Below are 72,089 nucleotides of genomic sequence, written 5' to 3' on the forward strand. Positions count from 1 at the left end.
CCGCCGTCACCAAGGTACCAAGCCGCTACCTCCGCCTTGGGGCACCTGCTTGGTGGGAGGACATGCGGATTAATCCTGTGCTGTTAAGAAGAATAGAGGTATGGATAGAAATTGACAATGGGGATGAGCGTAAGGGACTAATGATGGTCAAAGTGATATGTTTACACTGGATGGGCTATACTATTACAAGGTTATCTACGGACGTTGCATACGGATCATCTGTCGTACCGTTGCACCCAGTGATATCCATCCAAATTTGTTTTATTAGCACATACTGTTTTTGTCAAAAAACAGTTTATCTTTGCTTTAGTCTGCAGTTTTGTTTATGCAGGACAATTGTTCATTGCAAACAAGATGGTCGTGCCATGGATGCATAGCTCATGCCATCATTATCATGTGCTAGCATCTAACCGTACCATGATGCTCGATGAATATATGTGCAAACCGCCGTTTTTATGGCCCAATTTACATCGATATGATGTGGTTGATTTCATCTTTACCGTAGTGATCATCAGCTCTGCGGTGGATAATTTCTGGCCTAACATATCAGGTGAAATCCGTCCAGTATATTTTTTATATTACCTATTGCTTTCTTTAAAAAGAGCAATTACTCTGGCTTGCAAATTCTCCAATGCAGGATAGGTTGTCTACTACAAAAGGGACCATTATATCACTGAGTTGTTGAATGACTCATACCGGTTCATATCACGGTCAAATATGGAGAGTCTCAAGCCAACTCCTCGAGTAGTCTTAAGACTCAGGGGCTATGATGACATGACTCATTAAATGACGCCAGTTTGAGCAGATTCAAGAACTCTGGGTCATTGGAGGAAAGATAACCTGGTCCTGGAGACTACTGCCATATTAATGACAATTAAAGGCCGTTAGAAAATTTCCGGCTCAAGGGAAATCTGTCTCTCACAAAGCTTGAAGCTCTCAATATCCGGTTTAAAATTCCGGCTCAAAAAAGAATCCATCTCTCGCAAGTTCGAGTTTCTCAGGAAAATTAAAGGTTGCCAAAGAGAACTTGCTGCCATGATGCGCGGTTCAAACATGGGTATCCTGCCTTATTGGCTTATCATATCATTGGTCACTTGGGGGCTTCCTGCTCATTGAGCATAGCTGTGAATATCCCTCTTGATCCGGCGCAACGCCACACTTTCAGGTGGTCACTTGGGGGCTTCCTGCTCATTGAGCATAGCTGTGAATATCCCTCTTGATCCGGCTCATAGCCGCAGTTACAGGTCACTTGGGGGCTTCCTGCTCATTGAGCATAGCTGTGAATATCCCTCTTGATTCGGCTTATACGCCATAAAGCACTTGGGGGCTTCCTGTTCAAACATAGGTGTATTCACCAAAGAGAACATAGCGTTACTATCCTCGTGAGCTGGCTTGGAACACCAGGTGTATTCACTGAAACCTTCCGGGTTCTCCTGCTTTGTAGAAACTGCCACTCCGCCCGGATAATCCCGAAATGACAAGCCGAACTCTTGACAGTCAATCTTACATAGACCCTGAACTTGTCAAGGTTAAAACGGCGGTCATGTGAGGCTGGATTCACAAAGTGTTAAAGGTTAACTCAGTGGCTTGGTAGCCCATGAAAGCCTTGGAGCTTTAGGCTTGGCGGCCTATGAAAGCCTTGTTTTTCTTGATTTTATTCGTTATCTTTTCTGAGCATTTTCTGGATTCAGATATTACACCATATTAACATATGGCTTGGGACAATTAAGCCGCTGGATTATAAAAATTCTGGCTTACAATGAATGCGCATTAAGTCGCCATCGGCCAAGAGCCGCCGAGTATTTAAACTCTGGATTTACTTGTCAACCGATAAGGTATTCACATCTTTCATAGCCAAAATTGGCTGGATTTTCATGATGATATTGAATGATTGAGGTTTTCATACCGGATTATATTATTCAAATCTTGAATAGCCAACATGGCTGGATTTTTATTATGGTTGTCAATAACTAGTATTATGATTGAGGTTTCAAAGTCGCTTTAGCGCAATGGATATGATTTATTCTACAATGGAAGGAATAGTCCCGAGTCGCTGCAGGCTTACAACCTGGCACTTGGGGGCTACATTATTCAGATGATGATTATATCAAATATGGAAGTCCCATGTCGCTGCAAGCATGCACCATGATGATGACCCACAAGTATAGGGGATCTATCACAGTCCTTTCGATAAGTAAGAGTGTCGAACCCAATGAGGAGCAGAAGGAAATGGCAAGAGGTTTTCAGTAAGGTATTCTCTGCAAGCACTGAAATTATCGGTAACAGATAGTTTTGTGATAAGGTAATTTGTAATGGGTAACAAGTAACAAAAGTAAACAAGGTGCAGCAAGGTGGCCCAATCCTTTTTGTAGCAAAGGACAAGCCTGGACAAACTCTTATATAAAGGAAAACGCTCCCGAGGACACATGGGAATTGTCGTCAAGCTAGTTTTCATCATGCTCATATGATTCGCGTTCGTTACTTTGATAATTTGATATGTGGGTGGACCGGTGCTTGGGTACTGCCCTTCCTTGGACAAGCATCCCACTTATGATTAACCTCTATTGCAAGCATCCACAACTACAAAATAAGTAGTAAGGTAAACCTAACCATAGCATGAAACATATGGATCCAAATCAACCCCTTACGAAGCAACAGATAAACTAGGGTTTAAGCTTCTGTTACTCTAGCAACCCATCATCTACTTATTACTTCCCAATGCCTTCCCTAGGCCCAAATAATGGTGAAGTGTCATGTAGTCGATGTTCACATAACACCACTAGAGGAAAGACAACATACATCTCATCAAAATATCAAACGAATACAAAATTCACATGACTACTTATAGCAAGACTTCTCCCATGTCCTCAGGAACAAACGTAACTACTCACAAATCATATTCATGTTCATAATCAGAGGGGTATTATTATGCATAAAGGATCTGAACATATGATCTTCCACCGAATAAACCAACTAGCATCAATTACAAGGAGTAATCAACACTACTAGCAACCCACAGGTACCAATCTGAGGTTTTGAGACAAAGATAGGATACAAGAGATGAACTAGGGTTTGAGAGGAGATGGTGCTGGTGAAGATGTTGATGGAGATTGATCCCTTCCCTATGAGAGGATCGATGGTGATGACGATGGTGATCATTTCCCCCTCCCGGAGGGATGTTTCCCCGGCAGAACAGCTCCGCCGGAGCCCTAGATTTGTTCCACGAAGGTTCCGCCTCCAGACGGCGGTGCTTCGTCCCGAAAGCTTCCTTCTGATTTTTTCCAGGGCGAAACCCTTCATATAGCAAAAGATGGGCACCGGAGGCCTGCCAGGGGGCCCACGAGGCAGGGGGCGCGCCCAGGGGGGTAGGGCACGCCCCCAGCCTCGTGGATGGTGGGTGGCCCACCCCTGGTGCTTTTTCCCCCAATATTTTTAATATATTCCAAAATTGACTTCCGTGGAGTTTCAGGACTTTTGGAGTTGTGCAGAATAGGTCTCTAATATTTGCTCCTTTTCCAGCCCAGAATTCCAGCTGCCGGCATTCTCCCTCTTCATGTAAACCTTGTAAAATAAGAGAGCAAAGGCATAAGTATTGTGACATAACGTGTAATAACATCCCATAATGCAATAAATATCGATATAAAAACATGATGCAAAACGGACGTATCAACGCCCCCCAAGCTTAGACCTCGCTTGTCCTCAAGCGGACGCCGATAACGAAAAATATGTCCACATGTTTAGAGATAGAGGTGTCGATAAAATAAAATACAGACATGAGGCATCATGATCATTCTTATAACAACAACATATGATTTCTTATGCTAAAGTAAAAATCTATTCACAATGTCAAGTATGAATCAGAAGCTTCATTGAAAACTAACAAACTATGATCTCGGTCATTGAAGCAATTGCAATTTATCATAACATCGAAAAGAGTCAATATAAGATCTTTTCAGCAAGTCCACATACTCAACTATCATTTAGTCTTTCACAATTGCTAACACTCATGCGATACTTATGGGTATGAAGTTTTAATCGGACACAGAGAAAGATAGGGGCTTATAGTGTTGCCTCCCAACCTTTTACCTCAAGGGTAATGTCAACAATAATAGTTCATGATAACTTAAATCAAATTGGATATATATATATATATATATATATATATATATATATATATATATATATATATATATATATATAGGGAAAATCCATCCTACCACCCGGTGGTAGTTACCCCACATATCTCATATACTACCATGTGGTACTATATATACTATTTTTATTTTAAATATGTTCATATATTATATCTAAGATATTTCAAAGCAAGTTACATGAAAAGATTGCATGTGAGCCCATAGTTTTTGTTATATTTGTGAAATATGTACATATTTGTACGTAAAAAAGAGCATACTTAAAACATGGTACATACTACCTAAAAATTACTATATATACTACCTAATCATTTTTATATACTACATACTACACGTACATACTCTCGGTTTCCATAGATACTACATACAACATAGAAAATGCAAGTGGTGCTAACTTACATCCAATTGGATATATATATCAGGATCTTTCCAACGCAATGTGCTTGCCAAAGGATAAAATGTAAAAATGAAAGGCGAAGATCACCATGACTCTTTTATAAGGTATAAGACAAGAATAAAAGATAGGCCCTTCACAGAGGGAAGCAGAGGTTGTCATGTGCTTTAATGGTTGGATGCACAAAATCTTAATGCGAAAGAACGTCACTTTATATTGCCACTTGTGATATGGACCTTTATTATGCAGTCTGTCGCTTTTATTTATTCCACATCACAAGATTGTATAAAGCTTATTTTCTCCACACTAATAAATCATACATATTTAGAGAGCAATTTTTATTGCATGCAACAATGACAACTTACTTGAAGGATCTTACTCAATCCATAGGTAGGTATGGTGGACTCTCATGGCAAAACCGGGTTTAAGGATGTTCGGAAGCACAAGTAGTATCTCTACTTGGTGCAAAGAATTTGGCTAGCATGAGGGGGAAAGGCAAGCTCAACTTGTTGGATGATCCATGACAATATACTTTATTTCAGATATAAGAAAACATAACCCATTACGTTGTCTTCCTTGTCCAAATCAACTTTTAGCATGACATATTTTAATGATTGCTCACAATCATAAAAGATGTCCAAGATAGTATATTTATATGTGAAAACCTCTCTTTCTTTATCACTTCCTATTAATTGCAACGATGACCAAAACTATGTTTGTCAACTCTCAACAACTTTTATTCATCATACTCTTTTATATGTGAAGTCATTACTCTCCATAAGATCAATATGATCTCTTTATTTCTTTTTACTCTTTTTCTTGTCTTTTATTCCCTCAAGATCATAGCAAGATAATCAAGCCCTTGACTCAAAACTAATCTTTATTATATATGGCTCACGGACTCGATTACATAGAAGGATCATAAAGCATAACTCAAAACTAGATCATACTAAAAATTTATTCTACTAGATCAAGATATTACCAAAAGGATCGAATTAAGAAAAACGGTAAAGATAGGAGTGTGATGGTGATACGATACCGGGGCACCTCCCCCAAGCTTGGCAGTTGCCAAGGGGAGTGCCCATACCCATGTACTCAGTTCTCCTTTGCTGGTGAAGAAGATGGTGGTGATGATGGAGTGTCGCACATCGAGCGTAGGAGATCCTCCAATTTGCGGATAATGCCCTTGAGTGCGGTGATATGCTCCTTCAACAGAATATTTTCATGTGTGAGATACTTGTTTTGTATGCGATCTAACTCAATCATCTTGAAAGCTTTAATCTCAGTTGGGGTAAGAAGATTGTGATGAGGTTGAAGGATGTCTTCTTCTTCTGCTGCCGGAGCTTGATCCTCCATGGCCTTCTTGATCCTATCATCCTTGTTGATCTCTCCGGGTTCTTCTCTCTTCATCTCTATCTTCATTAGCCAAGCATTGTTGCCCTCATTGTTGGAGGAGGGGGACGACATGATGCCTGGCCTTGACAACTTTGGCAGAAAACAGCTCGAAACAAAACAAAGGATATTTGCGTGATACGGTTGTCAAAACCTTTGGGATATTATATAATTAATTTTTACCAACCAAAAGAAGTATCGTGGAGGAAAACAGAGTCCGGAGGGCACACGAGGTGCCCACGAGGATTTTTATATGTAGTTCTATAGGCCCATAATGCATCATCAAGTTTCTTGGACCAATTCTTTCTAGATCTATTAACAGTCTTTTGCCAAATTAATTTAGTCTCCCTATTACTTAGTTCTACTTGACCACTAGATTGTGCGTGGTATGGAGATGCAATCCTATGATTAACATCATACTTAGCAAGCATTTTATGAAAAGCACCATGAATAAAATGTGAACCACCATCAGTCATTAAGTATCTAGGGACTCTAAACCTCGGAAAAATAACTTCTTTAAGCATCTTAATAGAGGTGTTATGATCAGCGCTACTAGTTGGAATAGCTTCTACCCAGTTAGTAACGTAATCGACAACAACTAAAATATGTGTATAGCCATTAGAGAAAGGAAACAGTCCCATATAATCAAAGCCCCAAACATCAAATGGTTCAATAACAAGTGAATAGTTCATAGGCATTTCTTGACGTCTACTAATATTACCAATTCTTTCACATTCATCACAAGACAAGACAAACTTACGGGCATCTTTGAAGAGAGTAGGCCAATAAAAACCAGATTGCAATACCTTATGTGCAGTTCTATCTCCAGCGTGGTGTCCTCCATAAGCCTCGGAGTGACACTTGCGTAGGATCTGTTCCCGTTCATGCTCAGGTACACAACGTCTAACAACACCATCTACTCCTTCTTTATAGAGGTGTGGGTCATCCCAGAAGTAATGTCTTAAATCATACAAAAACTTTTTCTTTTGCTGGTATGTGAAACAAGGTGGTATAAATTTAGCAACAATATAATTAGCATAATCAACATACCATGGAGCAGTACGAGAAGCATTTATGACAGCTAATTGTTCATCAGGAAAGCTATCATCAATAGGTAGTGGGTCATCAAGAACATTCTCTAACCTAGATAAGTTGTCTGTAGTGGGGTTCTCAGCTCCCTTTCTATCAATAATATGCAAATCAAATTCTTGTAGCAAGAGAACCCATCTAATAAGTCTAGGTTTATCATCTTTCTTTTCCATAAGATATTTAATAGCAGCATGATCAGTGTGAACAGTTACTTTAGAATCAACAATATAAGGTCTGAACTTATCACAAGCAAATACAACTGCTAAAAATTCCTTTTCAGTAGTAGCATAATTTCTCTCGGCAATGTCTAGAGTTTTGCTAGCATATTGGATAACATTTAATTTCTTATCAACTCTTTGTCCTAGAACAACACCTACAACATAATCACTAGCATCACACATAATTTCAAAGGGTAAATTCCAATCAGGTGGCTGAACAATAGGTGTAGAAATCAAAGCTTTCTTAAGTATTTCAAATGCTTCTACACAATCATCATCAAAGACAAAAGGAACATCTTTTTGTAAGAGATTAGTCAGAGGCCTAGAAATTTTTGAGAAGTCTTTAATGAACCTCCTATAAAAACCAGCATGACCAAGGAAACTTCTTATACCTTTAATGTCCTTGGGACACGACATCTTTTCAATAGCATCAACTTTAGCTTTATCAACTTCAATACCTCTTTCAGAAATTTTATGCCCCAAGACAATACCTTCATTAACCATAAAGTGGCACTTCTCCCAATTCAAGACAAGATTAGTTTCTTCACATCTCTGCAAAACTCGATCAAGGTTGCTTAAGCAATCATCAAAAGAAGTTCCATACACGGAGAAATCATCCATGAAAACCTCAACAATCTTTTCACAGAAGTCAGAGAATATAGCCATCATGCATCTTTGAAAGGTAGCTGGTGCATTGCATAAGCCAAAAGGCATACGTCTATAAGCAAAGGTACCGAAAGGGCAAGTAAAAGTGGTCTTTTCTTGATCCTCTTTTGACACAAGTATTTGAGAGAAACCAGAATAACTGTCTAGAAAGCAAAATGTGTATGTTTGGACAATCTTTCTAGCATTTGATCAATAAAAGGTAAAGGGTAATGATCCTTTTTAGTAGCTTTATTTAATTTGCAGAAATCAATTACCATTCTATAACCTGTAACAAATTTTATGTGGGATCAATTCATCTTTATCATTAGGAAGAACAGTAATACCTCCCTTCTTAGGGACACAATGGACATGACTTACCCGCTGACTATCAGCAACAGGATAAATTATACCTACCTCCAGAAGCTTTAGTATTTCTTTTCTTACCACTTCTTTCATCTTAGGATTTAACCATCGTTGGTGATCAACAACCGGTTTAGCGTCTTTCTCCAATTTTATTTTGTGTTGGCATAGAGTGGGACTAATGCCCTTAAGATCATCCAGAGTATATCCAATAGCAGCAGGGTGCTTCTTCAGAGTTTTCAATAATTTCTCTTCTTCTTGCCCTCAAAGGTTAGCACTAATAATAACAGGATATATCTTCTTTTCATCAAGATAAGCATATTTAAGAGTATCAGGTAATGGTTTAAGCTCAAACACGGGATGACCCTTGGGTGGAGGAGGATCCCCTAGAATTTCAACAGGCAAGTTGTATTTCAAAATAGGTCCCTGTTTAAAGAATACTTCATCTATTTCCCTTCTTTCATTCATAAACATATCATTTTCATGGTCTAGCAAATATTGTTCTAAAGGATCATTAGGAGGCACGACAATAGAAGCAAGACCAATAATTTCATCTTTACTAGGCAATTCTTTATCATGGGGTTGTCTACAAAATTTTGCAAAATTAAAATCATGAGACATATCCCCTGAACCAACGGTAACAATATCCTTTTCGCAGTTTATCTTAGCATTGACAGTATTCAAGAAGGGCCTACCAAATATAATGGGACAAAAGTCATCTTGTGGGGAACCAAGAACAAGAAAATCAGTAGGATATTTAACTTTCCCACACAAGACTTCAACATCTCTAACAGTCCCTACTGGTGAAATAGTATCTCTATTAGCAAGCTTAATTGTAACATCAATTTCTTCTATCTCAGCAGGTGCAATGTCATGCATAATTTCTTTGTATAAGGAATGAGGTATTGCACTTGCACTAGCACCCATATCGCATAAGCCATGATAACAATGATCTCCTATTTTAACAGAAACAACAGGCATGCCAACAACAGGTCTAATTTCTTTGTATCGGGTCTAGCAATTCTAGCAGCTTCATCACAGAAGTAAATAACATGCCCATCAATATTATCGGACAAGAGATCTTTAATCATAGCAATACTAGGTTCAACTTTAATTTGCTCAGGGGGTGTAGGTGTTCTAGTATTACTCTTACGAACCACAGTTGAAGATTTAGTATGATCCTTTATTCTAAAAGGGAAAGGTGGTTTCTCAATATAAGTAGTAGGAACAATAAGATCAACATTTTAAGTGATAGTCTTTTCTTCAACTTTAATAGGTTCAGCTACTTTTACTTCAATGGGAGGATGATATTTAAACCACTTCTCCTTAGGGAGATCAACATGAGTAACAAATGTTTCACAGAAAGAATCTACTATCTCAGAGTGAAGTCCATATTTAGTGCAAAATTCACAGAAAACATCGGTATCCATAAAAGATTTAACACAATCAAACTTAGGTGTTATACCCGACTCCTTACCTTCGTTGAGATCCCAATCTTCAGAGTTGCGTTTAATTCTTTCCAATAAATTCCATCTGAATTCAATAGTCTTCATCATAAAAGAACCAGTACAAGAAGTATCGAGCATGAAGCGATTATTGAGAGAAAGCCGAGCATAAATTTTTTGAATAATAATTTCTCTTGAGAGCTCATGATTGGGGCATGAATATAACATTGAATTAAGCCTCGCCCAATCTTGAGCGATGCTTTCTCCTTCACGAGGCCAAAAATTATATATATAACTACGATCACGATGAACAAGATGCATAGGATAAAACTTCTGATGAAATTCCAATTTCAATCGGTTGTAGTTCCATGACCCCATATCATCACATAGCCTAAACCATGTCAGTGCCTTTCCCTTCAAAGATAAAGGGAAGAACTTCTTCTTGATAACATCCTCGGGCATACCTGCAAGCTTAAATAATCCACAAACTTCATCCACATAGATTAGGTGCAAATCCGGATGTAATGTTCCGTCTCCTGTAAAAGGATTAGCTAGCAGTTTCTCTATCATACCCGAAGGAATTTCAAAGTAAACATTTTCAGTAGGTTCAGTAGGTTGAGGAGCAACTCTTTGTTCTACTGGTCGGGGTGAAGATACCCCGAACAAGACCCTCAAAGGATTACTTTCCATAGTAACAAGTGATAGTAAATTTCAGCACACTATATAAATTTTTCCTTACGAAATTCCACTTACCAAAGGCACTTCACTCCCCGGCAACGGCGCCAGAAAAGAGTCTTGATGACCCACAAGTATAGGGGATCTATCATAGTCCTTTAGATAAGTAAGAGTGTCAAACCCAATGAGGAGCAGAAGAATGACAAGCGGTTTTCAGTAAGGTATTCTCTGCAAGCACTGAAATTATCGGTAACAGATAGTTCTGTGATAAGGTAATTTGTAACGGGTAACAAGTAACAAAAGTAAACAAGGTGCATCAAGGTGGCCCAATCCTTTTTGTAACAAAGGACAAGCCTGGACAAACTCTTATATAAAGGAAAACGCTCCCGAGGACACATGGGAATGTCGTCAAGCTAGTTTTCATCATGCTCATATGATTCGCGTTCGTTACTTCAATAATTTGATATGTGGGTGGACCGGTGCTTGGGTACTGCCCTTCCTTGGACAAGCATCCCACTTATGATTAACCTCTATTGCAAGCATCCACAACTACAAAAGAAGTATTAAGGTAAACCTAACCATAGGATGAAACATATGGATCAAAATCAGCCCCTTACGAAGCAACGCATAAACTAGGGTTTAAGCTTCTGTCACTCTAGAAACCCATCATCTACTTATTACTTCCCAATGCCTTCCCCTAGGCCCAAATAATGGTGAAGTGTTATGTAGTCGACATTCACATAACACCACTAGAGGAAAGACAACATACATCTCATCAAAATATCGAACGCATACCAAATTCACAAGACTACTTATAGCAAGACTTCTCCCATGTCCTCAGGAATAAACGTAACTACTGACAAATCATATTCATGTTCATAATAAGAGGGGTATTAATATGCATAAAGGATCTGAACATATGATCTTCCACCGAATAAACCAACTAGCATCAATTACAAGGAGTAATCAACACTACTAGCAACCCACAGGTACCAATCTGAGGTTTTGAGACAAAGATAGGATACAAGAGATGAACTAGGGTTTGATAGGAGATGGTGCTGGTGAAGATGTTGATGGAGATTGACCCCCTCCCAATGAGAGGATTGATGGTGATGACGATGGTGATGATTTCCCCCTCCCGGTGGGATGTTTCCCCGGCAGAACTGCTCCGCCGGAGCCCTAGATTGGTTCTGCCAAGGTTCTGTCTCGAGACGGCGGCGCTTCATCTCGAAAGCTTCCTTCTGAGTTTTTTCTAGGGCAAAACCCTTCATATAGCAAAATATGGGCACCGGATGCCTGCCAGGGGGCCCACAAGGCAGGGGGCGCGCCCAGGGGTGTAGGGCGCGCTCCCCACCCTCGTGGATGGTGGGTGGCCCCCCTCTGGTGCTTTCTTCGCCCAATATTTTTAATATATTCCAAAACTGACTTCTGTGGAGTTTCAGGACTTTTGGAGTTGTGCACAATAGGTCTCTAATATTTGCTCCTTTTCCAGCCCAGAATTCCAGCTGCCGGCATTCTCCCTCTTCATGTAAACCTTGTAAAATAAGAGAGAAAAGGCATAAGTATTGTGACATAACGTGTAATAACAACCCATAATGCAATAAATATCGATATAAAACCATGATGCAAAATGGACGTATCACATGACACTTGGGGGCTAATGCAATGTCATTTCTTACTTGCCTCGTTGAAGACCCGACTCATCACATAGTAATGAGCCAGCCCTTGGGGGCTACTAATTGCTCCAGCTAAAAATTCAAGGTACACAAGTTAAATCCATTATTTTGAAGGGTCCATTGCTTAGTTGGTAAAGCACAAGGCTCTTAACCTTGTGGACATGGGTTCAAGCCTTACGATGAAGGCCACATCATATGATGTTATTTTCAAATTAAGTATATATAAAGTCCCAGCTCAGTATTATCTTACTAAGACGGCCCTTGGGGGCTACACATTACCGTTCAAGTCTACATGATCATATCTACAAAGTCCCTGCTCATTATTGCATAATGACCCGGCCCTTGGGGGCTACACTGGTTGAAGTTTTTATGGGCATCAGGCAATTACAAGTCCCAGGTTGCTGCAAGCATGACAACCCGGCACTTGGGGGCTACATATATGGAATATTTAGGTTTTACTAGTGACTGAGATGAACACCATGGATTTCTTCAAAGTGGCAGTATTTATATTGAAGCAAGTCTTAAGTCATCACTTTGTTCTGCTCAAGACTTGGGGGCTACAGGTAATATGGATATAAAGGAGAAATATCTTCAAATTCTTAGTTTTGAGCAAACCAGATTGACCCGGTGTCTGCAACAAGCATAACCCAACGTCTCCAATAATTAAGACCCAACATGGGCAACAATTATGACTCGTCATCATCTGTTTATAACCCGACAATTTTGGTAATAATAAATTGGCAAGATCTACATCATCAAGCCGGCTGAAAATCAGATGAGTATTTCAAGACCAATATTTTGTAAGCATTGGGAGCTGAGTCAAACGAATTATTCTTCACAATACTTCTGTGAGAAACCAATGTCAGCAAATTGATTATGAAGCTTGTCTGTTGACCCGGACTTTCCAGAAGGAGAAAATAACAAGAACTTAAGTATGATCAGCTGCCGGCTTACAAGATCTATTAACCCGGAGCACAACCTGTCAAAATTTGTTCTTGAATTATTTTCAGGATCAGTTTAACATGGATAAATCCAAATTAAACTGGGGGCTAATGTCGGGGATATACCCTGCGGTATGACCCGGCCGGATATATGACTCGGCTGGCACTTGGTGTTTCATTCGTACCCGCCGGAGGATTGGCGACTCACGAGTCTGGCGGCTCACTGGTCTGACGACTCACTAGTCTGGCGGCTCACTGGTCTGACGACTCACGAGCCTGGCGACTCACTAATGGCCCCGATGGTGGGTCAGACAGAGGACTAGGCCCAAGGCCCAGAAGGCCGGCTCATGTTATGGTGGGCCGATTTAAGAGGAAAGCGTAAGGAATATTCCCTTACAAAGGAAACAAGACTAGGACTCCACTTGTAATAGAGTAATCCTAATCCTACTAGGACTAGTCATGTAACCCGCCCTTTCAACTTATATAAGGAGGGACAGGGCACCCCAAGAGGGACAGGCAAGAAATAATCTCTAAGACTAGATACAACAAAGGGGAGCCGGTTTATACGGCGGCTCCCTCATGAGCATAATGAGACCTAGCCACAAACAACATGTAGGGCTATTACCAGATGATGTTTCCCGAGGCCCGAAGCTATCTAAACCCTTGTCTTGTGTGTTGATCCGCCTCACGTCTCTCATCCCACTCAACCCCTCTCAAGCTACCACATAGATGCGTTGGCCTCACGACTAAGTCCTCACACTAGGACATCTGCCGTGACAATTCCACGACACTACCCTGACGTCACTTTTTGGCACCGTTACCCGAAAGGGATTGACAACCCCTTTAACGCGTCAGGTTGCAAGTATTTGTTATTTGTGTGCAGGTACCATTTACGTAGTGTTGCGTGGTTCTCCTACTGGTTCGATAACCTTGGTCTCATCACTGATGGAAATACCTTACCATGTTGTGCTGCATCCTCCCTTATTCCTTGGGGAAACACCGACGCATCTCAAGCGACATCAAAGGAACTTTCTGGCGCCGTTGCCGGGGAGACATCATCAACATCTACCAGGTTCCTAATCACAAATCTCATCTCCTTGCAATTTACATTATATTCCATTTGCCTCTCGTTTTCCTCTCCCCCCACTTCACAAAAATTTGCCATTTTTATTCACCCTCTTTTTCGTTCGCCATTTTCTCGCCAGATCTGTTTTTGAGTGCAATCTTGTTGCATAGTCACAATGACTCAAGAGAACACCAAGTTGTGTGATTTCTCCAATACCAACAACAATGATTTTATTAGCACTCCAATTGCTCCTCCCGCCACTAGTGCGGAGTCTTGTGATATTGATACCGCTTCGCTGAATCTTGTTATGAAAGATCAATTTTCCAGTACTCCTAATGAGGATGCCACGTCCCATCTTAACACATTCGTGGAATTATGCGATATGCAAAAGAAAAAAGGTGTGGACAATGATATTGTGAGGTTGAAATTATTCCTGTTTTCTTTGCGAGATCGTGCAAAAATTTGGTTTTCTTCTTTGCCTCGCAATAGTATTGATACTTGGGATAAGTGCAAAGATGCCTTTATTACTAAGTGTTTTCCGCCCGCAAAAATTATTTCTCTTAGAACCCAGATCATGAATTTCAAGCAACTTGAACATGAGCATGTTGCAAAATCACTACAAAAAAAATACACTTCCGTGATGATATGTGTTTGTCATAGTAGGTCACGTTTTTTGTCATGCATGTACATCCATGACGATTTTATGACAGAATCAAGATAGTCATACATGTGCTGTCGTAGAAGTGTTCCATGACATTACCAAAATTATCATCACGGAAGTGTCCACTTCCATGACGATAAATCGCGCGTCACAGAAGTGCTTTCGTCAAGGGTGACCGACACGTGGCATCCACAGTAACGGAACGCCGTTAAGCTATCGGGTCCGGTTTTGGATCCGATAACCCATTAACAGCCCCAACCAATGGGGATTTTCCACGTGTAAAATCATCATTGGCTGGAGGAAACACGTGCCGGCTCACCGTTGGGACAGATATCATCCACTCATTGGACCCAAGGCGCCTATGATACGTCGACACGTGGCACGGCCCAACAGAGGCCCATTCCTGTGAAAAGGCCAGCCTGTTTGACTTGGTCAAAAGGTGGCGGGCCGGCCCACGGAAAGCCTGTTCGCATATAGCCCATTTACAGCCCGCTAACTCATGACCCGTTACGGCCTACCAGAATTAGGCCCAGTAGCGTCATCTGGGCCGTCCAATATGATTCCAGCCCGTTGTAACTTTCGACCCATGTATGGCCCATGACGTATTTCGGCCCATATGAGTCCTTTTGTAACTCTTGGCCCATTAACGGCCCGTGGTGAAACCGGCCCGTAATCAACAGTGTATCGCTTTATACCCATTAGCGGCCCATTATTCCATTGGGTCATTTCCAGCCCGTGTTACCTTTCGGCCTTCTCAGGGCCCATTTATTCTTGGGCTCATTTCCAGCATTCGGTTACTTACGGCCCGTTACTGGCCTTTTCTGCTTGTGGGCCAAATTCAGCCCGTGGATACAGTCGGCCCGTTTGTGGCCCGTTAATCTGTTGGGCCATTTCCATAGCATCATCAAATACGGCCTATTAACGGCCTGTCATGGTCAGCCCATAAAACGTATGATTTCCACTCTAGCCCATTTACGACCCCTTATACGGCCCGTACAAGTCCCATAGATGAGACGGCCCATACAAGGCCCATGGATCCGACGACCCATAGAAGGCCCATGGATCCGACGGCCCATAGAAGGCCCATGGATCCGACGGCCCATAGAAGGCCCATGGATCCGACAGCCGATAGAAGGCCCATGGATCCGACAGACCATAGAAGGCCCACGGATCCGACGGCCATAGAAGGCCATGGATCGTCCATCCCGTAGATGGCCCATGGATCGTACGGCCTGTGGAGGGTCATGGTCATTACAACGTTTGGGCGAGTTGGCCCTCGTTTGAACGATATAGCATATTCAAATAATTATCCTACTCTATACTATCACCTCTAAAAAACATACACTATACAATAAAGAGACTAAGGCATAGAAACATAGAATAATCCTACACTATACAATAAAGAAATTACAGCCGATTATACCCACTGGGCATTATGGTTCGGCACCAGTGATAATAAAGCATACACAAACAGAAAATTACATACACTAGGCAAATACAACTCCTACATCATGGACGCGCATCAACATAACTTACCATTTGAACTATAATCTCTTCAGAAAATAGGATTGGTCGGATTTACATAGCACAAATTTCAGTCTGCAAAATCTCCAATTCCTTCGTTGTTACCTCAGTGTCTTGTTTCATTTTTTTACTCCTGCATCTAATACCTGCATGTACAGTCTGAACTTGTTGATTGTACGTTGAGAATCATGTACATGTTGTCTTGCCACCTCTAGTTGATGCTCGAGAACATCAACACATTCCAATTCTAATCCATAATCATTTGGTAACGGCCATGCCACACTGCTCGCAGATCTTTGTGTTGATGTCACTTCATCCTGAAATGTTTCTGTAAGTACACTTGACTAGGGCAAAAATATAGTTACAACAGTGAAGCGAGCAAGACAAACTATTTTGTACATGGCAAAACAGGACTAACAATAATGTTACACGTCATGAAGCATAAGCATGTGATATTTTAAAAATTATAAAAAAGGTAGTCTGTGCAGCCTGCATACAGAAATCTCTCTTAGCTCACCAGAGGAGCATGATGCTGGGGCCCAATCCAAAACACAGACAAGTTACAAATTTGGACAACACGTTGCGTAGAAGTAGCAAACAGTTGGCCATTCTGTAGCTCAATTAAAGTCTTAGGGAGCATAATGAACAACAAAGGGTTTCATACAAACATACTACAACAAGCAAAACTATGCAATCATTAGCCTAGTATAAACTAGATTGCGAGCCTCATGCAATAATAGTTGGTTAATAGACTTCAAAGCTTTAGGCACACTTCGGCAGAGTAATTAAATGGTAAGGCCTTTAATTATGTCAACTAATAGTTATACAAGCACCCAACATCACGCATCATTTTTTGGGCATCTCATTAACTGAGGACAAATAAAGCAATTGAAAAGAGCAAATTAACTATGCCTGAAACAAACAAGGAATTGAACTGTTGAGTTGGATACAGTGACTTACCTTAACAGGTTGAAGAGGCTCAGCGCAGCTCCTACTTCTCTTGCAAGGCTCCTTCCTAACATCTTGTACTTGGAAATCCTCAATCTTATCTTCATTGCACCCCCTCTGCAAGGTGACACAAACTAGTTACTCGTCTCCTTGGAAGATAAATATGCATACTTTCCAGTCTGTGAACACAAAAGGACGACATTATAACAAAACAACACCACATAATGAAACATGCCGCATCTCTTGCACTTGCACACAATGAAATGAGCATTTACTATGTCTGCACTATGTAAAAACTAGGCATACCTTCGAACTGGATCTGCAGGTACTCTTGGAGAGCCTACTTTAGTGTACAGCCAAACCTTTATGTCACCTATGAGTTAGAAAAGGCCCCACTACAGCAGCCCTTAGTGTTTAAATCGTTGACAAGCTCTGTTAGAGTGTTAGGTCAAGAACAACAAGTAATCAAAGCAAAAAGTAGAAAATCTTACATATCAAGAAAAGAAGCAAAGAAGGAGGCTTAAAGACCATCACTTGACTGACCAGATTTAAGGGGCATTTAAACATCATGTGCAACGTATGAACTAACATAAACATTGCATATTCAAAATCTACAATGGAATGCACATGTATTAGGTTATGCCATGTATGATGATGCCTAAATGTACACTATAGCAGGCAGGAGTGATTCATCATTGCACACACAATTTAATTGCAGGTTAAGGGCCAGTTCTATTCCGCCTTTTCAGGGCTTATTGTCAAAATAATCCATAAAAGATGTAAAGAAGTCATTTTTGAGTTATGGGCTTGGGCTTAACTAATTTTGCTTTGGAGGGGGGTGTTTCGGAAAGAACCTCACTAAAAATTGAAGGGAAGGGGAATAGTTAAATGACTCTGTTGTCTGCCTATATTACACTCAAAATGCAACTGCTGACGCCCACGTCACACCTCACCCTCAAGTAAAAACAAACACACAAGCATTCATTGCCCTGCCCGCTTGCATCTCCTCTCCCATTTCCCTCTACCTCGATCCCCTGCCTGCAACACTAGGGTTCCACTGGTCCCATCTTGCCTGGTCCTCGACGATGCTCTGTCTAGCTAGGCTACATGACCGGCGGGTAGGGGAAAATCTCCCTGGCTGCTCCTCCCTCTGGCGCCGCCCCTCATTCTCATGGTCTCCAGCAGCTGCTCCACTGTGGTTCATCCAACGCACTACTCCGGCAGGCGCTGCACAACTACGGCTGATGCCACACTGCGGCATAAGGCACCTTATTCCCCCTCCCCACCTCCCAGGGCGTGGCCTTGAGGTGCTGTTGAAGGATGAGCTCATCCAACAAGGTGAGGATCTCCTCTAAATTTTTTCCAAATTTTCATCCTGATCCACTATACGATGAATTGCTATGAGCTGCTTCTGCTGCTGCTATATGATGCATTGCTATGAGCTGCTCCTGCTGCTGCTATATGATGAATTGCTATGAGCTGCTGCTGCTATATGATGAATTGCTATGAGCTGCTGCTGCTATATGATGAATTGCTATGAGCTGCTGCTGCTATATGATGAATTGCTATGAGCTGCTGCTGCTATATGATGAGTTGCTATAAGCTGCTCGTGCTGCTGTTGTATGATGAATTGCTATGAGCTGCTCCTGCTGATGCTATATGATGAATTGCTATGAGCTACTCCTGCTGCTGCTATATGATGAATTGCTATGAGCTACTCCTGCTGCTGCTATATGATGAATTGCTATGAGCTGCTCCTGCTGCTGCTATATGATGAAGTGCTATGAGCTGCTGCTGGTATGTGATGAATTGCACACTGCTGCTACTGCTGTTGTATGATGAGTTGCTATGAGATGCTGCTGCTGCTATATGATGGTTTCAGGTGGTGCTGCTATATGATAATAACCAACCACTTGGACCATCGAATTTCAATAAATAATTGTTCTTCATTTAAATGTGGGTCATGCATTCTTCATTTAAATTAGGCAATGGGATCTCTATGGAAAACATTGACCAAAGTAGATTGTGCCAAGTAGATGGTATCTTTGTATTTGCATTTTGAGCAAATAGTGATGGTCTGTTTTCCTATCATATTAATTACTGCACCGGGTTCAATTTGTGATGTTTGCAAGTCAAATTAATTTTCATATGGGTAGCAAAATGAAAAAATATAATGCAATCTAGACTTTTCACTGATCATACCAAAGATAAGCTGAAAACCAATGAAAAGAACTGGTTGGCTTATTGCATGGAGCTTATATTCACAGGTGCTTATTTTCTTAGGATAACTCGTAATAACTGTCCCTAAGAAACTTGGCCAATAGAACTGACATACACATAACATGTCACGATGATTGCAATGGAGGAGTGACATACCATAGCACACTGCATGGGCTCACTGCTGCCTCTCCTTTTTTGTGATGTTCCATGAAATTGCCACATACATCTTGTACTTTCTCATTGTGTAACCCTATCTGCAAGTTGACACGGCTAATTTCAGACATCTCTACATGATAATACATTGCATATCCCTTGCGCATATTTAAACCACCAATTAATGATTGTGTGCGTAGCATAAACTAGCCATGACTCTGTGTGCTGGACTAGCAGGCACTCTAAGGGAGCCTAATGTAGTGCACTGGAATTCCTACATGCCACCTACGATTTTGTGTAATGTACTGCCTCTGTTCCTAAATATATGTCTTTGCAGAGATTCCAGTATGGACCACATATAGATGTATATAGATGCATTTTCGAGTGTAGATTCACTCATTTTGCTCCGTATGTAGCCTATAGCGGAATCTCTAGAAAGACTTATATTTAGGAACGGAGGTACGAGGTAGTATCATGTATGACATCTACATATCTAATTTAGCAGCCAGTAGTAGAAATCATTGTCTGCACAAAGGGATTACTGGTCGAAAATCCTAGCAAAGCACGCTGGCAGGCACAGAACAATACAAGAGAGAGAGAGAGAGAAGCACTTACAAGATCATAGCAATGCCTCAGTCCAGGATCTTGGTTGGCCAAGCTGTTAGATCCAGAAGAAACATCGTCCTTGTAGTTTTTGCCAGCTGCATAACAGGTAACAGCGACCTGTTAGTATATTTGAAGTACATCGGGCAGGTGATGCTGGACGGGTTTAAAGCTGACAAGTACCTAGGCCATGGCGGGTGCTTGGCATCTTGCCAGACGGTGGGAATCAGGTTAGAAACATCAAGGGTGATGACGCTGCGTTGGCTGTCCGGGTCCGGTAAGGAGATCTAGAACCGTCGAGTAGGGTGTTTGTGGAGCGGCTCCGGTAGGGTGGACTATGGTGTGGGTGAAGCGGATCTGTGGCCGTGGACGAGGGCGTAGGTGAAGCTGCTCCGGTGGTTGGCTTAAGGATGGTGTCGACGATGCGGATCTGCGGCCGTGGACGGGGCGTCAGAAGCTACTCCGGTAGGTTGGATGAGGGTGCGAGGAAGCGGATCTGAGGCCGTGGACTTGTGAGGTGGCAAAGCGGCCCTGGTAGGGTTGAGAATGCTATAGGCGAAGCTACTCCGGTGGGGTTGACGATGGTGTCAGCGAAGCGGCTCCGGTAGGGTTGAGGAAGGTGTCGGCGAAGAGGATCAGAGGCCGTCGACAGGGGCGTCGGTGGGTCAGCTCCGGGGGTGTGTGGACGAAGCATCTCTGGTGGAGAGTACGAATGAGCCGCTGCAGATGCGCTGCGGTTGACGAGAGTACCGGTGAAGCAGATTCGGCGCCGTGGACAAGGCCGGCACTGAATGGGCTATGGTACAGTGGTGGATGAATAGTCTACTTGTTTCTAGGGGAGGTGGGAGGGGTAGATGCGGCCGCAGAAGCAAATCCGGCGAGGTGGACGCCGCTGGCAGTGAATGGGCTCTGGTACGCCGATGGATGAGTAGTCTAGGGTTTTGAGAGGGGAGGGGAGAAAGGCCGATGAAGTACGGACGGCGTGATGTAAGATGCTCTGGTGCTGCGGAGTTAGTCGTTTTTGCGGGAGGGGAGAGGAAATGGGGTGCCGTGTAGTGGGGGGAACCGGAAGTTACCAAAGCAGCCCCGACCTATTATGTAGATGAGGGTGGCATTGTGACTGTTGGTCTCCATGCACCAAGGACAAAAGGGGAATTTCGCATGCTAAAGACTAAGGTGGTGGAAATTTTAGAAGGAGGCGGGAGATTTTGCCACCCGCGGGATCGTTTGTATCCAGTTTGAACTAATTTTGGACCGTGCTAGCGGGAAGGTCGTGCGAGAGTGTGTACACGGGGCACGCGTCTGCAGTTAATAACTGGTGTGAAGTCCACCCCAGAAAAAAAGACAATAACTCGGGATGATGCGCCGATAACTTGGACGTTCACACGGGCGCGGCCAATCGTACTAGTGTAGTGGCGCATTCACAAAAAAGGGATCAAACGCTCAGCCTATGTATTTCTCGTGTAAATAGATAATTTAGTGCAATTGGTTATTTACTTTAAACATAATGCGTTGACGTGTTAGTGTAGAGGCGCACAAAAAGAAATGGATATTGTAGTCCGCTACTTAAAAGTGTTACCTCATATGATTACATAGCCTCCATTCATAAATTGCGTACCCGTTGAATTCATATATGAATATTACATATATTACTTCGTAATAGAACCTTAAATCGTCCAAGACTAATGATTTTGAATGCAAGAGTAACAATGGTGCATGTACAGGATAGCTACATTGGTTGTTTGAAGAAACATCACTGTAACTTTGGCATGCACAACTGAAAAGGTTTATTTAAATAGAAAAAATGTGATACGTGAGTGTCCAATCTTTATAGCGTTGAATCGATATTGTACCTTTGGCCACGATACGAAGTAGATATTGATTTATGTTCAAGCGATGCACGTCCACGATCGCTACATAGTGATACGTGAATGAATTGTGCAATCTCTCTCACACGCATACATATCTCATTTCCCTGTGGGCATCGGAATCACACACGCGCACTTCGTGTATTTCTCTCCCTCCGTCAAGGTTAGAATTCGTCTTTCTACCCCGTCCTACAAGTCTCTCACACAGAAACACACACGCTCTCTCTGTCGAACACGCCCACCCCTTTAATTCCGCCCACCCACAGCCACTAATGTCTCAAAGTATAATAATGTCTCTCACACATATGCCTAAGTTTAACTCGAGTTCCAGAACCATATGAATACATACAATGGGATTCCAGCAGAGCACCTTTTGTTTTGAGATTCCGCTCTCTCTCTCTCTCTCACACACACACACGCTTGCATTTGCATGCACACTGTTTTGTTTATCTTCATGATGCTGTAAGTATGCCTCGCACAAATGTTATCTACCTATCCCTTAATATAGCTAGATATGTGTCACACAAACTCCTTCTCCCTACTAGCAAGATGCCCATGCGTTGCACGGAACATCAAGATGCATTTGTATGAGTAGTTTATCTTGTGGGAGAAAAGGATGAACGAGGGAATGCCTTATTTGCAAATGTAAAGAGGGGTGTGGGAATCTTTTTGCAAAATTGCCACAGTTTCCTTCCTATCCGTCGGATATAAATCGGATGGCCTATATTGCAGGATGGCAGGAACACCATCATCACCAACTTTGTTTTTTATAAGAGTAGAGATATGTAAGTGTCACTGCCCCCCTCCCCCCGACACACACACACCCACACCCACACAACCACACACACACACTTCCCAACACCGAAGGAGTAGGCTGACACCTCGATGTTGATACTAATCTATCGACTGGCTTCTCTCTCAAACACACACACACACACACACACTACTCGACACCGAAGGAGTAGGGTGGCACCTCGATCTTGATAGTAATCTATCTACTCCTCTTTCAAACACACACACACTCGCTAGTTGTGCCACTGTGCCTACCGCACACACTCTCGATACGTCTTTCTCTCGCTCCCCCTCCCCCCACCACAACAATGATGGCAGAAGGGTGACAACTCGATCTGATCGTAATCTGTCAATTGGTTTCTCTCTCGAACATTGTGTCTCTGTGCCTCGCTCAGTAGCCCCCTCGATATGTAGACTTCTCGCGTGCGCACAACTGTAGTGACGATGACGTTGAACCCAGTGTGCCTCGTTTTTACCGGCCTCATGTGATAGTTTTCACCCTGTTTTCTGTTAATTAACAAGGCAACCTTTTCTTTGTTACTACTAGTGAATCTGAAATCATTCGGGGCAAACATAAAATATATCACTTCAACCCAATTATCGCAGTAACTATTTTAAAAGAAACTAGCTAGATGCCCGTGCGTTGCACGGAACATCAAGATGCATTTGTATGAGTAGTTTATCTTGTGAGAGAAAAGGATGAACGAGGGAAGGACGTATTTGCGAACGTGGAGATGGGTGTGGGTATATTTTTGCAAAATTGCCATAGTTTCCTTCCTATCCGTTAGATATAAATCCGACAGCCTATATTGCAGGATGGCAAGCACACCATCATCACCAAATCTGTTTTCTACTCCATCCGTTCCTAAATATTTGTCTTTTTAGAGATTTCAACAAGTGACTACATATGGAGCAAAATGAGTGAATCTACACTCTAAAATATGTCTACATACACATCCGTATGTGGTAGTCCTTTTGAAATCTGAAAAAAGACAAATACTCCCTCCGTTCCTAAATATAAGACCTTTTAGAGATTCTACTATAAACTACATACGGATGTATATCGACATACTTTAGAGTGTAGATTCACTCATTTTGCTCCGTATATAGTCTATAGTGGAATCCCTAAAAGGTCTTATATTTGGGAACGGAGGGAGTATTTAGGAACTGATGGAGTATAAGAGTAGACATGAAGATATATCTCCAGCATGGTCTACAACAAAAATGTGCTGGACTGGTTAGCGCCGGATGCTCGCAACGCGATGACATGAGTTCGAATTATGTCTTTAACTTTAGATTTTTATATTATATATTACTTATTTAATATATACTTCTTTCGCTACTGTACTGACAGTGGAACCCACGGAGTACTTAGAATACAAGATTACAGATGGACTTGTTTCTTTTTAATTTTCTGTATGAAGCTGTAGCCACCCTGCAAGTCACGTGTACACTGTACATGCAATTAACTTTTTATAGAGGGACAATCATACACGCAATTAACTCAAATGGATTGGATGTCACTCTATTATTTCCAACATAAGAGCATCTCTAACGGCAGCCGGCAAATTTCCTCCCGCTTCCTTCCGCGGAGGACGACATCAAACGCCAGCTGCATACATTTTCACAACTCTAACCAACCAGATGAAATTCGTGCAAACATGGACTGATTTCATATAAGCATGAAGGATTTCGTATAAAAAAGCCGGATCTTCATATAAACATGATGGATTTCATTACATTTACATGAACTAAGCGGTGCCAATCCGGCTCTCTTGGTATAATTAATACTCCCTCCGTCCAGAAATACTTGTCCTAGAAATGGATGTATCTAGACTTATTTTAGTTATAGATACATACAATTTATCCATTCTTAGAACAAATATTTCCCGCCAGCTGGAGAGGGAGTACATAATCTGAATGGCCGCCCGCGGATCCCTTTGTCTTCCTCATGTCCGGCAGACACTTGCGGGGTCGACGAAGGTCCTCGGAAGAGACGAAGCACCAAGAAACCACCTGAATGCACAGTCGTCGCCTCGGCGGTGGCCTTCATGGGACCCAAGTGGCGGCGGCCTCCCGTGTTCTACTTCTCCTCGATGATGGCGGCGGACACGGAGAAGCTGGCCACCGACTCGTCGCTCTCCATGCACCCGGCTTCTGTCTCTGCCTGCATGGCGCTGCCGCAGGCACGGGAGGCACGCCAACAGACACGGGAGGCGCGGCACCGCAGACACTGGTGGCGCGGTACGACGCGGCAGCAACGACACCCGTACCGGTGTGCTTGCCGCCGTGCCGGCGTGGAGCAACTCGCCACTCCTCATCGAGCTGAACGGGAGCGGCGAGTTGCTGAACCACGCGCCTGCTTGGGGCGACAACTGCCTCCGTCGGGCCAAGCGAGGTTGGTGAAGCACCGAGCGGCCTCGCCCGTATCCGGAGGGCTCGGCGGGCCACCCAGCCGGGTAATATGCCGGAGAACGGCTCCTCAGAAGCCATCGGAAGAGTGGAGAAAATGGTGAAGAAGGAGATGGGGGAGCGGCGGAGGGGTGTGATTCCCGCCCGCTGTCTGTCTGGCCTTGTGTAAATAGAGGGCAGACGGTAGGAGCTTGGCCGGCGTCTGGCCTCGTTTGAACTGAGGGCGGACGGGAGGAGCTCGGCCGGTGTTGCTTTTAATTCCGGCCCGCTCATGAACGGGCGTGTGGCCGGAGTAGGTTTCTCGGTTTGCATGCGGGTTTAATGGAGGCGAGGAGGCGTGTTCAGCTGGGCGTGCAGCGGGCGGCGCAGTACTATTCGATTTGACAGCGGGCGGTGCAGTTCCCGATATGGCTTTAATGCAGACGAGGGAGGGAGTAGCGGTTCCCGAAATGTTGAATGTCCAATGCATCCTCCTTCAATTAATGCATGAGGGAAGTAATGGGAGGAGGACCGGGAAAAGAGGCTGCACGATGTGAATGCAACGCAGTTTGCCCTCATATAAAGGTGCCCCTCCATTCCAATGCATCTACCACATCGTACGCACCTAAGCATTTGCCTAAGCACCTACACTAAGAGGAAAAGAGCTCACTCCAGACCCATGGCGGCGATGCGCGCGAGCGGCCAGCGGCTGTGCCAGATGGTCCACGACATCGGCCTGCGGCATGGCGCCGAGGATTGTCTCCAGACGGTGTTGGAGACTGGCTTGTCGATGGCCGCCGTCGACGCCAACTACGACTCTCAGTTGGACAAGATGATCGTGTCAGTTGTGGGGTTCCGGCAAACCCTTAAGATTCGAACACTGGGGTGCGCGCGAAGTCTTTCCCTCCTATCGATCTACGCCCTAGCTCGCTAAGATCTCGCGGACGAACTCGACGAACTCGCAACACAGAAAGACACGAGATTTATACTGGTTCGGGCCACCGTTGTGGTGTAATACCCTACTCCAGTGTGGTGGTGGTGGATTGCCTCTTGGGCTGATGATGAACAGTACAAGGAAGAACAGCCTCCTGAGGTTGAGTTGTTCTTGTGCGTACGAGCTTGTGCGCGTCTTTGGATCCGATGCCTACTACTGTGGTGGCTAGGCCTATTTATAGAGGCCCTGGTCCTCCTCCCAAATATCGAGCGGGAAGGGAGCCAACAACGGTGGGCAAATTTGAAGGGGGACAGCTAGTACAAGCTATCCTGACAAAAGTGGTCTTCGCCTGCGAAAAGCTCTGGTGGTGACGCCATCTTGGACTCCACGATGACCTCCGTCTTGCCGTCCTCCCGGTCTTGGTCTTGTTGCACCAATATAGCAACCTTTGCCTGATGCCTCGGTACTCTTCGCCTGCGCTGGCCTCCTTAGCACCAAAGAGGAAATAAGGACGCTGCGCGCGCTGGCGCCCGCCTGGCGCCGTTCGTCATGGCTCACATCACGAGAGCCTCATGAGGTTTTGCCCCGCCTTGATATCTCCGCTCCTCGTGAGCCTGCCTGGCTAGGCTATTCCAGAGGAGATCTTGCGTCGTCCGCCTCGTGAGGCTTGGACCCTCGCGAGGGTATTGGATGCCTTGTTGATGAAGATGGGCCATACAGCCTGCTGGCTTAGCCACACTATGGGCCGCAGGCAGGCAAGTCTGGGGAGCCCCGTTCCTAGAACGTCGACAGTAGCCCCCGGGCCCAAGGTGCGCTCGGGCTTGGCTTCGCGGCGAAGCCAAGGGTCAAGTTCGGAGCACCACGGGCCCCAAAAGCCTGCGGCCTCGGTCAACGTGTGGCGGTTGATTGGACGTGGGCGTCTCCGCTTCCCCACGCTGCCTCGGCAACGGCACAACTTGACAATTCCCTGCGACATGCAAGGAAAACCATGATTACCTGCGATCATGGGAGACGCCGGTTGGCCTTCTCTTGCTATAAATGGGGAGGGGGCGGAGCCCCCGTTGCCCATCTCTTCCTTCCTTGCTTGCTCCTTCCTCCTCGCTCCATCGCTTGCAGCGACACCCATGGCACCATGAAGGAAGTTCTCCGCCGTCGAGAAGGGGAAGGCCCCTCGCGAGGGACCCGGCTCCCCGGCGCCCAAGCGCGGCCGTGGCCGCCCGCGCAAGCATGCCGAGACCCCCGCCGTTTCCCACCGTCGAGAAGGCGCTACGGCACGCGGAGTGGGTCATCCCAGCCATGGCGGTCCAGTTGATGAGGCGAGGTGGGCTATGGTGGCGCGGCCTCCTCGTCCGCGCTTCCACACGACGGAGGTGTCGCCGGAGTTTGTCGTCTGGTCGGAGAACCCGGCCGGCAACTGGCTCCAACTTCCGCGCTTCTTTGCCGGTGAACTGCCGGCCTCTGGTACAGGCGGACTCTGGCTGCAGGCGGATGGCTGCTGTAGCAAGGCCTCTTGGGTTGCGGTTGAGACTTCCGCCGCGGGCAACATAGCCCTGGCCCGCGGCTGACAGACATTCGCCCGCGCGCGCGGCCTGGGCAGGCGGTGCACCCTTCACTTCAGGTATGATGGTGGATCGACCCTCTATGTGAGGGTGTTTGGGGAATATGGTCGCCGCGTCGGGTGCTGCCCCGAGGCGAACGACGGTGAGGAGGTGCTCGGCCTTGGGGACGGCCGCGACGAGGACGAGGGCGAGCCCGCCCTCGGTGGCGACCGTGTCTCGTCCAGCTACGGCGGCTCTTCCTCCGGTGATAGCTCCAGCAGTGGCGGCTACGACCAGCCGCCGCGCCCGTTTCGAAGGCGGCAGTGGGTCGTCTCGTCGCCGCACCTCCGTGAAGCGTGAGGAAGGATCCGGCTAGGCTCGGGGTAGCGCTAGGGGCCTATCTTCGCGGATCGCTGCCACGCTGCTTTTGTTTTACTCTTTTCCTGCATCAAGAATGAAACCAGTATGGGCCCAGGGGGGCGTGTATCGAACTATGGTTCCTCAGTTATAACAGTATGCGTGTTGTTCCCGTGCCGTGTTGTTATTTTGCGCAAAGATAACTTAACCTGGTATACTCAGGACGCCCTCTTCCTCGCGAGGCGTATATTTCCTCGCATCCATCTTGCCTTGGTGGCCTGCATTCGCTCAGGAATTGCGAAAAAACTCGTTAGGAAATGCGTCGAAAGATTTGCCGTTCATCTTGGCCCTGACCCGGCACCTTGTATCGCGGTACCCGAGGGGCACGGACTAGGAGAGGTGCGCCAACTTTGGGCTCGAACAAGGGTGGCTCGCGAGAAGGCAGAAAGGAGAAAAATGCTCGCGAGGGCGCCTACCTAGCCCCCTTGTGAGGCATGCGATCGAGAGAACACGAGCAAGTTCGAGCCGGAAGAAATGCAGTGAGAGGCGAGGGAACCAAATCAGCAAGGAACGCCAAAGGTAAACTTTGATTAAGGAAAAGCGAGCCAACTACGAAAAGCAAATGAAAAGCCGCGTCCGGCACCTAATCTAGTCTTCAAGTCTTCTCACCAGCGCGGAGCTAAGTGATGTCCACTAGGCGTGGGAGGGAGCCCCAGGGCCTGAGGCCGGCGCTCCTGAGACTCCGGGGCGTGTACAGCCCCAACTCATTATTCCGTGAGAGTGTCACGGGCGGCGATTCTTCACAGGCACCGGGCCTTCTTCACAGGCTCTGGGCCTTTCTTCTCAGGCTCTGGGCCTCGCTTCTCAGGCTCTGGGCCTTGCTTGTCAGGATCTGGGCCTTGCTTCTCAGGCTCTGGGCCTTGCTTCATGGACAGAACTTCCGGAGGTGCTGGATGTTCCAGGCGTTCTGGATGGGTATCCCGTCCTGCGTCTCCAGGCGCGCCGCACCCAGCCTGGAGACATGGACGACCCTGAACGGGCCCTCCCACATGGGCGAAAGCTTGTGCATCCCTTCTCTGGAAGGGACCCGCCTCAAGACAAGGCCGCCCACCTCGAGCCTCCTGGAGCGGATGTTGCGGCAGTGGTATCGCTGCAGCGCTTGTTGGTACCTTGCTGCCCTCAATGCAGCTTTGCGACGGCGCTCCTCCCCCAGCATGAGGTCCATCCCCCGCATGGCGTCCTGCCGCGTCTCATCGAACACCAGGACCCGCGCGGAGCGATGCTTGACCTCGTGAGGGAGGAGTGCTTCAGCTCCGTAAACGAGGAAGAATGGAGTCTCCCCGTTGGCTTGGTGGCGGTGGTTCGGATGGACCACATCACGGACTGGAGCTCGTCGTGCCAGCCCCTGCTGCAGGCCTCCAGCTTCTTCTTGAAGGTCCTGGTCTTGAGGCCCCTCAGGACCTCCGCGTTAGCGCGTTTGGCCTGACCGTTACTCCTGGGGTGGGCCACCGAAGCGTAGCAGATCTGTCTTCCAAGGTTAGCACAATAGGTTTTGAAGAGGATGCTAGTAAACTGCGAACTGTTATCTGTGATGATGCGGTTGGGGACCCTGAAGCGGCTCACGAGGCCCTTGATGAACTTGACAGCAGAGCAGGCTCGAATGGTACGGACGGCTTCCACTTCCGCCCACTTGGTAAATTTGTCGATGGCGACGTAGAGATAGCGGTAGCCCCCTGGCACTCGAGGGAACGGGCCTAAGATGTCCAGCCCCCAGACCGCAAACGGCCACGTGAGCGGGATGGTTTGGAGGCCCTGTGCAGGCTGATGGATCTGCTTGGCGTGGAATTGGCAAACTTCACAGGACTTCACCAGCTCGGCCGCGTCGTTGAGTGCTGTAGGCCAATAGAACCCACTGCGGAACACCTTGCCGACAAGGGTCCGTGATGACGAGTGGTGTCCGCAGTCACCGCCGTGTATGTCAATCAGCAACTCCCTTCCTTGATCGCTGGAGATGCAGCGCAGCGTGACATCGTTCGGTCGTTTCCTGTATAACTCGCCGTCTTGGATACAGTATGTCGTGGCTTGCCGGGCCACGCGCTCCGCGTCCTCTTCCTTCTCCGGCAGCGTCCCGTGCACCAGGTACTCTTTGAATTCCTTGGTCCAGCACTCCTCCTGGGGCTCGAGCGCCAAGAGCAGCTGAGCTCCTGAGGTCGGGCCACAGGCTGGAGCTCTCGTGGCCGGGGGCTGTGGGAGCTCCTCTCGAGGCTGAGTCATGCTTGAAAGAGGTGGCATAGCTGATGGCTTGAAGAGCCGCTCTTCGAAGACGCCGGGCTCTTGCGGTTGCCGCTTGGATGCTCTCGTGGCGATGTTGTCGGCTTTCTTGTTGGTGCCCCCGGGCACGTGTTGCAGCTCCAGGCCCGAGAACTGCTTTTCCATCTTGCGCACCTCCGCGAGGTAGGCCTCCATGTGCTCGTCCTTAGGCTCGTACACCTTGTTGGAGAAGTTGACGAGGAGCTGCGAGTCGCCTTTGATGGTGAGGCGCTTCACCCCTAGAGCCGCCGCAGCCTTCAGGCCGGCTACGAGGCCTTCATATTCTGCGATGTTGTTGGAGACCTTCTCGCCGTGCTGAAAATAGAGTTGCACGGCGTAGTAGAGCTTGTCCTGAGTGGGCGAGATGAGCACTGCTCCAGCCCCCGCACCCTGGTGCGCGAAGGCGCCATCGAAATACATGACCCAGTCGTCTGGTGCCTCGCTTCCTGGGGAGGTGGACCGGTCTTCTCCTTCCTCAAGAGCCGGGGCATCTGTCCATTCTGCCACAAAATCAGCGAGCACGGCTCCCTTGATGACCCTGGTAGTGCTGAACTCCAACTGGAATCCTTGCAACTCGATGTTCCACTCAGCGACCCTTCCAGCTGAGTTAGGGCTCCTGAGTACCCTCTCCAATGGGTAGGCTGAGACGACCTTGATGGGGTGGCCCTGGAAGTAGTGCCGCAGCTTGCGCGAGGCCACCAAGAGTGCGAGTAGGAGCTTTTGCGGCATGGGGTAGCGCACCCTCGCGTCCCGCAGCACGGTGCCGACGAAGTACACCGGGTGCTCGACGTGGGCTGGCACACTGTCGAGGCTCAGGTCCTGTGGAGATTGGGGCATGTCCTGAGGTGGTGGGTTTCCTGAGACCTGACCGTCCTCACGAGCTTCTGCGATGTTGCCCTGCTGAGCTTGGTCTTCTGCCGCTGATGGCTTTGCTGCGCCTTCCTGACCCTGCGCTGCATCAGCTCTGGCTTGACGCGGCACACCCTTGTCTTGTCGCTCCTCCCGAACCGCCACCAGCACCGCGCTGGCGGAGTACGGGGTGGCGGCAAGGTAGAGTACCAGAGGCTCGAGAGGCCGCGGTGCCACCATCACTGGGGGGCTGGTGAGGTATTTCTTGAGGTCTTGGAAGGCCTGGTCGGCCTCCGGGGTCCACTCGAACGGGCCCTTCTTCTTCATGAGCTTAAAGAAGGGTAAGGCGCGCTCGCCTAGCTTGGAGATGAAACGCCCTAACGCGGTCACCCGCCCTGCTAGCTCCTTGAGGGTCTGTGGTGGGCTCATGTCTTCGATGGCTTTGATCTTCTTCGGGTTTGCCTCGATCCCTCTATGGGATACGAGGAACCCCAGTAGCTTGCCGGAGGGGACGCCAAACACGCACTTCTCCGGGTTAAGCCTCAAGTTCACTTGGCGCAAGCTCTCGAAGGTCTCCTCCAGGTCTTGGATCAATGTCCTCGCCTCGCGAGACTTGACCACTATGTCGTCGTCGTAGGCCTCTGTGTTTCTGCCGAGCTGCCGCCCCAAGGCGATGTGCATCAACCGCTAAAAGGTTGCGCCCGCGTTGCGCAGCCCGAAGGGCATGCAGGTGTAGCAATACACTCCGCATGGTGTCAGGAAGGCTGTCTTCTCCACATCCTCCACCGCCATCTTGATTTGGTGGTATCCTGAGAATGCATCCAGGAAACATAGCAAGTCGCACTCGGCGGTGGAGTCGACGATTTGATCGATGCATGGAAGCGGGAACGGATCTTGGGGGCAAGCTTTGTTAAGGTTGGTGAAGTCGACGCACATCCGTTCCTTCCCGCCTTTCTTAGGTACCACGACGGGGTTCGCCAGCCATTCGGGGTATCGAACTTCTCGGATGGTACCTGCCGCCTCCAGCTTGCCTGTCTCTTGGACGATGAAGGCCTGCTTCTCGGTGGACTGCCGTCTTGCTCGCTGCTTCACGGGACGTACGTTGGGGCACACCCTTAGATGATGCTGGATCACCTCTCTCGGGACCCCTACCAGCTGATTGGGCTCCCACGCGAATATCTCCTTGTTCGCGCGCAAAAACATCACCAAAGCTTCTTCTTGTCCCGGGTCAAGGCTAGTTCCTATGGTGAAGGTGGCTCCTGAAGACCCGTCCTCGTTGACCGGCACCTGTTTGGTCTCCGCCTTGTCTTGGGTGAACAACTGCTTCTTCTTGGCGGGCGCGGTCTGCTTGGCCTCGGGCGTACCGGCGCCGACTGGCCGTGCTGCTGCCGCGGTCTTGGAGGCGAGCCTGAGCACCGTCACGGCCTCCTTAGTGTCTCCCTTGATGGTGAGGATGCCCTTGCTCCCTGGCATCTTCATGAGGTTGTAGGCCGGGTGAGGCGCCGCCATGAACTGAGCGAGAGCCGGTTACCCGAGGATGGCATTGTACGGGAGACCGATGCGGGCGATGTCAAAGTCCACCAGCTCGGTGCGGTAGTTGTCTCGCATGCCAAAGGTGACAGGGAGGCGGATATGCCCCAGAGAGTGGGCGGCTCCACCACCCACTCCCGAGAAGGGCTTGCTGAGGCCGAGCCACTCGAGCGGCACTTGCAGAAGGCTGAAGGCTTCTACGGAGAGCAAGTTGAGGCCAGCGCCGCCATCGATGAGGGTCTTGGTAATGGCCACACTGCAGATGGTGGGCGTGCAGAGCATTGGGAGCATCCCGGAGCCGGTGGTGGAGCCGGGGTGGTCTTCTGAGCTGAAGGTGAGGTCGGCCTCTGGCGCAGCCCAACCCGGCGGAGCCCCCGGGTGCTTGGAGGCGGCCCCAAACTGACGGAGGAACGGTTTGACGTGACGATCTGAAGGCGGTGCTTGAGAACCGCCCAGCAGGGCCGCGACCGCATAGTGTGCCGGCCACTGTGGATCCCGGGAGGTTGAGCAGTCAGGCGTGCGGCTCGCCGGCGAGGGCCATGGGGAACCAGTTGGCCATGATCTTGTTGTCGCCTCCGGCTTCGAGGAAGGCCTCATCGTACGCCAGCAGGAACGGCGCCGGGTCTGCCGCGCCGTCGTAACGCGGCGGCATCTCCGGCTTGAACTTGGTTGGCCACTACACTCGCCGCAGGGCGGGGGCAAGGGCTCGGTACCCGAACTCCCCGCTGTCGACGTGGGTCGCGGACGTGGATGGCGGGGCACCCGCCATGGAAGCGAAGTGCCGCGACACGGGGCGCAGGTTGGTGGAGAGGAGCTCCGGCGCACCCCTACCTGGCGTGCCAAATGTCGGATGTGGGGTTCCGGCAAACCCTTAAGGTTCAAACACTGGGGTGCGCGCGAAGTCTTTCCCTCCTATCGATCTATGCCCTAGCTCGCTAAGATCTCGCGGACGAACTCGACGAACTCGCAACACAGAAAGACACGAGATTTATACTGGTTCGGGCCACCGTTGTGGTGTAATACCCTACTCCAGTGTGGTGGTGGTGGATTGCCTCTTGGGCTGATGTTGAACAGTACAAGGGAAGAACAGCCTCCTGAGGTTGAGGTGTTCTTGTGTGTATGAGCTTGTGCGCGTCTCTGGATCCGATGCCTACTACTGTGGTGGCTAGGCCTATTTATAGAGGCCCTGGTCCTCCTCCCAAATATCGAGCGGGAAGGGAGCCAACAACGGCGGGCAAATTTGAAGGGGGACAGCTTGTACAAGCTCTCCTGACAAAAGTGGTCTTCGCCTGCGAAAAGCTCTAGTGGTGACGCCGTCTTGGGCTCCACGATGACCTCCATCTTGCCGTCCTCCCGGTCTTGGTCTTGTTGCACCAATATAGCAACCTTTGCCTGATGCCTCGGTACTCTTTGCCTGCGCTTGCCTCCTTAGCACCAAAGAGGAAATAAGGACGCTGCGCGCGCTGGCGCCCGCCTGGTGCCGTTCGTCATGGCTCACGTCACGAGAGCCTCGTGAGGTTTTGCCCCGCCTTGATATCTCCGCTCCTCGTGAGCCTGCCTGGCTAGGCTACTCCAGAGGAGGTCTTGCGTCGTCCCCCTCACGAGGGTCTTGGATGCCTTGTTGATGAAGATGGGTCGTACGCCTGCTAGCTTAGCCATGCTGTGGGCCGCAGGCAGGCAAGTCTGGGGACCCCCGTTCCCAGAACACCGACAGATCGTTACCACCACCAACAAGTTCACCGTCCTCAAGAAGCTTGCGGACGACATCGCCGTACTCCTCAGCATGCGCGCCCGGGCTCCTCATTGTCTGCCACCCTAATCGGCCTCCATGGCCGGAACCTCTTTCAAGCACTGGTGGCCCTGCGACTGCCCACCGACGCCACGAAGAATGTCCACCTGGAGGTCGCGCTCACTGCGAGGCGCCTCGCCTTGCAAGAATTCGTCGACCTACACATCTACGTGTACGAGCAAATCATGTACATAGGTATCTACAAGGCTAGTGAGGACGCTGCGACGTTGGCCTTCCTCAATCGGCTGGAAGCCTTGGATGCCTTTGCTGAGAAGCACCTCGACCTCGCCACAAAAGCCGCTACTCCTTAGCCGCTGGTCGGTGGCCCGGCGCACTAAGTTGAGGAGGAGGAGGTCGTACGTTGATGGATGCATCTTTCTTCTTGCCTTCTGTAACCACCACTGCGATCGCATCATCATTGTGGCCTTAATTCTTATTATGTTGTTGCATTCTCGTTCCAGTCAATACCGACATGTGCGATTCCTTTGCTTAATTATATGCATCACTGTAACTAGTACTCCATCCGTCAATTTATAAGTTGTGCTTACCTTTTCCATCAACTTCGTGCAACGCGCGGGCATCTTGCTAGAAACACTAGAACATGTCGGACCGTGTGTGACCAAACCGACGATGCGCCAACCTAGCTACTACGTACCCTGCTTATCTGGTGGAAATAGCCCCGCCCTAGCGTTTCCAATCATTATTTCTATCTATCGATCGTGCCATGGAGCAAAACCAAAATGTTACAATTTATACATGTTTCACTACTCCTACTCCTATAAAAGACTCAGTTAGTGACGGTGGTGTGTCTGCCATCCGTCGTTTCTCACCATTAGATCTGCATCTAACGGCTGTGAGGTAAGTTGTGGCATTTTTGCAACAATATCCCACTTCTCTGCTTGAATTTGCAGAAAACCCCTTATTATCTTGAAAGCAACCACATCCCTCCCTCACCTCATCAAAACAGCCTGAGAAATATATTTTGAGTGAAAAGCACTCCCTCCATTCCTAAATATTTGTCTTTCTAGAGATTTCAATAAGTGACTACATACGGAGCAAAAATGAGTGAATCTAGACTTCAAAATATGTCTATATAATCCGTATGTGATAGTCCATTTGAAATCTCTAAAAAGACAAATATTTAGGAACAAAGGGAGTAATATATTAGGAGTATATCAAAACAAGAGTGATTGCTTTCAAGTTTGTGAACAAGTACTACTATTCTACTACTTTGGATCCGTCGCAACACACGGGCACATTCCTAGTAAAAGGAAAGTCCTGCCATGTTCGCGTCGCACTCCCCCCACACACGCGCGGGAATCGGGAGTACTCCACGGCCTGTCTGGCACGGCACATAGCTTAGGGAAGGCGTGTTGCCTAGCATTTTCACTTTTATGTGGGATCGCCGTTGAGCAAACCGACTATTGGCAAACCGCACCCTGCCCGCCGCCGGGTTGGAAAACAGAAACGTGGGGAAGATCTAGCTGTAGCATGGAAGCCAAGAAATTTGGTGTTAGATGGGGCTCGTTGATAGAGTAGGAGCATTCCGTACTACTCTACTCCTACTACTACCAAGTTTGTACTATACAACTGGTACTACCACTATACAACTAGTAGGTACGTGCACGACACAGCATCGTAGGAACAAAAAACGGGAAGATCTTGTTTTGGGTGGTTTATCTTTTTTTCAGTCAACGTAGTATGAATAATATGATGTGGGGGGCACCCATGAAGCTTATGTGGCTTGGTTGCATGGCTACGGAAGGTTAGAGAAAAATAAATAGATAATGTGTTTAGAGTGCACTCCACTAAATAGATATACTTTGGATCCATTGCAATGGGCCGGCACATCTATCTCTATACCCCCTATATAGTGTGTGAATAACTTTGAAATTGGTCGCTGGATGAAGCTAATCCGACGGTACAAAGATGGCAAATCTGAGCACCACTGGCCGTTGGATATCATCTACATTCCACCAGATTCTGCCACATGTAGAATCTAGAAGACTCCATGGTTGAACTTCATTCATGACTAACTTTGCCACCACTAAGCTTAGGCAAAGTGTGTCTGCCACAAAAAATGCGGCTAACAAAATGGCCACCACAAGTGTGGCAAGATTTGGCAAGAAGTTGAGTCTATGACATGTGGACCATGTAGCTAGAAAAGTGTGGCAAGCCACAAGTGTAGCAATGAACCAAACACATGCCTAGTGTGTTTGGTAGGGTGTATGAAGGGTGCATGATCCCAAGAGTTCCCTTCTCGACCCACTTTTGGGTGTTTGTTAGAGTGTATGGAGGGTGCATGAGTCCACACTAGCTTAGCACAAATACACTAGAAGCATGCATGAAGAGAGCATACATGAAGAGGGGTGTTGAGTTGAGCATGCATGAAGAGGGAACAACTATGCTGAGACGAGAACACAACCAAACACACTTGTGGCACGCCTAAGCTTAGGCTGCAAACCAAACATCTATACCCCTATATAGTGTGTGAATAACTTTGAAAGTTGGTCGTTGGATGAAGCCTATCCGACGGTACAAAGATGGCAAATCCGAGCACTACTGGCCGTTGGATATCATCTACATTCCACCAGATTTTGCCACATGTAGAATCTAGAAGACTCCACATGTAGAAGCATAATGCACAAACCACCAGAATCTCATGCATGCAATGCACGTGTACCTTACTAGTAGTTGGGAGCAGTAGTAAGAAACAAATTCCGGGTTTGGCACGAGCTCGTACTGCGGGAGCACCACGAGGCCTGCCGCAGGAGTTACATTTCCCTCTCGGGGCCCACGGGACCGAACTTCAGTGGCTTAATGCCCGGCCTATGAGTCAATGACATGCGGACCTTAAATGCGGCTGGCCCACATGTCATTCTCATGGTGGTGGTGTGGTTCGCGACTCACTCGTTCGAGATGAACTGGCCGGTGGTAGCGTGGTCGTGGCGAGCGTGCCACAGCTGGGCCTCGGGGCGTTACGAGGCGTAGATGGCCACACTGGCGGGTACTACCTATAGTACAGAAGTACTCCAGCTGAGTATTGATGCCCGGGACGAAATGTGTCACAGCCGCTGGATGAAAATTCGATGGTGCAGGAGTACGGATCGGAGCACAGCAGTGGAGCAGGAAAACCGTGTCTAATCGGGTGTGGCTGTGGTAGAAAGTTGATGGTCGCCGCAGTTCAGCTGGCCCGCATGTCATGCACACAAAGGCAGAGGAGCGGTGGGGCCGAGAGGGATGAGGCGCACGTCGGGGGGATGAGGATCCCCTGACGTGAACAATCCTACCATTGTTTCACTGACATGTGGGACTCCCAAGTGTGGGTCCCACCTGTCAGCGAAGGAAAGGCAGGGTAAGGAAGTGATAGCCAGGTCAGAGGATCCAGGTCCATGTCGGGGGACGTCATGCTTACAAGTAGGGTTGGAGCGGCATCGTGGGAATCGCGTGTGGGTGTTGCAGTTGTAGAAACAAGAAACGTGATGGCCGTCGTGGTTCAACTTCCATGGACAAGCTGTCATGTCTGCTGACACATGTATATCAAAACTAGAGAGTTTATGTTTCAAGCACGTGAACAAGTATTATTCTACGACTTTGGATCCATTGCAACGCACGGGCCAGCACATTGGTAGTAGTAGTGTCTATCTCTATCTCTAGAGGCCTTCCCTCGTTCATCCTTTTCTCTCACAAGATAAACTACTCATACAAATGCATCTTGATGTTCCATGGAACGCACGACGATGTTTCCTTGGGGGTCTCTCCAGCGTGGCGTGGCCGTAGTTGCAAGTTGACGCCCCTTGAGATGCCGACGTTGAGGGGCACTCGGATTTCCTCCGATGAGCAGGTAAGATGAGTTTGATCACGTAGTAAATGAATTCTAAAGACTACGTCCGTGTCCATTTCCTAATTATCCCCCTGCCCACTGTTTCACAGGTTAGGCTCGGTGCGAGTGGAGATTGGCTTGCATATGTACGGGAGGGTACCAACATCAATTTGCACAACATTTACAACGGTGACACCGTTCCCGTAGAACCTTTGTCCAACATTGGGATCAGCCATGCAACGGGCCACCGCATGAATTGGTACGATGGAACCACGGTGAGATTGAATAAGATAGCACGAACCTTGCACATGGCGGTCAAAGGTGGACCATGCTGTCTGCGGCCGATTTGTTGCCGTACGAGTACGAAGACGCTGTGATCCTTTCTAACCGCATCTTCGCGGTGACAAACCAGGGGACTTGTTTCGTATGGGACACATCCTATGATATACTCCCTCTCTCCCAGTTTATTTGTTTTGAATTTTTTCGTTTTATAAGTTTCAAATTCAAATTTAGAGCTCCCCATCACATGTTGAGATTACAATGTCCATTAAATCGTTGCGAGCATGTATAGTAAAGAAAGAAATCTCGAGTTTGGCACGAGTTCGTGCAGTGGTAGCACCAGCCTGGCGCAGGAGTTACATTTCCCTCTCAGGGCCCTCGGGACTGAGCTTCAGCGCCTTACTACACCCGCCTTTGAGTCAATAACATGTGGACCCGATAGGTGGCTGGTCCACATGTAATGCTCCCGAAGGCAGAGGGGCAGTTGGGGCCGAGAGGGGTGAGCCACATGTCGGGGGACGTGTGGTGTCATGGGTTCATGCGGCGTCGTGGGAATCGCGTGTGGCTGTGGTAGAAACTTGATGCTCGCCGCATTTAAGGTGGCCCACATGTCATGCACACAAAGGCAGAGGGGCGGTGCGGCCGAGAGGGTGAGGCGCATGTCGGGGGACATGGTGCCGTGGGTTGGAGCGGCGTCGTGGGAATCGTGAGTGGCAGTGGATGAAACGTGATGGTCACCGTAGTTGAACTTCCATGGACAAGCTGTCATGTCTACGGACACATGCATTGCATACCGATCACTGTAAGGAGTAGTAGAGAAAGCTAGGCGGATAAATACTTCCTTATAGTCAGGCGGACCCACGCTAATACTTGTTCCAACGATATGCACACCATCAAAATAGTCCATCTATATCAATATACACCGAGAGGGAATAATTTTTTGTACAAGAGAGGAAATAGTTCATCCATCCATAATGCCCAGCTGCTGGTATAGCCTTATCTTCTTCTTCTTCTTCTTCTTCTTCTTCTTCTTCTTCTTCTTCTTCTTCTTCTTCTTCTTCTTCTTCTTCTTCTTCTTCTTCTTCTTCTTCTTCTTCTTCTCATTTTCTATAGGAGACGGCTTCGCAACAAGCTCTTTGGACCTTGCAGCTATCTCGAAACTCACACGGGCATCGAGGGCAGCATATTTTATCCGCTCGTACGTCAAGGGATAATTCTCCCATCCAGACGACCTTAATGCCACTGTCTCGTCACCCTTCTGAAGATTTGTACCGAGCACAAAATTTTCGACGTCGAATAGGTATGGTGTCTGTTTATCACTATCTTCTACAGGAATTTTGATTTTGGTTTGTAGGCCAGCGATGCTTTTCAAATCAAGGTTGTACGGCTCCAGCTTCTGTTTGTCCCCTTCGATGGCTGCCCCACAGAAGTATATGTCCTCCCGAGACAAGAAATCATGAAGCTCACCTGGTATGGAGGGCGCATGTATGATGTGGTACACCAAAACATCATCTTCGAGGCACAGTTGAAGGATGGCGGCGCGTTGGATCTTCCCAGTGGCATGCTCTGTGTACTCTGCGTCGAGACCGATGACCCTCGTCTCTACCTTTTCGAGGGAGTTGTTGATCCACTTCCGAACAACCCTTGGGTGGACGGTGACAGTGGCAACTATGCTGAACGAGCCTTTGATGAGGACATGTTGGACGCTAAAAACGTGCATCTCGATCTCTTTCGCCATTTGGAACCGCTGGAATGGAGGGCTATGGTTTGGAGAATTAGGATTAGATGGCTAGTCTAACTTAAGTAGTAGATTATTATTTAAAGAGGTTAAAACAATGTGAACACAGTGGTGTTTGGATGCAAATGAAGACGAAGGTGAGGTGAAGAAGCCGAGGAAAATTGGTTCCCGATGGAGAAGTAAATGGGAGAAGTGGCATGCAGGTAGTTGATTAGACGGCTAGGTAGACTAAACGAAAAGGCTATGCGGGTAGACTGAGGAGTCGTACCTGTTCGTGTACGTGCCCATCCTTCCTGATAGGTGGGACCTATGCAAACAGATAAAAAATGTGTCGTAGCTGGTTCAGATGGATATTGGCACGTGCGTGGGAGACACAACATTCTCTGGTTAAGGAATACACGGTTATCCTCATCAAAAAAGAAAAGGCCCATCTTCGCGCTTCCGCATGCACGAGAATTTGGTTCTGCTCGCAATATGGATGATACCCGGAGGATGAAGTGAACAGGCATGCTAGCACGGGAGACCTATTTCCGCTATACAGTACCGGAGTACTCATGTTCCTACTACTAGTAGTAGTAGTACAACTGTGGTACACTTGATGGTCAAAATATTATTCATCCGGTCCTCACAGTGAAGTGACAACACCCTGCGCCTGACACTAGTCCAGGCGGCGTGTTCGGGTTACCAAAGTTAGCCTCACCCTGTGCACTATGCAGTCTGTCACCCCCGATGTACAACACATTAGCATGCCTTGCCTCGTCTCCCTCTCCCCTCCCATACCACCACTCCATCTCCATCTCCATCTCCATCTCCATCTCCATCTCACTGTGCCCCCGTGTACCGTCGCCTCGCTCACCTCCCCCAGTACCACTATTCCCTCACTAGCCGCTCCAGCACCTACAGCCTTCTCCCCCGTAAATCAAGCCCCCAAAAACCCCCACCTTCCAAACTCCACCATGGCCGAACGCGAACCGCGCAACATCCATATGAGTCGCGATTGGAGCAGTCTCCCCAGTGACATCCTCGACCTCTGTTGTTCGTGTATGGATATGTTGAGCGCCCTGAGGCTGGCTGCATGCTCGAGGGACATGCACACGACCATCGTCGAAGCGAGGCCTAAGCTTTTCAAGACACCCTGCTTGCTGCTATCTGGTCTTGCGAGATTGGCTCACCATGATACGGAGGCGTACATGATGCCCCTCGACTTCAATCCGATCTCCATTAGCCGAAACTTCTTTGCAGGTATGTAGTGGGTCGCCGTACATCATTTCCCTCGACTTCGATCCGATCACCATCGCCCGAAACTTCTTGGCAGGTATGTACTGGGTCGGCATGAACTCCCACTGGATGGCTGCCTTCAGAGAAGGGGAAGACGGTAAAAAGTTGGTGCTCGTGAACTTCCAGACCTCCCATGAGATTATCCTTCCTCCGTTGGATTATATAGAGTTTTACCATTGCGGTCCAAGTCATCTAGATTACCACGTCAGTTGGACGGACCTTGTTTTGCAGAAGATTGTAATCTGCCAAGTGCCCACACGACATGCGAATTACGCAGACTTCAAGCTAATTGCCTCGTTCGACCCCGGACTCGCCTATCTTTACACCAGTGCCTTCTTTAGCTGGAGACAACTCAGCTCGCAGTGGATCATCGTCAAAGCTGATACACACTTCTGTGATGCTATTGAACACAATGGCATCATCTACACGATCAACAAAGGAGATGGCACCACGTATTGCTGGGACGGCGCATGTAAGTTGTTTCCGTCTCATGTTAATGATGACGCCATGACACTGTTTGAACTTTTTGTGATGATTGGCATATCCCTGTTTGAGAAGAATTTGAGTAGAACTATGGCAATGTATTAGAGTCGCCGTAAATCAGCTATATTTGGAATGAGTTAATTCATGCGATTGTGACCATGTCATTACAGCCATTTTGTACCCCTGAATAATCAAACGGTTAGGAATATATGGATATTCTCCTTATTTACAGTAATCTATATACTACTACTAAATATGAGTGTGTATCAATGGCCATGTTAGTTTCCTCATTTTCATGATGTAGAAACATGCACCACACTGTTGGTTTCATCTAACCATACATTAGGGAAGTAAATGTGCATATGGAGAACTCTATATTTGGAAGTAGTGAAATCCTGTAATGCTTACCATGTGTACATACCTATATTCGCCCTTCAGCAATCAATGGCTAGAATAATATCCTAACAAAAAATTTGCCCGCAGAACACGAGTATATAACAATGCATGGTCTGTTAGTTACCTTGAAGAATTTGTTTGTGAGGACAGAACATGATTACATAACATGCATGACATGGTAGTTTCCTGTAGAGAATCGATTGCGAGATAACATGAGTATAACCATGCATGGCACTTCTATATTTTCGAACCCAGTATACATTTCCCTGTATTTTCCTCCCAGTTCCAACAGGGACATATCAATGATGTTTCTTGCATTATCCTACTCATACTCTGAACAATGCTTATCTTACATTAACAATGCCAGTCCTTTTTGATATGATGCGGTGTCCCTACAGTTACTGCCCTTTGTAATCGCACCACCTTTGCCAAAAACAGGGAAGCACAACTAGTTCCCCACTTTATACAAGCACCATGAAATACGCGAGTATCCGGACAGTGGCTGTTACGTCTATGAGTAGGATACCAGCTTGTTGGGACCTTCAGGATTTGTTAGTTGGACATGGGTAAACAGCCTTGGTTCACACTCTTTGTTTCTTGGACTCAATTATCCGATTAACCAGGAGATCACCGTTGGCAAGGACCTTGATGGCAGAGAGGCTCTGTTTTCTATGGAAAACTGTGTCTACACGACGAGCCCTAGGAGTTCGGGAGCAAACTCCCCTGATTATCAACAATACATCCTGCAGCCAAAAGAAGGTGAGAATGACAAACGCATCCGGATTAACTTTGATCCTTGGATGTCTCAATTACGACAGGCAGTGATGTGGTTCAAGACTTCAGGTTGATAGGTAATTGGGCTGTTGCGTCGAAAGGGTGGAGTACTGGTGTCTCCGGATCATTGGTCGTTGAAGCGGGGCTGCAAATTATGATGGTGTTGGATCATCTCTTCGAATGACTTTGTTGTCTTTGCTGCTTGTTCAGGATGGGTAGTTCTTTCTTTTGTTATGCAAATTCCTTGTCATTTGGTCATCCTCGTCTATGTCACTCTTACTATGTAATAGTTGCCTCTGTTTAGAATGTCATTCTCGTCTGGATCACGAGAGTCTCAGCACTGCAGATGGGTGCGTTTTGGTGGTGTAGCAAGATTTCTTATGAACTATCATGTCTTGCTGTTTATGTCAGTAGTAGTCACTAGTCAGTGTTTGAATGTTGTATATATCTTTGTTTCGAACTGTTTATTGTCTCGAACTACTGGTGGGCTAAATGAGGGCATCACCATTCTCCAGTGTTCAGAGTGTATCTCCTTTTTTCAAGTTATATAATTTGAGCTCAGTGTCTTTTCGATGATGTACACTTGTTTGGGACAGTGAGGTGTCGTTGAAAATGGGCCGAGTAGTAACGCAATGCCAAACAGGTCAATTATGACTCTCAGGCTGGGCTCTCAAAAGATCCTCAAAAAAGGCCGGGCTCTCCAAAAAAGAAAGAATAAGGACTCTTAGGCCGACATGTGGGCGCCACCGGTGTTTTCGTTCGCTTGCGCACCGAGAGCATATTGGCGCGTGTTCGAATTCATGCTACCTTTTCATCCCCAATCTCCCGCCCCTCCCCCACCTCTGGAATCTCGATTCCTACTCCAGTTCCCCCAAATCTCCCTCCTGTACTCCCTGTACTCAAGCGCACTATCATGTCGTCGGTCAATGCGGATCTCCGAGCCGGAGATCCTGAGGTCCGTCCTGCCTTTGGTCGCTGCGTGCTGTCGCTCAATAGTGGCATGGCGGCGCTTGACGACCAGTTTGCCGGCAAAGTGCTGATGGTAACCATCAATGGCTATCGGCCTCCCGTCTCGCCGGACGACCTTTTCAAAGCTCTTGGCATTTCGCACGACATCCAAATAAGTGACTTGCTTGTCGCCACAGGCTAATTTCTTCGTCAGGTTCCGGACAACTTTCGACTGCAGTCGTGTGTTCGAATCTTCCCAGTGTTTCTTCTATGATGGCGCGCTGGTGAGCTTTGATTGGTGGCACCCAGGATGGGGCTCGGTGCCCTCTGAGCTTGAGTTTTTAACAAAGCTTACCTTCCACGGCATGCCTCGACGTGCTTGGAACAGCGAGTCCATGAATGAGCTTATCAACGACCTTGGAGGAGAGCTCATAAGTATGTTTGTTCCTCCAGACAGCTGGGCTCTGACGGTTATGGCATGGATGAAGAATCCGTCCACCATACCGAAGGTGATTGGTGTTGAGATACCGGTGTAGGAACCGGGGTTGTACTATTCGTCGCCACCAAGGCCGCCGCGGACCATGTTAGGGATGTACCTGTATCGAGTGTTCGTGCATGTCGAGGAAGTAGTCAATCCATCAATCGAAGTCCTGCCACCGCCGCTGGTGCCAGCGTCCGTCGACGACGTCCATTACAGGAGTTAATGTCAGACTTTCCCCGTGTTGCTTGGACGATGGATGGCACAGGGCCTACTCCATCGTGTGGCAGAGGCCACTACTTCTTTAGGAGAAGAGGCAGGGCTGGCTGCCTGGATGTGCTCTAATTTGAGGTAACAACTGAATCTTGTCAAATACTAGTTAAATCCGAGCTATGGGTGTGAAGCACTGATGTTCCAGTACATTTGATTGTGACCTATTCTAATTTTGTACCTGAACTTTTCTTAGAAAGGGCTGTACATCAACTTATTGTGCTAGCAGAACTTATTGTGTTGTCTGTCTGTTTTCTTTGCACAACATTCAAGATATTTCCCCGTCATTGATAAAGACGATGAACCGTTATGTACGAGTTCGTTGGTTTCAACATAGCCCTACCCATAGCGATCCACTGCTTCCATCCTGATTGTGCCGCCTGCATGAAATTTTTGTATGCAAGTTTAGAGTGCTATGATGTTCTATATGATTGTGTCAACTATATAAGTTTTTACTGAGCATCAGCAATGCATATGGCTGAAAGATGTATTTACGAGCATCGACCGATGGGTGTCTCTCTCTCACTGACACACACACATGCACAAGTGGGACCCGTTGAATTATTTCTTTGCTCGTGACAGCTTTTAATTAGGTTCCACTGTAATCTAACTATTTTCTTAAGTTATTAATTGAGCTCAGTGACTTCAAAAAGTTGTACAGAAGCCTTGTTTGGGCCTTTCCGACGTCGCTGAATGTGGGCTGAGTAGCCATGTTAGGTTGTAATGTACTACACATGCCTTTTTTTCAACATCAGCAATGCAACTGGGCCGACAGTTGTACACAATATTCGGGTCAACTTGTTATTCTCTGCCCCGCTGGGCTGCAAACTTTCCTAGGAGGTATGCATTAGGCTTAACAAGAAAATGGACTTTAAGAAATAATAAATTGGATGTAATTATAATAACTGGGCAGTAACTATAAAAAATGCACCAAACACGTAATTGGTTTAAAAAATATATTATTTTTGGAATTTGAAAATTTTAATTTCATTACTTATTGTGCGCGCAATATTTCGTTGGATTTTAACGTAATACAACTTTATTTTGAAATTATATTTAATCTGACTAGAAATTTCGGATAAAAATATTTCGGATCCCATAAAAATGTGGGATTTTTTTTTGAATTCTGTTTTGAGCAGTTGGTTGAAATTATTAATCTTTTTTTTGAGGAATGGTTGAAATTATTAATCGTTGTCCTAGCTAGAAAATGGGTTGTACTTTTAACAAATTGTAAATGGGATGTAGTAACTTCCATTAGAATTAAAAATGGGTTGTACATTCTTACAAATTGCAAATCGGCTATATGTTCTCTGCCACACACTTGTGGGCCTTCTAAGTTGACGCGTCCCCTAAAAAAACTAAGTTGACGCGTATGCAAGGCATTGTCAACAACACACGGTTCTGGCAGCTGTGGCCGTTGGATGTCCATCCAACGGATGTCGTGCTTCTTGTTCAATCTCGGATATTTTTGCTTCAGCCGCCCAAAAAATGATTCCTCCCCCTGACATCTAGGGCGCACCGTTTCGGAGGCTGACCTGTGGGCCTACCAAGTTGACGCGTACCAAGGACTTCGGCAACTTAGCCAATATAAACGATTCTAGCTGCAGTGACCGTACGATGTCCATCCAACGGCCGTAGTGCTTCTTCAACCTCTGGTCTTCTTGCTCCAGCCGCCCAAAGCAGCGCCGGTCGTGCCACGTGCTCCTGCCTCCCGTGGCCGGTTGTGATGCCGCGGAGGCCTCACCGCCCCCTACTACTCCCACCGCAGGCCAGGCTATCCCTCTACTCACCCACACCCCTTGTTATTCTGCGGCGACGGCAGCCTCACACCGCAGCGAACCAGTGAACCGTCATACTCCTCTACGCGTGGGCATCCACTGCTGCATCTTCCCCGGCTCCGCGTCGTCCCCTTCCTAGGCCTCGCCGTCGTCCACTGCCCTGGTGCTCTCGGCGTGGCATGGTCAACGTGGTCAAGGAACGGCTTCCATCGGACGTGGACTGTACGTGGAGAGGCTGACAGCTGGGTCCGCGGCCGCAGCAAGGAAGTGCCTCCTTATTACGCGGAAAATAATGATTCCTCCACTTGACAGCAGGGACCCACCGGACGGGCAACCGTATTTCATGAAAAAGATGTTTCCCCCTGACTGCTGGGACCTACCAGCTACATCTTCGCACGCAAGGAAGTGCGTCCGGGCAAAAAAAACGATTCGCCCCCTGACTGCTGGGACCCACCAGCTACATCTTCGCACGCAAGGAAGTGCCTGACAGTCGGGACCCGCCTGGTCAAAGCGCACGTAGCGTTGTCATTCTGGTCGCGAACATGTACGTACATACTGGTCGATGTAGAGGCGCGCACGTGTCGTAGTAGAGGCGCGCACGTAGCATGTACACGTACGTACAGCGGCCAGTGTGCAAGAAAGAAAATACGGCCATGTACGTACATACGGGCGGGGTCTTGAACGCCTACTCACGCATACATACGGTCAGGGCTCGTGTACATGGCTGGGTCGGAGTGGAAAAACTGCGTCGTCGTCGTGTTCATGGGGAGCCAACCGGCTGGGTCGGAACCGAATGCGTCGTCGTGTTCATCGGGAGGGCTTGGACGGAACAGCCGATGGAAACGAGGCCTGGCATACCGTAGAACGGAGGAAATGGCCTTGTGTTCGACCGGCCACGTTCGAAACGGGATCCTGTTCATCGGGAGGGGTCTGGCGTACCGCAAAACGGAGGAAACGGACCTCCTACGGTCGAAACGGGGGTCCTGTTGATCGGGAGGGGTGTGGCGTACCGCAAAACGGAGGAAACAGACTTGTGTTGGAGCGCTACGGTCCAAACGGGGGTACTGTTCATCGGGAGGTGTGTGGCGTACCGCAAAACGAGACTCCACGGGATACTGTTCATCTCCACCGTCGACCCCCTCTAGCCTCCACGGGCTACTGTTCATCCACCGTCGACCTCCTCCAGCCTCCACCTGCGACTGTTCATCCACGGGCTCCTGTTCATCCAGCCTCCACCGCGCGCTACTCCACCGGCTACTGTTCAACCAGCCCTCTCCACGGGCTCCTGTTCAACCACCCCTCCACGGGCTACTGTTCATCCAGCCCTCCACCATCTACTGTTCATCTAGCCCTCCACGGGGTCCTGTTCATCCTGCCCCAACCGGCTCGATCGATCGGGGTCCTGTTCATCCAGAGGCAACACCACGGGGTCCTGGTCATCCACCCCCACCGGGAACTGTTCATCCAAACCCCCCAGCAACTCTCACTGTTCATCCAGAGGCAGCATCGATCGGCTTCAGTTAGCAGCAGTAGCGAAGGAATTGCTCGATCGGGTTCAGTTAACAGCCATCGATCGATCGCCCGGGTTCAGTAACGCGTAGCCTGCAGTGCAATCGCTTGGGTTCAGTTAGAGCCCAACGCCTCGCTCGGGTTTAGTTAGAGCCCAACGCTTCGCACCCACGCGCAAGCGTGTACGAGAGAAATGCGCATCGCTCGGCCCCGATCACCCACCGTGACCGGGAACACCCCGATATTTTCCTCGCCCTTGCTTCTACCACGGTTTTTTCCGTCATGGACGGCTCAAAGAATTTCATCCAGCTGCGTCTCCGGCCTGCCCAGGACGAAAAGCCCATTTTATGTCATGATTTTTTGTCATAGAAGTAGGAGCCCACCACATCTACGATGATACCGGGTTTTGTCACAATTATTATCATAGAAGTGTCATAAGTATGACAATTTTTTTTCGTTCGGCCCAAAATGTCACGGATGTGTCTTGTTTTTTTAGTGAATCTTGGGAAAGGATGAAATTAATGCTAAGGAATTGCCCAACTCATGGGTTAAATCTTTGGATGATCATACCAAAAATTTATGCAGGGTTGAATATTGTTTCTCGAAATCTTTTGGACTCCGCCGCGGGTGGTACTTTTATGGAAATTGTTGGGGAACGTAGCATGCACTTTCAAAAAAATTCCTACGCTCATGTAAGATCTATCTAGGAGATGCATAGCAACGAAGAGGCGGAGAGTGTAGTACTGAACGCGGTTGATGTAGTCGAACGTCTTCACGATCCAACCGATGTAGTACTGAACGTACGACACCTCCGAGTTCTGCACACGTTCAGCTCGATGACGTCCCTCGAACTCTTGATCCAGCAGAGGGTCGAGGGAGAGTTTCGTCAGCATGAGAGCGTGGTGACAATGATGGTGATGTGATCCGCGCAGGGCTTCGCCTAAGCACTACGTGAATATGACCGGAGGAGTAAACCGTTGAGGGAGACGCCGCACACGGCTTGGAACAGTTGGTGTGTCTCCAAGGGGTGACCTTCCCACGTATATAAAGGAGGGATAGGGTGGAGGCCGGTGTCGGTGTCGGTGTCAAAACCGGCGGATCTCGGGTAGGGGGTCCCGAACTGTGCGTCTAAGGTCGATGGTAACAGGAGACGGGGGACACGATGTTTACCCAGGTTCGGGCCCTCTTGATGGAGGTAATACCCTACTTCCTGCTTGATTGATCTTGATGAATATGAGGATTACAAGAGTTGATCTACCACGAGATCGTAATGGCTAAACCCTAGATGTCTAGCATGTATGATTATGATTGCCTCTACGGACTGAACCCTCCGGTTTATATAGACACCGGAGGGGCCTAGGGTTGTATAGAGTCGGTTTACAAAGAAAGGAAATAATACATCCGGACGCCTAGCTTGCCTTCCACGCAAAGGAGAGTCCCATCTGGACACGGGAGGAAGTCTTCTATCTTGTATCTTCATGGCCCAACAGTCTGACCCATGTCACACAGGCCGGACGACCGAGGACCCCTTAATTCGGGACTCCCTTAGTAGCCCCCGAACCAGGCTTCAATGATGATGTGTCAGGCGCGCTGACAGTCTTCGGCATTGCAAGGTGGGTTCTTCCTCCGAACACTTCAAATCGTCTGATCCCAAGAGTCATACTCGGCTTTCCATTTAATGTCGTACCCATTGGCTTCTGCGCCTCCACCGCTTCGGCTTCCACGTGTCGAGCGAACACGAAAGGTCAGAGTACTTTTTGCACATAACCCCCTGGCCATGTAAGAAGGGCGTCTATTAAAGGGACTGGATCTCAGATCCCATTTCACATCGAGTGGAAAATCCTTAGAGCTTGCTAGGAGAAACCATTCCAGCATGGCTAGTGTTCTGAGTTCTTTATCCCGCCCCCATGGCTCCGAAAAAGGCAATTGGGGGAAATGCTTACTATCCCACGGCTAGCTAAGTAAGCTTCAAACGCAGGGATCCCCCCCCCCCCCCCGCGGATCTAGTCCCCGTCCGGGCAGGATTAACCTCTTTTACGGGCGAAGCCCTGGCGAAAAATTTCCCCATCCCAGCCAGGGGGAGCGAGTGTGCTTTATATCCTTCTTAATAAGAGGCGCCGGGTTTCCAATCCACCCTTTCCTCTGAGATCTTCTAGAGTACTATGGACTCAAACTGCACAATATCACGCCGGGCTCCATTCTGCACATCGCGGGCTACGTTGCTCTTTGCTAGCTATTCCTGGGCTGCGAGGCCCACTTCGAGGTATGGAGGAAACTGTTCTACCTTGTCCCTTGCTCCCAAAAGGGATCTATATTTGAGGTGGGCGGCGTCGAAATATGGCACATAGCCGGGACCGGATACTTATCTGGCACGCCGAAGAAGTCGTCCGAAGAGTGGCCCTCAAAGTGGTTCTATATTAAGGATGTCGCTCTCCCTGACCCAGTTCGAATGGGCCTTCCCGAATTTACCAGTGCTCCATTGATGAAACGCCACAGCTGGCGCCCTCGGAGCCTCGAGGAGGAAGATAGTGCGGAATTCCAACAATTAATGGGCAAGATAAGGTCACTCGCCCAGTCCGGATTATCAATAATCGAGGTAATGGCCACTTCCATAGCGCGAGGTGTTCAGCCGCTCCAATTCAGGGGGCTTCCCATGTGGCACTACAATGGGGAAGACGACGCCTCACGCAGTGGACGAAAGGGTCTGGATTCCCTTACCGCCCTGGCCGCAATATTGGCCGATCTGTATAAAGGGGAGAAAGAGGAGTGCACTCGTCTTACTCTCCGGGAAAGATTTTCTATGTACAATCCTCCTAGCTGGGTGAGTTTTAATCCCACCAGTCTACTCAATCCTCTCCCTGAGTCATGTTCGATTGACATTAACCCGTCCATTTGCAACAAGAATGGCGGAAGGTTATAGCGGGGATCTATAGCCCTGCTCCACAGCTGGAGAACCGTAACCGGGACCTTGACCCCGGATACGAAGATGATCCAGACATATTTGTAGAGCTTGAGGAGGGAGTATTCTACCAAGCAAGTTATGATGGCACAGTAGTGCCCATTGTGGCCGACTATCCCGGCCTCCTTCCTGCCTCACATGTAAGTAATCAAGAGACATCTCCTCCGAAAGAGCTTCCTCACTGTACCTCACCCACCGCACTATCTCGTGCTCAAAAGGGGAGGCACTCGGCGCGCCATGCTACACCATAGGCGTCTCGTAAGAGAGCGGCACCCGCGCCGGACAAGTCGTCAAAGAGGAAGGCAGACGATAACACGGCCGAACCTTCATCGAAGAGGTATGGCTTTTTAAATATGCCTCCTGGCCGTCACATCGAACTGTGGCATCATCTGCTGTGTCTTATCAGGAAGAGCGTTCGCCGGACTATGTCCGGGGATCCCGCCGGTCGCGCCTCCACCAGTCAGGTTCCAGACCCTTCCCTAAGGACGGGGGCTGACACGGGAGTGACACCGGATTGTCCTTCTATAGAGGATTCAGATGATATGTCTGTCACGAACTCTGAAGTGGAGAGCGCCATGAATCATCGGCGCCGGAGAGCCGCTCTTCGCGACCCCGATTTTACAAAGGAGGCATTTAATGCCTTCAGCTCGGCTGATGCATACATCCGAGCTGCTCGGGACGGGCTTACCATTGCCACGGACCAGCATTTGCAAGATATGCGGGTAAGTACGCATTGTACAGACTTTGTAATCATATACGAGTAGCCCCCGAGACTTGAAGTAGTTGATACAACTGATTTAACGATCATTGTATAATCATGCACTTACAGATAAGAACAACCTGCTGTCTCAAGAGCTGGAAAAGTGTCGGACCCAGCTAGCTACGGCTACCGCCGAATTGGAGAAATCCAAGGAGGCACCGCCTGGTAATGTTTCCCTCCATCCAAAAAAAGTGTAATCATATACCAGTAATGTTAATACTGTTGCGTTTTCGATGACAGGATCAGCAAATCAATTGAAAGGGGAACTGAAAGTCGCACAGGCGGGTGAACAAGAGGCCAAAAGGCAACTGGCCGCAGGCGAACGTGTGCTGACACGGGTCAGAGATGAAAAGAACAAGCTGCGGGATTAGAACACCCTGTTGGGCGAAGAACTAAAAGATGTGCGAGCCCAGCTAGCTGACGCCGTCAAGGAGAATAGGAGGCTATGAGGCGGCATATTTAGTATGTTGTTGAACTTACCTTCATGCAATTCAGCGAAGAAATGATCTAACAGATTTATGTCTGCAGGTATGCTAACTGGCCGTCCCGAAGAGGAAATGTCCAGCTCTCAAGGCGACCTGCTGCAAGAGCTGTCCCAACTGCACGAGCGAGCTCGGCAAGCAATGCGGAGCATTGCCAAGGCTTTGTGGCCATCCACCTCCCCTCCAGGAAGTATGGAGGAGCTTGTGAAGCTATTCCAAAGGGCTCGGTGGCGCTTTCGATTATGGAAGATTTCGGCCTGCCGAGAAGGTGCGTGAGACGCTTGGGCCATGGTAAAAACACGGTACACCAAGCTTGATCTAAATCATATGGGCCGGGTCGGACCTCGGGGGTCAGATGGACAAGAAATTCCCGTTAGTCTGGTATATGACCACGTAAAGATAGCCGCCAAGTTTTCCCAACATGATTCTAAGCTAGACAGCATGTTAGACGGCGTAGAGGAAGAAGTTTTTGAGTCCAAGTGACTATGTACTTCATTTGACAAATTTGTCCCTAGCCAGAATGTAAAACGATTGTCATGGCATACCTTTTCGCTTCGACCTCTGGACCCGAAGGTGCGGAGTGTTTCCGAATACCCACTCGGTAATATAGACCGGGGTACGCGTGGAAACCAGGCGTAGGGGTCATAGTTGCTTGAACAGACAAGTTGTATCCGGCTAGCTATGTTATATCACATGTTGATTGTAAGAAACATCTTCCAGGGAGAATAGTTTTGTTAAGGGTTCCTTTCCCTGGGCGGACATGCGTTAGTATGCATGTCCGAACTGTGATTGAAAAATCACAGTATACATAACATCTGGGGGTTCATAGTGTGATGAAGGTAAAACGTCTTTATTCCGACGACCGAATATTCCCTTAAGAACGCTAGCTTTCGGCTTCACCCAGTCTGAGGTACAAGTCCGGATGACCCGGCTGTAACAATCGCAAAGGTGCTCCCTTTATGCCCTAGCCGAACAAATGGGAACGTAGGGCATAAGCACAGGAGCCAGGCAATCCAGCTTGGCAAAAACTTAAGTCATAACGATGCATATAATGGCGAAGAAAAGGTACATACGCGGAAGAGGACACATATGTGTTGAGCTTGATGCTCGGAAAATAATAATAAGCTTCTGTAAAAGAAGCCCCCGGGTATTATGAGTGTATACATTTAAGGATGTGCACATCATAGGTGTGCGGTTTGGCTGCACAAGAGCTATAAAGCTAGAGAAGAAAAATTAAAGAGAGTAAGAATGGAAACAAAGGGAGAAGAATACAAACAAAGAGTACAGCTCTAGGCGTAGAATCTTCGGAGTGTTGCGGCATTCCACAGGTTCGGCTCTAGGCGATTGTCAGATGCATCACGCAGGCGGTAGGCTCCTCTAGTGAGAACCTCATCTATGATGAAGGGACCCTCCCACTTGGGCTTGAGTTTGTCCTTTTTTATTTTCTGGCAAGCGTAGAACGAGTTCACCAACATTATAAGTCTTGGCCCGCACTTCTCTGCTTTGGTATCTGTGAGCCTGTTGTTGATAGAGCGGGCTTTTGCAACGTCACGCTCCTCCTCCAGGGCATCTAGACTGTCCTGCCGACCGAGCTTGGCCTCTCTCTCTCTCTCTCTCTCTTCATACATGCGCACTCGAGGTGAGTCATGAATGATGTCGCAGGGCAAAACAGCCTCCACGCCGTACACCATGAAGAATGGTGTGTATCCGGTAGTGCGATTGGGCGTGGTCCGCAGCCCCCAGAGTACGGAGTCAAGCTCCTCAACCCAGTGCTTGTCTGATTCTTTCAAAGACCGCACTAGTCTAGGCTTAATGCCGCTCATGATAAGACCATTAGCTCGTTCGACTTGACGGTTTGTTTGTGGGTGATAGACGGAGGCGTAATCGAGTTTAATGCCCAGGTTAGCACACCAGGTTTTCACCTCATCGGCTATAAAATTGGAGCAGTTATCGGTGATGATGCTGTGTGGGACACCATAACGGTGCACGACACCGGATATAAAGTCTATCACTGGTCCGGCTTTGGCCGTTTTAACTGCCTTGGCCTCTATCCACTTGGTGAATTTATCCACCATGACCAGTATATATTTTTTATTATGGCTTCCTCCTTTAAGGGGTCCGACCATATCAAGCCCCCAGACCGCGAAAGGCCAAGTAATGGGGATTGTTTGTAGAGCGGTAGGCGGCATGTGGCTTTGATTGGCGAAAAGCTGGCATCCGACACAACGTTGGACAAGGTCCTGTGCATCTGCTCGGGCCGTCGGCCAAAAGAAACATGTACGGAAGGCTTTACTTATGAGGGCCCGAGCCGTGGCGTGGTGACCGTCGAGACCAGCATGGATTTCGGCCAGGATTTGCCGTCCCGCTTCTTCGGAGATACATCTTTGAAGGACTCCGGTAGCGCTTTTCTTGTAGAGCTCTCCTTCATGGACCTTGTAGGCTTTTGAGTGCCGAACAATGCAGCGAGCCTCATTCTGGTCCTCAGGGAGCTCTTGCCTGTTAAGGTAGTCCAAGAAGGGTTTGGTCCATAGGGCAATTACTGCCATTATAAGATGGGCCAATGATGTTATTTCGGTGGCTGAGCCCCTGATGATATCGGTATTGTGTCCGGAATCTGCGGGTATAATCGGATCCGGACTAGTGTTGCCGCTCTCATCCTGCCACACCACGGATGGCTTGAAGAGCCTTTCCAAAAAGATGTTAGGCAGGTCGGGGTCACGCTTGGCACCCATGCGAGCAAGGACATCTGCCGCTTGATTGCTTTCCCGAGCCACATGATGAAACTCGAGTCCCTCGAACCGAGCTGATATTTTGAGTACGGCGTAACGATAGGCCACCATCTTCGGATATTTGGCGTCGAAGTCTCCATTTATTTGGGATATTGCGAGATTCGAATCCCCGCGCACCTCCATGCGTTGTATGCCCATGGAGGCAGCCATCCGAAGACCGTGCAATAAGGCCTCGTATTCGGCTGCATTGTTGGAGTCTGTGTATAATATTTGGAGTACGTACTGGACTATGTCACTAGTGGGGGACGTTAAGACAACGCCCGCTCCTAAGCCGGCCAGCATTTTAGAGCCATCGAAGTGCATGGCCCAGTTGGAATATGTGCCGTACTCTTTAGGGAGTTCGGCCTCTGTCCATTCGGCGATGAAGTCGACCAATACTTGGGATTTAATGGCTTGGCGTGGTTTGTATGTTATGTCGAATGGAAGGAGCTCAATGGCCCACTTAGCAATCCGGCCCGTAGCGTCGCAGTTGTTTATTATGTCATTGAGTGGTACTTCGAAAGCCACCGTAATAGAGCACTCTTGGAAGTAGTGTCGTAGCTTCCGGGATGCCATGAAGACCGCATACTCTATCTTTTGGTAATGGGGGTACCGGGATTTGCATGGTGTGAGGACAATGGATACGTAGTATACCGACTTCTGGAGTGGGAATTTGTGTCCGTCCGCCTCTCGCTCAACGACGAGCACCGTGATACGTCTCCAACGTATCTATAATTTTTTATTGTTCCATGCTATATTATATTCTGTTTTGGACATTAATGGGCTTTATTATAGACTTTATATTATTTTTGGGACTAACCTATTAACCGGAGGCCCAACCCAAAATTGCTGTTTTTTGCCTATTTCAGAGTTTTGCAGAAAAAGAATATCAAACGGAGTCCAAACGGAATGAAACCTTCGGGAACGTGATTTTCGGAACGAACGTGATCCAGAGGACTTGGACCCTACGTCAAGACATCAACCAGGAAGGCACGAGGTAGGGGGGCGCGCCAATCCCCCCTAGCCGCGCCCTCCACCCTCGTGGGGCTCACATTGCTCCACCGACGTACTTCTTCCTCCTATATATACCTACGTAGCCCAAAACTACCAGATACGGAGCCAAAAACCTAATTCCACCGCCGCAACCTTCTATACCGTGAGATCCCATCTTGGGGCCTTTTCCGGAGCTCCGCCGGAGGGGGCATCGATCACGGAGGGCTTCTACATCAACACCATAGCCTCTCCGATGATGTGTGAGTAGTTTACCTCAGACCTTCGGGTCTATAGTTATTAGCTAGATGGCTTCTTCTCTCTTTTTGGATCTCAATACAATGTTCTCCCCCTCTCTTGTGGAGATCTATTCGATGTAATCTTCTTTTGCGGTGTGTTTGTTGAGACCGATGAATTGTGGGTTTATGATCAAGTTTATCTATGAACAATATTTGAATCTTCTCTGAATTATTTTATGTATGATTGGTTATCTTTGCAAGTCTCTTCGAATTATCAGTTTGGTTTGGCCTACTATATTGATCTTTCTTGCAATGGGAGAAGTGCTTAGCTTTGGGTTCAATCTTGCGGTGTCCTTTCCCAGTGACAGTAGGGGCGGCAAGGCACGTATTGTATTGTTGCCATCGAGGATAACAAGATGGGGTTTATATCATATTGCATGAGTTTATCCCTCTACATCATGTCATCTTACTTAAAGCGTTACTCTGTTCTTTTGAACTTAATACTCTAGATGCATGCTGGATAGCGGTCGATGTGTGGAGTAATAGTAGTAGATGCAGGCAGGAGTCGGTCTACTTGTCGCGGACGTGATGCCTATATACATGATCATACCTAGATATTCTCATAACTATGCTCAATTCTGTCAATTGCTCAACAGTAATTTGTTTACCCACCGTAATATTTATGCTCTCGAGAGAAGCCACTAGTGAAACCTATGGCCCCCGGGTCTATTTTCTATCATATTAATCTCCCGTCAACAAGCTATTTCTTTTGCCGTTTATTTTGCTTTCTTTACTTTGCATCTTTATTATAAAAATACCAAAAATATTATCTTATCATATCTATCAGATCTCACTTTCGTAAGTGACCGTGAAGGGATTGACAACCCCTTTATTGCATTGGTTGCGAGGATTTTATTTGTTTGTGTAGGTGCGAGGGACTCGTGCGTGGCCTCCTACTGGATTGATACCTTGGTTCTCAAAAACTGAGGGAAATACTTACGCTACTTTACTGCATCACCCTTTCCTCTTCAAGGGAAAACCAACGCAGTGCTCAAGAGGTAGCAAGAAGGATTTATGGCGCCGTTGCCGGGGAGTTTACGCAAAAGTCAACATACCAAGTACCCATCACAAACCCTTATCTCCCGCATTACATTATTTGCCATTTGCCTCTCGTTTTCCTCTCCCCCACTTCACCCTTGCCATTTTATTCGCCCTCTCTTTTCCGTTTGCCTCTTTTTCGCGTGCTTCTTGTTTGCTCGTGTGTTGGATTGCTTTCTTGTCACGATGGCTCAAGATAATACTAAATTGTGTGACTTTACCAATACAAACAACAATGATTTTCTTAGCACTCCGATTGCTCCTCTTACCGATACTGAATCTTGTGAAATTAATGCTGCTTTGTTGAATCTTGTCATCAAAGATCAATTCGCCGGCCTTCCTAGTGAAGATGCCGCTACCCATCTAAATAGCTTCATTGATTTGTGTGATATGCAAAAGAACAAAGATGTGGACAATGATATTGTTAAATTGAAGCTATTTCCTTTTTCACTTAGAGATCGTGCTAAAGCTTGGTTTTCGTCTTTGCCTAAAAATAGTATTGATTCTTGGAATAAGTGCAAAGATGCTTTTATCTCTAAGTATTTCCCCCGCTAAGATCATCTCTCTTAGAAACGATATCATGAATTTTAAGCAACTTGATCATGAACATGTTGCACAAGCTTGGGAGAGGATGAAATTAATGATACGTAATTGCCCTACACATGGTTTGAATTTGTGGATGATTATATAATTTTTTTATGCCGGATTGAATTTTGCCTCTAGAAATCTTTTACATTCGGTCGCGGGAGGCACTTTTATGGAGATCACTTTAGGAGAAGCTACTAAACTCCTAGATAATATTATGGTTAATTATTCTCAATGGCACACTGAAAGATCTACTAATAAGAAAGTGCATGCGATAGAAGAAATTAATGTTTTGAGTGGAAAGATGGATGAACTTATGAAATTATTTGCTAATAAAAGTGTTTCTTCTGATCCTAATGATATGCCTTTATCTACTTTGATTGAGAATAATAATGAATCTATGGATGTGAATTTTGTTGGTAGGAATAATTTTGGTAACAACGCGTATAGAGGAAACTTTAATCCTAGGTTGTATCCTAGTAATTCCTCTAATAATTTGGTAATTCCTACAACAATTCTTATGGAAATTTTAATAATATGCCCTCTTAATTTTAGACTAGTGTTAATGAGTTTATGAATTTGCAAAAGAATTTCAATGCTTTGCTTGAAGAAAAATTGCTTAAAGTTGACGAATGATCTAGGAACGTTGATAGAATTTCTCTTGATGTTGATTCTTTGAAACTTAGATCTATTCCACCTAAGCATGATATCAATGAGTCTCTCAAGGCCATGAGAATTTCCATTGATGAGTGCAAATAAAGAACTGCTAGGATGCGTGCTAAGAAAGATTGTTTTGTGAAACCGTGTTCTTCTAGTTTCTATGAAAATAAAGATGAAGATCTAAAAGTTATTGATGTGTCCCCTATTAAATATTTGTTTTGCAATATGAATCTTGATAATGATGGGACTGAATATGATCCACCTTTACCTAGAAGGCGTTCAAAAAATTCGGAGTTTTTAGATCTTGATACAAAAATTGGTAAAAGTGGCACTGAAGAGATCAAAACTCTAGATATTAATGAACCCATTATTTTGGATTCCAAGGAATTTAATTATGATAATTGCTCTTTGATAGATTGTATTTCCTTGTTGCAATCCGTGCTAAATTCTCCACATGCTTATAGTCAAAATAAAGCCTTTACCAAACATATCGTTGATGCTTTGATGCAATCTTATGAAGAAAAACTTGAGTTGGAAGTTTCTATCCCTAGAAAACTTTATGATGAGTGGGAACCTACTATTAAAAGTAAAATTAAAGATCATGAATGATATGCTTTGTGTGATTTGGGTGCTAGTGTTTCCACGATCCCAAAAACTTTGTGCCATTTGCTAGGTTTCCGTGATTTTGATGATTGCTCTTTAAACTTTCACCTTGCGGATTTCACCATTAAGAAACCTATGGGAAGAATTAATGATGTTCTTATTGTTGCAAATAGGAATTATGTGCCCATATATTTTATTGTTCTTGATATAGATTGCAATCCTTCATGTCCTATTTTTCTTGGTAGACCTTTCCTTAGAACGATTGGTGCAATTCTTGTTATGAAGGAAGGGAATATTAGATTCCAATTTCCATTAAGGAAATGCATGGAACACTTACCTAGAAAGAAAATAAAATTACCTGATGAATCTATTATGAGATCCACTTATGGATTGCCTACCAAAGAGGGCAATACCTAGATCTATCCTTGCTATTATGCCAAGCTAGGGGCGTTAAACGATACCGCTTGTTGGGAGGCAACCCAATTTTATTTTTTATTTTTTTGCTTTTTGCTTCTGTTTAGGAATAAATATTTGATCTAGCCTCTGGTTAGATGTGTTTTTATGTTTTAATTAGTGTTAGTGCCAAGTTAAACCTATAGGATCTTCTTGGATGATAGTTATTTGATCTTGCTGAAATTTCCAGAAACTTTCTGCTCATGAAAATAATTGTTAAAAATCTCCAGAACGTGATAAAATATTGATTCCAATTGCTGCTTATCAATAAACAAATTTTCTAGGTTGTTCTATTTTGGCTGAATTTTTGGAGTTCCAGAAGTTTGCGTTAGTTACAGATTACTACAGACTGTTCTGTTTTTGACAGATTCTGTTTTTCGTGTGTTGTTTGCTTATTTTGATGAATCTATGGCTAGTAAAATAGTTTATAAACCATAGAGAATTTGGAATACAGTATGTTTGACACCAATATAAATAAAGAATGAGTTCATTACAGTACCTTGAAGTGGTGCTTTGTTTTCTTTCGCTAACGGAGCTCACGAGATTTTCTGTTAAGTTTTGTGTTGTGAAGTTTTCAAGTTTTGGGTAAAAGATTTGATGGATTATGAAACAAGGAGTGGCAAGAGCCTAATCTTGGGGATGCCCATGGCACCCCAAGATAATCTAAGGACACCTAAAATCCAAAGCTTGGGGATGCCCCGGAAGGCATCCCCTCTTTCGTCTACTTCCATCGGTAACTTTACTTGCAGCTATATTTTTATTCACCACATGATATGTGTTTTGCTTGGAGCGTCTTGTATTATTTGAGTCTTTATTTATTAGTTTGCCACAATCATCCTTGCTGTACACACCTTTTGAGAGAGACACACATGATTCGGAAATTGTTAGAATTCTATATGTGCTTCACTTATATCTTTTGAGTTATATATTTTTTGCTCTAGTGCTTCACTTATATCTTTTAGAGCACGGTGGTGGATTTGTTTTATAGAAACTTTTGTTCTCTCATGCTTCACTTAGATTATTTTGAGAGTCCTACAAAACAGTGTGGTAATTTGCTTTAATTATGATAGGCATTCAAGAGTAGTAAAATTTTCTTATGAGTGTGTTGAATACTATGAGAAGTTTGATACTTGATAATTGTTTTGAGATATGAAGATGGTGATATTAGAGTCATGCTAGTTGAGTAGTCTTGAATTTGAGAAATACTTTTATTAAAGTTTGTGATTCCCGTAGCATGCACGTATGGTGAACCGTTATGTGATGAAGTCGAAGCATGATTTATTTATTGATTGTCTTCCTTATGAGTGGCGGTCGGGGACGAGCGATTGTCTTTTCCTACCAATCTATCCCCCTAGGAGCATGCACGTAATACTTTGCTTCGATAACTTGTAGATTTTTGCAATAAGTATATGAGTTATTTATGACTAATGTTGAGTCCATGGATTATACGCACTTTCTTTCTTCCACCATTGCTAGCCTCTCTAATACTGCGCACTTTTCGCCGGTATCATACACCCACCATATACCTTCCTCAAAACAGCCACCATACCTACCTACCATGGCATTTCCATAGCCATTCCGAGATATATTGCCATGCAACTTACCACCGTTCAGTTTATTATGACACGCTCCATCACTGTCATATTGCTTTGCATGATCATGTAGTTGACATTGTATTTGTGGCAAAGCCACCGTTCATAATTCTTTCATACATGTCACTCTTGATTCATTGCATACCCCGGTATACCGCCGGAGGCATTCACATAGAGTCATATTTTGTTCTAAGTATTGAGTTGTAATTGTTGAGTTGTAAGTAAATAAAAGTATGATGATCATCATTTTTTAGAGCATTGTCCGAAGTGAGGAAAGGATGATGGAGACTATGATTCCCCCACAAGTCGGGATGAGACTCCGGACGAAAAAATAGAAAAAGAAAGAAAGGCCATAAAAAAGAGAAGGCCCAAAAAATGAGAGAAAAAGAGAGAAGGGACAATGCCACTATCCTTTTACCACACTTGTGCTTCAAACTAGCACCATGTTCTTCATGATAGAGAGTCTCCTATAATATCACTTTCATATACTAGTGGGAATTTTTCATTATAGAACTTGGCTTGTATATTCCAATGATGGGCTTCCTCAAAATGCCCTAGGTGTTCGTGAGCAACCGAGTTGGATGCACACCCACTTAGTTCATTTTGTTGAGCTTTCATATACTTATAGCTCTAGTGCATCCATCGCATGGCAATCCCTACTCACTCACATTGATATCTATTAATGGGTATCTCCATAGCCCGTTGATACGCCTAGTTGATGTGAGACTATCTTCTCCTTTTTGTCTTCTCCACAACCACCATTCTGTTCCACATATAGTGTTATGTCCATGGCTCACGCTCATATATTGCGTGAAGATTGAAAAAGTTTGAGAACATCAAAAGTATGAAACAATTGCTTGACTTGTCATCGGGGTTGTGCATGATTTAAATACTTTGTGTGGTGAAGATAGAGCATAGCCAGACTATATGATTTTGTAGGGATAACTTTCTTTGGCCATGTTATTTTGAGAAGACATAATTGCTTAGTTAGTATGCTTGAAGTATTATTATTTTTATGTCAATATTAAACTTTTGTCTTGAATCTTTCGGATCTGAATATTCATACCACAATAAAGAGAATTACATTGAAATTTTGCCAACTAGCATTCCACATCAAAAATTCTGTTTTTATCATTTACCTACTCAAGGACGAGCAGGAATTAAGCTTGGGGATGCTTGATACGTCTCCAACGTATCTATAATTTTTTATTGTTCCATGCTATATTATATTCTGTTTTGGACATTAATGGGCTTTATTATACACTTCTATATTATTTTGGGGACTAACCTATTAACTGGAGGCCCAGCCCAGAATTGCTGATTTTTTGCCTATTTCAGAGTTTCGCAGAAAAAGAATATCAAACGGAGTCCAAACGGAATGAAACCTTCGGGAACGTGATATTTGGAACGAACATGATCCAGAGTACTTGGACCCTACGTCAAGACATCAACCAGGAAGGCACGAGGTAGGGGGCGCGCCTACCCCCCTGGGCGCGCCCTCCACCCTCGTGGGGCCCATGTTGCTCCACCGACGTACTTCTTCCTCCTATATATACCTACGTACCCCCAAACTACCAGATACGGAGCCAAAAACCTTATTCCACCGCCGCAACCTTCTGTACCCGTGAGATCCCATCTTGGGGCCTTTTCCGGAGCTCCGCTGGAGGGGGCATCGATCACGGAGGGCTTCTACATCAACACCATAGCCTCTCCGATGATGTGTGAGTAGTTTACCTCAGACCTTCGGGTCCATAGTTATTAGCTAGATGGCTTCTTCTCTCTTTTTGGATCTCAATACAATGTTCTCCCGCTCTCTTGTGGAGATCTATTCGATGTAATCTTCTTTTGCGGTGTGTTTGTTGAGACCGATGAATTGTGGGTTTATGATCAAGTTTATCTATGAACAATATTTGAATCTTCTCTGAATTATTTTATGTATGATTGGTTATCTTTGCAAGTCTCTTCGAATTATCAGTTTGGTTTGGCCTACTGGATTGATCTTTCTTGCAATGGGAGAAGTGCTTAGCTTTGGGTTCAATCTTGCGGTGTCCTTTCCCAGTGACAGTAGGGGCAGCAAGGCACGTATTGTATTGTTGCCATCGAGGATAACAAGATGGGGTTTATATCATATTGCATGAGTTTATCCCTCTACATCATGTCATCTTACTTAAAGCGTTACTCTGTTCTTTTGAACTTAATACTCTAGATGCATGCTGGATAGCGGTCGATGTGTGGAGTAATAGTAGTAGATGCAGGCAGGAGTCAGTCTACTTGTCGCGGACGTGATGCCTATATACATGATCATACCTAGATATTCTCATAACTATGCTCAATTCTGTCAATTGCTCAACAGTAATTTGTTTACCCACCGTAATATTTATGCTCTCAAGAGGAGCCACTAGTGAAACCTATGGCCCCCGGGTCTATTTTCTATCATATTAATCTCCCGTCAACAAGCTATTTCTTTTGCCGTTTATTTTGCTTTCTTTACTTTGCATCTTTATTATAAAAATACCAAAAATATTATCTTATCATATCTATCAGATCTCACTTCGTAAGTGACCGTGAAGGGATTGACAACCCCTTTATTGCGTTGGTTGCGAGGATTTTATTTGTTTGTGTAGGTGAGAGGGACTCGTGCGTGGCCTCCTACTGGATTGATACCTTGGTTCTCAAAAACTGAGGGAAATACTTATGCTACTTTACTGCATCACCCTTTCCTCTTCAAGGGAAAACCAACGCAGTGCTCAAGAGGTAGCACACCGTGTTCACCACCTGGTGTGTTGCAGAGATGGATAATAACATTAGTTCGCCGATGTTTGGCGCGTCCAGGATTGGGTTGCAAGCTAAAAGAGCCTTTATTTCTTCCAGTCCAACCATTGCCGCATCCATCCACTCGAAGTGGTCAGTGCGCTGGAGAATGCGATAAAGTGGCAATGCTTTTTCTCCTAATCTGTAGATAAAGCGGCTTAAAGCTGCCACGCATCCGGCTAGTTTTTGGACCTGTTTAAGATCTGTTGGTATAGCCAATTGTGACAAAGCCCGGATTTTGGCTGGATTTGCCTCAATTTCTCTATTGGAAATGATGAAGCCCAACAGTTTTCCAGCGAGAACGCCGAAAACACACTTTTCCGGATTGAGCTTGATGTCATATATGTGGAGGTTGTCGAATGTGAGACGCAGGTCATCTATTAATGACTCAACGTGCCTAGTCTTGATGACTACGTCATCCACATATGCTTCAATTGTCTTGCTGATTTGTTTCTCCAGGCATGTTTGAATCATGCGTTGGTAGGTGGCGCCGGCGTTTTTTAGCCCGAATGGCATAGTGTTGAAGCAGAAAGGCCCGTATGGGGTAATGAATGCCATTGCTGCTTGATCGGACTCCTTCATTTTGATTTGATAGTATCCGGAGTATGCGTCAAGGAAACACAGTGAGTCGTGTCCCGCGGTAGCATCGATGATCTGATGGATGCGGGGGAGGGGGAAGGGATCCTTAGGGCAGGCCTTGTTGAGGTCTTTGAAATCGGTGCACAAGCACCAGGATTTCTCCTTCTTTGGCACCATCACCAGGTTTGCTAGCCAGTCCGGGTGTTTTATTTCTCTGATGAATCCGGCCTCAATTAACTTGGCTAGCTCCTCCCCCATAGCTTGTCGTTTGGGTTCGGAAAAGCGCCGCAGTGTTTGCTTGACCGACTTATATCCCTTCAATATATTGAGGCTGTGTTCGGCCAGCCTGCGTGGGATCCCTGGCATATCAGAAGGGTGCCAGGTGAATATGTCCCAGTTTTCGCGTTGGAACGCTCGTAGTGCGGCGTCAACCGTTGGGTCCAGCTGCGCCCCGATGGAAGCTGTCTTCTTGGGGTCCGTCGGGTGGACTTGAAATTTGACTATTTCATCTGCTGGTTTGAAGGAGGTGGATTTGGGCCGCTTATCAATAATTACGTCGTCCCTATCCACCATGGAGCGTAGTGCGGTTAACTCTTCAGCCGCGAGGGCCTCGGACAGTGCCTCGAGGGCCAGGGATGCCGTTTTGTTTTCGGCGCGGAGGGCTATGTCCGGATCGCTGATGAGAGTGATAATACCGTTGGGCCCGGGCATCTAGAGCTTCATGTACCCGTAATGAGGTATAGCTTGGAAGCGTGTGAATGCATCTCGCCCCAACAGGGCGTGATATCCACTATTTGAAAGGGGCCACTTGGAAGGTTATCTCTTCAGACCGATAATTCTCCGGCGTGCCGAATACCACGTCGAGTGTGATTTTCCTTGCGCATCGTGCTTCTCGGCTGGGAATAATCCCTCGGAAGGTCGTGTTACTTTGCTCGATGCGGTTCCTGTCTATTTCCATTTTGTTGAGTGTATCCTCGTAGATGAGGTTTAGTCCGCTGCCACCGTCCATGAGCACTTTAGTGAGCCGAAAGCCGTCCACATTTGGTTTGAGGACCAGGGCGGCTGGTGCCCGGACTGACCGGAATTTTGGTTCGCCACTGGCACTGAAAGTTATGGCCGTGTCGTTCCAAGGGTTTATTGCTGCGACTTGGCATACTTCAGCGAGGTTGCGGAGTGCCCTCTTGCGCCGATTGTTTGAAGCGAAAGTCTCGAAGACCGTCAATACTCTGAGGTCGTCGTCATCCGGGGGATGTTGCTCTGAGGTGTTTTTGGTGAGGATATCCTCGCTGCTTTTGGCCAGTTGCCGGAGTATCCAACATCCTCTAAGGCTGTGGGTTGGTTCGGTGTCCGGTGTCGTGTGTATTTTGCATGGCTTATCGAGCCATCCCTCCAGAACAGTTCCGCGTCCCGCAATGGGCTTAGTTTTCTTCAATATGGGGCCGGGTGCCGCGTGAGGGTGCACCCTTTTCTCCCGCCCGAGGGGTTGAGTGAAGACTGGTGGTTCCCAGCGAGCTATCTGAGTTTTCCAGGCGCTCTCCTTTGCGCAGTACTCCTGTACTATGGTCGCCAAGTCAGCGATGTGTGATACGCGACAACGGTTTATGGCGTTGAGGATTCCTTCGTCCGTGCAGTTGTTGCAGAATATTGAAATCGCGTCCTCGTCGCGGCAATCTTTAATCTTGTTTTTGACAAGGAGGAATCTGGCCCAAAAGTGATGGACTGTTTCCAGAGACTACTGTCGAACATGCATGAGGTCGCATATATCCGAAGGACCGGAATTACTTGGCGAATATTGCTCGTGGTGGGTCGGTGGCTTTAAATCCGATCCCTGACCCAAATTGGAGTCCGGTGTGTGAAAAGCTTCCGAGCTTATTAGTTCGGGCTCCGGGATGTTGAATGATATTTCAGGTTCGACGCCCGATTTTATGTTCGGAAGACTGGGAGTGTCGTCCCGCAGACAGGTATCCGGCTCTGCGAGTTCGGAAATCCGAACATAGCTCGTCCTCAATACCAGGGAACAGTTGTTGTTTTGCTCCCCTACGACCACTATCTGATGGGTGATCGGAGGAGATTTGATTTCTCTCTGATCGGGTTTAAGCCCAACCCGATCATAGTCTGTAGCGACCCCCAAGGCAGCGATACGATCCAGGAGTTCGTTTAAAGACGACAACTCCGCCGGATCCATCCGTTTGGAGTATTCGGAGTCAATACGGAGACGATTTTCGATGACCTGAGAAGTCATCATTGGCTTGACGGCCGAACGGGTGGTCATGGTAAAGCCGCCCAGCCGGAGGGTTTGGCCTGAGGCCAGGCTCCTCCGGTGGTGATACCGTCCTTGATGGCAAGACGAGCCATCAACCCTATCTTCGACGCCACAGTGGAACTCTCAATGAAAGCACCAATGTCGGTGTCAAAACCGGCGGATCTCGGGTAGGGGGTCCCGAACTGTGCGTCTAAGGTCGATGGTAATGGGAGATGGGGGACACGATGTTTACCCAGGTTCGGGCCCTCTTGATGGAGGTAATACCCTACTTCCTGCTTGATTGATCTTGATGAATATGAGGATTACAAGAGTTGATCTACCACGAGATCGTAATGGGTAAACCCTAGATGTCTAGCCTGTATGATTATGATTGCCTCTACGGACTGAACCCTCCGGTTTAAATAGACACCGGAGAGGCCTAGGGTTGTACAGAGTCGGTTTACAAAGAAAGGAAATAATACATCTGGACTCCTAGCTTGCCTTCCACGCAAAGGAGAGTCCCATCCGGACACGGGAGGAAGTCTTCTATCTTGTATCTTCATGGCCCAACAGTCCGGCCCATGTCACACAGGCCGGACGCCCAAGGACCCCTTAATCCGGAACTCCCTCAGCCGGCCCTAGGGGGCGCGCCATAAGGGGGGAGTCCTACTAGGACTCCTAGTCCTAGTAGGATTCGCCCCCCTTCTTTTCCTTCTCATGGAGGTGGAAAGGGGGGAAGGAGAGGGAGTAGGAGAAGGAAAGGGGGTGGTGCCCCCTTCCCTAAACCAATTCGGCATCCTCCCTTGTGGGGGGCGCACCAGCCCCTTGTGGGCTAGCTAGCCTCCCTCCTATGTCCCATATGGCCCATATCTTTCCTCAGGGGGTTCCGGTAACCCCTCCGCTCCGGTATGTACCCGATACACTCCGGAACCCTTCCGGTGTCCGAATACTACCTTCAAATATATCAATCTTTACCTCTCGACCATTTCAAGACTCCTTGTCATGTTCGTGATCTCATCCGGGACTTCGAACAAACTTCGGTCACCAAAACATATAACTCATAATACAAATCGTCATTGAACGTTAAGCGTGTGGACCCTACGGGTTCGAGAACTATGTAGACATGACCGAGACACATCGCCGGTCAATAACCTATAGTGGAACCTGGATGCTCATATTGGTTCCTACATATTCTACGAAGATGTTTATCGGTCAAACCGCATAAAAACATACGTCATTCCCTTTGTCAACGGTATGTTACTTGCCCGAGATTCGATCGTCGGTATCATCATACCTAGTTCAATCTCATTACCGACAAGTCTCTTTACTCGTTTCGTAGTGCATCATCCCGCAACTAACTCATTAGTCACATTGCTTGCAAGGCTTATAGTGATGTGCATTACCGAGAGGGCCCAGAGATACCTCTCCGATGCACGAAGTGACAAATCCTAATCTTGATCTATGCCAACCCAACAAACACCTTCGGAGACACCTGTAGAGCATCTTTATAATAACCTAGTTACGTTGTGACGTTTGATAGAACAAAAGGTGTTCCTCCGGTATTCGGGAGTTGCATAATCTCATAGTCAGAGGAATATGTATAAGTCATGAAGAAAGCAATAGCAATAAAACTAAACAATCATAATGCTAAGCTAACGGATGGGTCTTGTCCATCACATCATTCTCTAATGATGTGATCCCGTTTATCAAATGACAACACATGTCTATGGTTAGGAAACTTAACCATCTTTGATTAACGAGCTAGTCAAGTAGAGGCATACTAGGGACACTTTGTTTTGTCTATGTATTCACACATGTACTAAGTTTCCGGTTAATACAACTCTAGCATGAATAATTAACATTTATCATGATATAAGGAAATATAAATAACAACTTTATTATTGCCTCCAGGGCATATTTCCTTCAGTCTCCCACTTGCACTAGAGTTAATAATCTAGTTCACATCGCCATGTGATTTAACACCAATAGTTCATATCACCATATGATTAATAACCAAAGGGTTTACTAGATTCAGTAATCTAGTTCACATCACCATGTGATTAACACCCAAAAAGAGTACTAAGGTGTGATCATGTTTTGCTTGTGAGAAAGGTTTAGTCAACGGGTCTGCCACATTTAGATCCGTATGTATTTTGCAAATTTCTATGTCTACAATGCTCTGCACGGAGCTACTCTAGCTAAATGCTCCTACTTTCAATATGTATCTAGATCGAGACTCAGAGTCATCCAAATTGGTGTCAAAGCTTGCATCAACGTAACTCTTTACGACAAACTCTTTTATCACCTCCATAACCGAGAAATATTTCCTTAGTCCTCTAAGGATAATTTTGACCGTTTTCCAGTGATCTACTCCTAGATCACTATTGTACTTCCTTGCCAAACTAATGCTAAGGTATACAATAGGGCTGGTACACAGCTTGGCATACTTTATAGAACCTATGGCTGAGGCATAGGGAATGACTTTCATTCTCTCTCTATCTTCTGCCGTGGTCGGGCTTTTCAGTCTTACTCAACTTCACACCTTGAAACACAGGCAAGAACTCCTTCTTTGACTGTTCCATTTTGAACTACTTCAAAATCTTGTCAAGGTATATACTCATTGAAAAATCTTATCAAGCGTCTTGATCTAGATCTCGATGCTCAATATGTAAGTAGCTTCACCGAGGTCTTTCTTTGAAAAACTTCTTTCAAACACTCCTTTATGCTTTCCAGAAAATTCTACATCATTTCCGATCAACAATATGTCATTCACATATACTTATCAGAAAGGTTGTAGTGCTCCCACTCACTTTCTTGTAAATACAGGCTTCACCACAAGTCTGTATAAAACTATATGCTTTGATCAATTCATCAAAGTATATATTCCAACTCCGAGATGCTTGTACCAGTCCATAGATGGATCGCTGGAGCTTGCACAATTGTTAGCACCTTTAGGATTGAGAAAACCTTCTGGTTGCATCATATACAACAAATCCATTAAGGAATGCAGTTTTGACATCCATTTGCCAAATTTCATAAAATGTGGCAATTGCTAACATGATTCAGACAGACTTTAAGCATCGCTACGAGTGAGAAAGTCTCATCATAGTCAACACCTTGAACTTGTCGAAAACCTTTTGCGACAAGTCGAGCTTTGTAGATAGTAACACTACCATCAGCGTCTGTCTTCCTCTTGAAGATCCATTTATTATCAATGGCTTGCCGATCATCGGGTAAGTCCACCAAAGTCCACACTTTGTTCTCATACATGGATCCTATCTCAGATTTCATGGCCTCAAGCCATTTTGTGGAATCTGGGCTCATCATTGCTTCCTCATAGTTCGTAGGTTCGTCACGGTCTAGTAACATGACTTCCGGAACAGGATTACCATACCACTCTGGCGCGGAACATACTCTAGTTGACCTACGAGGTTCGGTAGTAACTCGATCTGAAGTTTCATGATCATCATCATTACCTTCCTCACTAATTGGTGTAGGAATCACTGGAACTGATTTATGTGATGAACTACTTTCCAATTCGGGAGAAGGTACAATTACCTCATCAAGTTCTACTTTCCTCCCACTCACTTCTTCCGAGAGAAACTCCTTCTGTCGAAAGGAGCCATTCTTAGCAATGAATATATTTCCTTCGGATCTGTGATAGAAGGTGTACCCAACAGTTTCTTTTGGGTATCCTATGAAGACACATTTCTCTGATTTGGGTTCGAGCTTATCAGGTTGAAGCTTTTTCACATAAGCATCGCAGCCCCAAACTTTAAGAAACAACAGCTTAGGTATCTTGCTAAACCACATTTCATATGGTGTCATCTCAACAGATTTAGATGGTGCCCTATTTAACGTGAATGCAGCTGTCTCTAATGCATAACCCCAAAACGATAGTGGTAAATCGGTAAGAGACATCATAGATCACACCATATCTAATAAAGTACGGTTACGATGTTCGGACACACCATTACGTTGTGGTGTTCCAGGTGGCGTGAGTTGTGAAACTATTCCACATTGTTTTAAATGAAGGCCAAACTCATAACTCAAATATTCGCCTCCGCGATCAGATCGTAGAAACTTTATTTTCTTGTGACGATGATTCTCAACTTCACTCTGAAATTCTTTGAACTTTTCAAATGTTTCAGACTTGTGTTTCATTAAGTAGATATACCCATATCTACTCAAATCATCTGTGAAGGTCAAAAAATAACGACACCCGCCGTGAGCCTCAACACTCATCGGACCGCATACATCGATATGTATTATTTCCAATAAGTCAGTGGCTCGCTCCATTGTTCCAGAGAACGGAGTCTTAGTCATCTTTCCCATGAGGCATGGTTCGTAAGCATCAAATGATTCATAATCAACTGATTCCAAAAGTCCATCCGCACGGAGTTTCTTCATGCGATTTACACCAATATGACCTAAATGGCAGTGCCACTAGTATGTTGCACTATCATTATCAACTTTGCATCTTTTGGCATCAATATTATGAATATGTGTATCACTACGATCGAGATTCAATAAACCATTCACCATGGGTGTATGACCACAAAAGGTTTTATTCATGTAAATAGAATAACAATTATTCTTTGACTTAAATGAATAATCGTATTGCAATAAACATGATCCAATCATATTATGCTCAACCCAAACACCAAATAACATTTATTTTAGGTTTAACACTAATCCTGAAGGTAAAGGGAGTGTGTGATGGTGATCTTATCAACCTTGGAATCACTTCCAACACATGTCGTCACCTCGCCCTCAACTAGTATCTGTTCATTTTGCAACTCCTCTTTCGAGTTACAACTCTTTGCAACTTGAACTGGTATCAAAGACCGAGGGGCTACTGTGAACACTAGTAAACTACACATCAATAACATGTATATCAAATATACCTTTGTTCACTTTGACATCCTTCTTATCCGCCAATTATTTGGGGCAGTTCTGCTTCCAGTGACCATTTCCTTTGCAGTAGAATCACTC

The sequence above is a fragment of the Aegilops tauschii genome, chromosome 5 (assembly GCF_002575655.3).
Source record: "Aegilops tauschii subsp. strangulata cultivar AL8/78 chromosome 5, Aet v6.0, whole genome shotgun sequence".
NCBI lineage: Eukaryota > Viridiplantae > Streptophyta > Magnoliopsida > Poales > Poaceae > Aegilops > Aegilops tauschii.